This window comes from Anastrepha obliqua, chromosome 1 (assembly GCF_027943255.1).
Source record: "Anastrepha obliqua isolate idAnaObli1 chromosome 1, idAnaObli1_1.0, whole genome shotgun sequence".
In the NCBI taxonomy this organism is placed as follows: Eukaryota; Metazoa; Arthropoda; class Insecta; order Diptera; family Tephritidae; genus Anastrepha; species Anastrepha obliqua.
The window spans coordinates 148987435-149059523 of NC_072892.1; positions in this window are offsets into that span (position 1 = coordinate 148987435).

The following is a 72089-nucleotide window of genomic DNA, read 5'->3' on the forward strand; positions in this document are numbered from 1 at the left end:
GGGCCGTACATCAACCCAAAAAACCACGCAAAAGTCGCTCAAAAATTAAGGTTATGCTGACTATTTTTTTTCGATTACGAAGGTGTGGTGCACTCGGAGTTCTTTCCGCGAGGCCGATCGGTTAACGCTGAATATTATTTAGATGTTTTAAAGCGTTTGCGCGAGAACATTCGTCTTAAAAGGAAGGAATTGTGAGACAACAAGTCATGGTTCTTGCATCACGATAATGCATCAGCTCACACATCACGTCTTGTTCGCGATTATTTGAACAAAAATAATGTTAATATCGTTCCGCAAGCACCGTATTCGCCTGATATGGCTTCATGTGACTTTTTTCTGTTGCCCAAGCTCAAGTTGCCGCTCCGTGGAAAACATTTTGAGACAATTGAAGTCATAAAAGAGAACTCGAAGAACACACTCGAGCTTGACTTGTTTACAGTAGCACAGAAAACAAACTATGTAACATATCACGTTGAAATTTGCCATATAAGCTTATAACAGTCCTACCAAAAAACAAAAAAATTATTTTTGCCATATGTCATCCGCGGACCGTTTTATTGATACCGTCTCGTTCATATTTGAGCAGAAGGTATTTACATACATTCGTTTTCTTAGTTGATTACATTCACTTGGTCATATCATCTGCCACTGCAATGGCTTTTGTTAAAAATTCACATCTATGCGTAATCTATCATAAATCAAAGCAGTGTTCGAATATTTGTTGTCATATATTTTATTTTTGATAGCTCATATAAACAGATTAAAAAATAACTACTATTTTCATTCTATCTTTGCAGGTATGTGTGGATGTACTCCTCCCAACACATTTACATCTAATTACAACGCACGGAAACCGGAAAACAAAAGCAAAGATCTACATGCGAATTTCATAAGGTGATATTTATTTTGCTAAGCCAATATATTTTTTTACATTGTTAAGATTGTGTTTTGTGTTGTGACAGACAACCGACCGCTGTAGTCTAATGAGTTGGTGCCTGACTACCATTCGGTAGGGCCCGGGCTCAAAACTCCGGACATGAGACACCAAATGATAGAGAAAGTTTCTTCTAAAACGGTCGTCCCTCAGCAGGCAATGACAGATCTCTGAGTGTATTTCTGCCATGGAGTCAGCTATAAAACTGTTTTTTTTTTTTTTTTTTTTTTTTTTTTTTTTTTTTATTATTTTGTTTTTTGTTTTTTGTTGAGGTGGCACAAAGCCTTGAAAGCCGAAAAGTGTGGGACTTGCCTTTTGACTCACCGACTAAAAACCCACCCCAGCTCCGTTTCCCTCCCAACGCGGGACAACCGTGAGGCGTGACTTAGCGGCCTATTGAGGCTCAGTCGCGGTCAACATTTGCATGAAATGATCTTCAAACATTAATTTATATGGACTGTACTATCGATTTAAATAAAAATTTTACGCATTTTTCTGAATTTTAAGTGTGTTTGTTTGAAACACTTTCCTATAGCTCTCAAAAAATCACCCTTTAGTTGAAGGACTTTTTCGAAACCCAAATGGAAGCAATGGAATCCAATTTCGTTGTTCAATAATTGACATAGTTTTTGTAATAAAGCAGTTTTCTGTGGACTGCTTCGGTAGTACAGATATAGATCTATGGGACTATATATGCCATTTGGGCTTTTATCCGGTTGCGGCACCATTATAACTTCTGCTACCATCCAGTACATATCGACATATTGCAGCTTTAAAAGAGAATTTGTAATACAGGGTGGCTGATGAATTTTGCTACATTAAGAAACTCAAATATAATACCTTTTTTTTTAGTGTATGGAATTCATTTATTTTTTTTTCAAGTTGAAGGTCATTAAATTTTATTAAATGTAGCTTAACTAGTTTTAAAAATAATTGAATTTAAATGCCCCCCATGCTCGTTGACACAAGTGCGGCATCTTAGTAAAAAGTTGTTCATTGCTGCTTTGAGAGTTGCGACAGGAATAGCCGCAATTGTTGCCCGAATGGATTGTTTTAGTTCATCCAAATTTGTTGGCTTTGTTTTATAAACTTCTTGTTTACATAAACCCCACAAGAAAAAGTCCGGTGCAGTAAGGTCAGGCGACCTGGGGGGCCAACGAAATTCGGAGTTTCTTGAAATCAGTTTATTGGGAAATTTTCGTCGCAACTCTGTCATAAAAGTCTGGGCTATGTGAGACGTTGCCCCACCTTGTTGAAACCACACAGAGTTGAAAGGAATTCTCTTTCGGCGTAGTTCTGGATAGAAAAATTCTTTCAGCATTTTCAAATAACGGTCTCCAGTAACCGTAACGGTGTGACCATTTTCTTCAAAAAAATAAGGCCCGACAATACAGCGTGAAGAAACCGCACACCACACTGTCACGCGAAGAGGATGCAATTCCGTCTCGTGGAGTATCTGTGGGTTAGAAGTACTCCATATTCGACAATTTTGTTTGTTCACATTGCCGTTTAAATCGAAAGGGGCCTCATCTTCTGGCAAAATTCCAAGCGAATCGGCAAGTCTGCTGCATTCAGTTTGTTAACCATTTGAATTTTGTAGGGAAATAAGTCTAAATCTTTGGGCATTATTGTTTGCAAAGACTGTTGGCTGACACCAAGTTGAGCAGATAAGCTTCTTGTTGAAACCCTTGAATTGCTTTGTATAGCTGCAGCTACAGCAGCGATCGTTTCCTCCGTCCGAACTGGTGGGTTTCGATGATAAGGCCTTCTTGCGACTGTTCCTTGCTCAGCAAAATTATTCACCAGTCTCATTATGGTCCATCTGCTCGGCGGATCGCCGCCAAACATCCGCCTGTACTCTCTCTGTACCAAAACTACGGACTCCAATGCGTGATAGCGGCGGACTATCCAAATTCTTGTTTGCGTGTCCCAGTTATCCATTTTAATAAATTTTAAAGATCAATCTGCAAATTAAAACAAAAATGGAACAGATAACTTAAAAAGAAAAAAAGTTATTCAATTTTTTTTGGTAGCGGCTTTCATCAGCCACTCTGTATTATTTAATTTGTTTTATGTTTGTGCACTACGGTAGCTTTTCTAATATTTGTATTAGTTTGTTGGATTCCGAAAATCAACCGCCAGTCCCAATTAAATTTTATTAAATGTGCGTAGCTACATAAACTACAGTGCAGCCCAAATTTAGCCTTCCGTACTTGTATTTTGATTACATCCATTTCCATTCAGAATATTTCCGTTTAAATAAAACTCAGCCGCCATTTAGTGTACATTGAAGAATTGATTTATTTTTAATTAATATTGACGTGCGCAAAATTAATAAATAACGGTCGAAATTAATTATGCATCGGCAGTACGATGATACATAAATCATACACGAATATATGTATGTACATGTGTGTGCATATGTACACATACATATATATACACACTTTTTCCAAACGGACTCTCTTATTCAACTGTACGAGTACATCCGTGGAAATTTCGCTTTGGAAGGCTTCCATTCGAAAATTTTTGAAATAATACCGGCATGAAACGCACGCAACTAATCTCACATGTAGATATTGGTGTATGAATGTGTGGATGGACACACTCTTAGAGAGGTGTTTACGTTTCATGCATGCGTGCATACGCACACTTTCACAAGCATATGCGCCTGTGTGCATGCACAAACTCTATAAATGGCGAGTGCGTGCATTTTATGAAATATGAAATATGTGCATGTATGCATGTATGTAGGTATGTATGTGTATATGTACTTGTATATACGTTTATGAGCATCAAGATTTTTTTTTTTTTATTTGTGTTGTTCTATTTTGCTTTCGGGCATACACCTGCACGCACATGCACCTGAAGTGCCAGTAAAACCACCGCAAAATAAAGCAACTAAGAACAGAAAGGCAAACAATAGTTTTGCACATTTGAAATGAGCTGGCCTATGATACGAGTACTCTTGTATGTGGCGCGAATGGTGAGTGAGACTTCAGAGGCTGCAATTTGGCATTTTTTTCTAATTGGTTTATCATTGTTGTCAGAACGTAGGCCGGTGTTGCAGATGAAGAGGTTGAGATAACGTTGTGTGGGACTTTAAAGTGTAGTGCATTGGCGATAAGTATATGTGAAATTGAAGCTTTAATTAAAAAAGCAGCAAATTCGATTCTCTTCTAGATAAACTTCTTAATTTCAGAGCCTAGAAACATATTAAGAAAATTTTTAAAATTGGTAAAATATGTGTAAGTAGATATGTGACCTCTTTTTCGAAGTCTCGCACAAGTACTTTTCTGCACTAATTCCAGCTGTCATTTAACGGCGTACTAGGGATTCTTTTGGCCTTGACAAATAGCCCAACTGCTAGAGAAAATGGGTTCCCAACGTTAGCCATTAACAATATTCTTTAATAAATTGCTGGATTCTGGTGAATTTTCATATACAGTCCGGGTCAGAAGAAAAGAACCGGTTTATTTTCTTTTAAGTGCTAACTCAGGTTACCGTCGTTCGAAACTTCCCCGTAAATGCAACCAAACAAAAATGAGTGCGAAGTACGATTACGATGCGATTACGTCAAGCACAATCAGTTCTTGCTAAAAAGGCAATAGATGTGAGCAGGCGATCATATCCTACCGTCTCACATCATCAAAACCACCGCTCTCAGAAAAACTTATTGAGAAACAACAAAACAAGCAAATGGCGTCGCAGTATTGGAGGCCTTTCCAGTCCCCAGACGCCAACCCCATTGAAAAAGTGTAGGGAGTTATGAAAACGCATCTTGCCGAAAGGCCAGTGCATGATTCGAAGCAACTCGTGCATCAAGTTCGCAAAATCTAGTGCTGTTTCTCGGCGAGCTACGCAGAAAGGCTGGTTCACAGCATGAAGAAGGCGCCAGCCCATACTCGACAACGATTCCGACTACACGGCTAATCGAGTAACTGGGACTCGTAGTTTTGTACATATTTTTATGTAAAAAAAATGTAAATGCATATCTTTTATACGTCATGAATAATCGCGGTTCATTTTTTCTGACACAGACTGTAGTTAGGTTAGGTTAGGTTTTGGTGGCAGTCGGCTCAGAGTAGCCAAACTCACTTAGACCATGTCGTTCCGCTCTGATACCACTGTGTAATACGGGAACCTTACCGTTAATGTTTCTGGATCCAATTAGACTCACTTATGAAGCGTAGGATAGGTTTTATCCCAACACCGAATAGTTCCGTAAAATGCTATATTCCCAACAACCTTACTCTACTCCTAGCTAAGGCTGTGTTCCACTGTTTTTGTTCCTCTTCCTCGTCTCTATAACTTCTGCAGTATTCACGAGAAAAAACTCCTAGCCTAGAAGAGCGCGGACGTAACAACCAACGACCGGTGACACAAGCCACGACCTTCGAGATGTTCTCTCTTGAGAGCTTAAGCAACTCGCCTGATCTTCTTTTATCTATTTCCGGCCAAATTAGCCTGGTTGTAATACAAGTATTTTCATCCCTCCATGACCTATTGGCTTCCTGGAGAATATTATTTGTTAACCTTAATTTGCAAGTTGCCATAAGGATTCCTATGTTGCCTCAGTTTTCACGAAGTGTAAGATTAGTATTCTTTCTGGCTCGCTCATCTGTCTTGCAAGTTCCTTCAATATCTCTATGTCCCGGAACCCATGTATGACTGATCTTGAAGTCGGTGCTAATATCATTTAGGCTGCCGGTTATTCCTGAGCAACCTTTGATCTTAGTATAACTACCTCCATTGATTCGATGGCCGCTTGGCTGTCCGAGAAGATATTCTTCGTAGTTCTTGTTACGGTGTGGTGGTTAAGGTACACAGTTACCTCCTTTATGAGTAAGACTTCTACCTGATATACGCTACAGTTGTCCAGAAGTCGGCCCGATAATTCTAATCCTAATTCTTTTCGGCCGCCGTGGCCGAATGGGTTGTTGCGTGACTACCATTCGGAATTCAGAGAGAACGTAGATTCGAATCTCGTCGAAAGACCAATCGCAGGAATGGTAAACCTCCGAGTATATTTCTGCCATAAAAAAGATCCTCATAAAAACCATTTGCCGTTCAGAGGCGGCTTGAAATTGTAGGTCCCTCCATTTGTTGAACAACATCAAAACGCACGCCACCAATAGGAGGGGGAGCTTTGCCAAATGCCCAAAAAGGGTGTATACGCCAGTATGTTTGAAAAAATTCCATAGCCTACTTTATTTTCCAGCTTGGATCCATTCGTACTGAAGTTTATTTTCCTTCTTCTCCATGGTCTTTGAGTTTGCAACTCCCTTCTTAACGGGATGTTAGTCTTGAAGAGAATGTTGAAGGTGGGTTTCGGGAAAAAGTAGTCGATTTCTTGATTATAACTACTCATAGTATGTAGTATAGAAGCGTGACCAAACCGTCGGGTCTTCCATAGTGCCATACTATTAAGTCGAAGCGCTGAAGCGGTGGCCACGTGTTTTCCTACCAGATTTAGAGCAGGTAAGTTAACTAGCACCTCGAGCGCTTTATTAGTGGTGGTCTTTAAAGCGCCGGTGATGCATAAAAATGCAGTCCCTTGGACCTTGCTCAGCAGTTTCATATAACCTGCCTTTTGATTTGATGGCTACCACCCAAGTATTCCATGTAGTAAAATAGGCGGGACTACGGAAGTGTAAAGTCAATGTGTAATACGAGGTGTTTTCCCCCATTTGTTTCCGACTATGTGATTCCTAGTTTAGAGGTGCCAGGTGGAGCGCCTGACAGGCAATGGGAATTCTAGAAAATAACTGTAGATCAAAGGACGGCTCAACTCGGGTTAAGCTTGAAGCAGGTGAAGGCGTTATCCAGTAAACGGACGAGATGGTGCGTAGGTGTTTCTGGCGCCCTATGTCCAGCTAGGGATTCAAGGAAACAAGGATTTCAAAGTAGTTTTGAGGTAATTGAGTTTGAAGTTTTGAGAGCCCATTGATGCCTCCGCGTGACGAAACTGACTCTACCTGCTAAAACGGCGGAATCAAAAATACTGGGAATATTCTTCCAAAAATTTGACAGCATATTCTTAAAAGCCTATACTTTCGAAATATAGGAAAAGAAAAAAACGATTTTTTGAAAATTGTGGACAACCGGGATCCCCTAAAAGAACAGCCGCCAGTATATCGCAGTAAAAGAAAGTAACATAATTGGTTCAAAGAGTCTTCAAAAAGGCGCCATGAAAAATAATACGCACCTCAGAACAACAGTGGATACATAGGTACTTGAAAGAAAGACCGGCAGCTAGCTGGAGTTGGACTTTAATACTGATGTCAACATTTTTATTAATAGTTTCTACAATTTTTCCAATATAAAAAAAAATTCAAACTTTTGTTCAAGTTTTAGAGCCATCATATTTTGTTTGAATTTTAAATTAGTCAATGGCTAAGAAAAAAAAAGTTAAAGTTTCCGAACGTTCAAGTTTTCGTGTATTCGAGTTTTCACGAGTGCACCATTTTTCAAAATTTCATTTACGTTTACCAGATGTGGGCAATTTTTCTCTATTTTCAACAGAGGTATGACGTTTTTTTCTTTATTGAAAATTACCGTTTTTAAATAATATGTATATATTTCTTCTAAATGAGCTTGGGGGCATTGCCCTTCAATATCACTCTCATTCCATCTTTTTGTAAATCAAATTACTTATTGTCTAACGACAGGTGTAATATTTTATGGAAGAAATAAAAAAATAAAAAAAAAATGTGATAGGTGACCATGATTGTTGGTCATTTTCATCGATTTTCAATACGAACCTGCCTAGAGCAAGAGTAGTCTGTGTAAACGATTTCATTGAAATATAAACGTTTTGGCTGAGCCATCGCGCACACGGACACCTGGACGGGCATGGCTAAATCGACTACGCTCTTCACTCTATGCATTTTGGTTTGTATAATATAATATTTATATCTATATCCATATCGATTCCTATCAGCGTTATGCCAACAAAGTGATAACACTCTTGGGCGCAAATGCGCGAGTACTCGTATGAAAAAAATTAAAGAAAAGTTCGATAAAATTACGATATTCATACAAATTGCGTTTAATGCATCCATATACATATTTAATTAACGACACAACACAAATGCATTAGAGCTTAATTTGTAATAGTCATAAGCATAGCTTTTGCCTAGTTTTAAGGTCTTCGCTTTTGATTAAAATGTAAATTAAATAGCACCATCCGGCAGCTAGTCATGACCGATAAGCGATTTATCATTTGTATTTTCCAACAACTGGCAAACTAACTATTGCTGCATTAATTTTATTGTAATGGGCAAATACTTTTTCACAGATTTTAGATTTCACTAATTCGCCCCGTAGGTATTTAAATTGCTGCGTAACAGGCTTAATTAATTGGCGTTTGGTTCACTAGCTTCGTTTGTTGTTTGTTTTTGGCAAGCAATACCAGCCGCGCCAATTTTGTGCCGCCCAACACTCATACGCCACGTACGACTACATAAATATGTAGTCTGTAGTAGGAAGTCTGTGTGTGTGAACAGTTTGGCCGGGAAGTCTATTTGGCAAGCAACATCGTGCATAACTAACGGCCACAATGTGATTTGCAACTCACCTTACTTTTTTTGTTGTTTTTTTTTTTGCAGTATTTTCGTTTATTGTTTTTATAGTCTATTGGTCTATTTTCAATTTCTGCGGTCGACAAACCATTAATTTTTGTTTTATCACTGAGCTAATTGAATGAATTGAAAAAAACAAGATAATTTTAAATCAATTGCTCAATTTATTCTAAAATTCAGTTAAAGTATTAGCAAAGGCTTTTATTTATATAATTAAGTTGTGGCATATCCAAATTAAACTATCCTTGTGGCGAGAAAACACGATATATTCATTATTTACTTCCACTGGTATTTAGCGTGACTGCTAGTTTGCTCAGTGGTTGTGGTTGTGCATGAGGTACAGGTAGTAGGTTCGGTGGAACCCAAATGGCAACTTTTGTGTTAGTGGAGTCTGGGCTGTGCCACTTGGACAACACCTCCACCACCAAGTTCTGTGGTGGTCACAAAAGGCATACAAATGTGTTTTTTTTTCACAGCAGCCAATGATGGAATTTCGAGTGTATATCTGTTAAGATTTTGTTATAAAAACCGTCATGTGGCATGGAACTGTAGTAAGTTCTTACTTTAAATGCCAAAGAAAGATATTGACCTATATAGCACACAAGAACGCATTTGCTGGCTTATATTTAACCAGAAGCGTTGCCGCTTCCGCGAATCTCATACAATTGTTGTTGTCAATGCAGAATTAAATTTTATTTCACTACCGAGGTTGTTTGTAAGTCGATGGCTACTGCAAATTATAAATATGTACGTTAATATCTTTATATGTATGTATAGTCGAGGAGCGCAGACATACTAAATTTAGCGAAGTCCCCAACCATCTGTACGATCCTTCTGCAGAAAAATATGAAACACAGATGACGCTCTAAGCAGTAAGAAGACGTTGTTCCTAAGCAACGGCAGGTGGACATTTCTACCCCTCAGGACTGGTAGTGGCATTCTAACCACCTATCCTGCCAGAAATCAAATAGATTAACGAAACCAATGCAAGACAAGTCTTCTCGAGGCCTCTGTTCCCGAGAGGAGTGAACAAGGAAAAAAATAGTCGAGGAGCAATAAGCAGAAAAAGATAAACTATACTGAATTTGTTTTTGTTTTTGTTTTTTAATCTTTACTTTAGATACTGCTTGTTAATGGGAAGTTCAGTTTTAGAACAATTTTGGAAACTAACGGTTTTTATTAATACTTTTATTAATGTTTTACATAACAATAGCTCTCATAGTGACAATTGACAATTCTCTGTTTAAAATGTGAGAACTAATGTAATACGGAGATTATTATTCCATTATTTAGAAGCAGAAGTATTTTGTGTTTACTTTGCGTCCAATTGGCGGAAGAAAGAGAGGCCAACCAAGAAAGAGATGACTTGATGACGTAGAAGCGGATAACGTTCGTAATTGGAGAAATGAGGCAAGAGAGAGGCTGAAATAATTTAAGAAGGAATTCAGTTCTTTTAAGGGGCTACATGGGTTTCGTTGGTTCAAAAAATATATTAGTTTTATTTTTTATTGGCTCATTAATTTCTACAACATCTCAGGAATATTATCCTAAATTTTCAGGTCAATCCGAATAATAAATTCGGAGATACAGCCTTTGGAATGTGTGCGCTCCAAGCCACTTTTATTGTTACTCAAACTTTAAACGCGTTCTTCTCGGAACTGTGTTTTCAAAGTCGGTTGTCAAATGTTCTCGAAAACTACTCAACCGATCTTGATGAAATTTTACACAGGTGTTCGAAATACAATTTACTCGTGCTTGAACGAAGGATTTTGTTTTTTTTTTCAATTACAACTATTTAAAAAAAACAAAATGTCAAGCAAATTTGACCGAAATTTTCATTTGTTTGTAAAATTGTCTGCGAAAATTCCAATTTTTACTTTTTTTTCTTTCCTTCGTTCAAGCAGGAGTTTATGGTCTTAACTAAATCACTTATTTTTGTTTTTTCATTTTTGATGAGCCTGTCGGGAGTTATGCTGACAACGCGGACGCACCTTTTCTTCGAGGCGTCACCGGAAATAATATCACAATGGAGGACTTTTAATTTTTTTTTTTTGAAAATTTCAGAAATTATTCTTTAAATATGTAAGACAGAAAAAGGTTTGAATTAAATAAATAATTTTTTACATAGAAAAAAAATATTGAAAATAAGCCTTTTTTTACCCGACGAAATCCATGTAACCCCTTAAGGCTCTATAAATGGGGATGCTTATAGCATAACTACTTCTAGAACGCATCTAAGCCCACTTCTCTTTTTATTATTTATTAAAGATCTGCCGGAACAATTTAGAACCGCGGATTGCCTTATGTATGGAGATGATATGAAGCTATTTTTTGAGATTCACAATACCATCGCTACCACTAATTGCATTGATCTCCAATCTGATTTGAACAAGTTCAGGGATTGGTGTTGTTCCCCAAATAATTTGCACTTGAACTTTAACAAATGCTGTATCGTGACTTTTGCTACCAAATCCAAAGCAATACTTTTTGAATACGCGCTGAATGGTCAAAAGTTGTGTCACAATAACACAATCGAGGACGTGGGCTTAACTTTCTCACTCACATGGACTATGTTTTGTTGAAAGCGTGCACGATTGTTAGTTTCATACGTAGTTATACTGTTGACTTTTTTGATCCATTAACTGCCAAAGCGGAGTACGTTTGCTTAGTGCGTAGTCATCTGGAATTAATATTATCAACTGTACACCTGTGCAACTAGTAGAATGACGTGGCCGGAATGGAATATGGGCCGCACAAACCGACAGTTGAAACTAAACAGATAAAATATGAGAAATCTTCTCGGGGTCCTAACAGGGCATTGTCTGATTGGCAGGTATGCCAGTAGACTGGGAGCGCTCTATAACGACAATTGCAGAAGCTGTAACTACATTGAAGAAGAAGAAACTATAGAACACTTTCTATGCGGGCGCTGGATAGAAGAAAATTCAATATTTTAGGAAAACTTTCGCTGAATAACTTGGCAGAAGTAGTCAATATAAAAATAACAAGTCTTGTTAGATTTATTAAATCCAACCAATACACCTATCTACCTACACTTAGAAAATTGAAAAAAGTTCAAAGAATTCTTACAAAAATTGTTTTGCGTACTTTATCATGGTATCCCAAACTGCTTATGTACTGGTAGACGTAAATTACTTGGAAAATAGAAGAACATATTTTGAAATTTTATTTGTATACAATATTTTAGATTGTAATATAAACTGTTCGCAAATCGCTCCTGTGGTTAAATAAACAAATAAAAAAATGCTACAGCTTTGGCGATGCCTATGAAATGAGACTTTCAGCTGTTAGTCCATAGATTTCGGTAAGAGTATTTTTAAGCCTTCCCAAATGTCTTGTTTTTTCGTCTGTCATCTGTCAACAATATTCGGTTCATTGCTTGTTACGCTTTATACAACAATGCATTTTTGTCGCTCTTAAAAATGTCGAATTTCGTGCCTACAAACTACGATTTGTGGACATCGTTGATTTTCTGCTATCAATTGAAGAAAAAATCTTCAATTCTTCTCATCAACTGCTTATAGAAGCTTATGGTGGACATGCTCTAAGTAGAGCACAATGCTTCAGATGGTTTGAAAAATTCCGAAGTGGTGATTTTAGCGTGGAAAACGAGGACCGTGGCCGGCCACCGAAAAAGTTTAAGAACGCCGCATTGCAAGCATTGTTGGATGAAGATGAAAACAGTTGGGAGTGACCCAAAAAATCAAACGTTTGAAAGACATGGCCATGATTTGAAGGCCGGAAGATGGGTGCCGCATGAACTGACTGAAAGGCAGCAAGAGAACCGAAAAACCACTTGTGAAATGCTGCCCTCCCGCTTCAAAAGGAAGTATTTTTTGCATCGAATCGTTACGGGTGATGAAAAATGGGTGTATTTCTCCAATCCCAAGTGTAAAGGATCGTATGGTCTGCCTGGCCACAAGCCAAAAACAACGGCTCAACCAAATCGCTTCGGCCGCAAGGCAATGCTGTGTGTTTTCTGGGATCAGCGTGGTATGATTTGGTACGAGGTATTAAAACCAGGTGAAACAGTTGACAACAATGCACCGCCACATCGAACAAGAGCGACCTGGGAATTGGTGGAGACGTACGATTGGGAATCGCTGGTGCATGGGGCTTACTCACCAGACTTGGCGCCCTCCGATTATAATTTGTTTGCATCGATGGGTCACGCACTTTCCGAGCAGCGTTTTAATTCTCACGAAGAAGCCAAAAAATTGCTCGATGATTGGTTTGCGGCCAAAGACGGCCAATTTTTTGGCGCGGCATCCACAAATTGCCTGAGAGATGGGAAAAATGTGTCGCTAGCGATGGCTATTATTTTGAAGATTAAATTTGTAACCATTTTTTGTTAGTAAACTTTTGAAATTGAAAAAAAAGTCTCATTTCATAGGTATCATAAATGAAATTGGCAATGAATTATCCCACTAACAATACCACAGGCAAATGAAAAAGAAAGAGAAGAGTTATCTTGTACTTTAAGGGGGTATTCTAGTGTAGAATTTTGAAAAAGTCGAAATTATTTTTGCATATTTTAAAAGTTTAGACATTTAAGAATATGCCATTAAAGGGGGTCTCGAATTTTCAAAAAATCGATTTTTTGTTTTTCTATATTTCAAAAGTATAGGCTTTTAAGAATATACTGTCAAATTTTTAGATGGATATTCCTAGTAGTTTCGATTCTACAGCCGATTTAGCAGGTAGAGTCAGATTCGTCTCGCGGTGGCATCAATGGAAAATATCCACTCTCAAAACTTTAAACTCAATTATCTCGAAACTACTTTTTTCGGTCTGGTGTTGACAAAAAAAAAAAAAACCAAAAAAAAAAAACTATTCAACCGAATCGTTGTTCACAACATCAATGGCTATCGCCCGTACTAGAATCATATTATTACTTCAATTATTTCGTATTTTTTTATCAAAAAACTGGAAAACCCCGATTTTTAGAATGTTAAATACAAAACCTCACCATTTGGCCATTTTTTTTTTTTTTAGGACGGGAAATAACTTTTTGTGTTTCAGATAAATGGAAGAGTCAAAATGGACAACACCGTCCAGGTACAATTTTTCGGGAGCATCAACTGCAGCGTCATTTTTTAAACTATTAAAACTAAAAAAAAAATTTTTGGATTTTTTTTTGTATGTAACAGAAGTTAAATAAAAGGCCTAACAAATTAAATATCGTTTTTAATTTTTTTTATTGAAAACAAAAATTCCCTAAAATACCTTAAATTGTCGAGCTCTAGACCGGTCCCTTAATATCATAATCTGTTGTATAAAATAGTAAATCCACAAAGTATGCCCCTATTTCAGTCCTCATACGCTTCTGTGACTATTGGTGCTGGGCAGGTAGGGAAAGAGAGACCTAAAATTTCGCCAAGAAACATTTTACAAGAAATTCTAAGCGGTTGTCATCTACCTTACTAATACTTAATTTTACTGTTTTTCAAACATAATTTCTTGTTAAACTTTATTTTTGTTAAGAAATTTATTTTATTAAGAAATTTATTTTATTAGTAAAATATAAAAAAAAGAAGTATTAACAAATCTCATTTTATTTAAAAATTAAATGAACTAAACGAGTAAAGTTGATTCTTTAATTCGTCCCTTTTTGGAAATAGCAAAATTTTAAGAATTATGAGAAGTTGAAAAGCTCGAAACTGTATTTATATTTCCTTACAATATTTTACACCATCCCCACATTGAGGGAAGAATAAGTAAATACCCTGCGGGAAAATGCACTACTGCCAAACTAGGATATTTTTAGTGAATTTAGAACCATACCTTTTATGCGTTTTTTCACTTTTTAGTACAAGTAAATTATACATTTTTTCACATTTTTATAATTTTACTTAGTAAATCTAGAAATACATGAATACTTGAAAACTACCCCATGGTTACGATATGGCACCACTAATGCAGTGTTGCCCATAAGGTTAGCTGGAATAGCTGATTTACATGGTTATGGTTATGGCACCTTTGATTTTACTTTTAGATACCATCTAATTTGAAAGAAATAGAAATTTTGAATCAAAAATGTCACTTAGACCCAGAACTTCATTCATAATGGTGAAGCGCGAGTCCTTGATTAAGTATGAGGGAGCAAGTAACCGCCTAGACTTAGAAAATGATACATGCAGATATTTGCTAACATTTAGGTGAAGCTGATTTTCATCGCAGTATGCCGCGACATTATTGAGATCCGACTGGCGCTTACAGGAGCCAGAAAGACTTGAAATTGATTTTTATATAATTTCTATAAACAGTTTGTATAATAAACAAATTTTCAAATCAGTTATATCTACATATGTGATGTATTGGGACGTATCAGCTCTGCCTCATTGAATTTTTTTTTCCGATAGTTTGGAATTATTTATATACAAGTAGCACTAAATTCGATAGATCAAATCTGGTAGACGAAATTTGATAAACGAAATCTGTATCTTAAACATAGTAGAAGAAGAAGACAGTATCACACTCTGTAGCCAGATGTCTCTGCTCTCACACACGCACTAGAATCTATCACAAAGCGTCAAACCGCACTTCACAGCTTTGCAATAGAAATTTGTCTCAGTAGTTTAGCTTGCTTTCCCTGCTGGGTATGTTTACATTTTATTTATGTGTTGCGGAATTGCTTTGAGTAAGTGTGTGTGCTATGTGAAGAGCTTTGTGCATCCTTTATTATTTTGGCTTCTGAACGTACATATGTAAGTGCAGTAGGTAATTTATGGCACTCGAAAGCGTAAAGTTCGAATTAAATTATAATTCAAGACACGCATTAAATGCAATGGAACGTAACCCATCGTATACTTACTTCCCTCCGCCTTGAATTTTTTGTGTGGCTTATTTTTGCTATGCTGAAATGAAGGAATTTGGTTGTGAAACGTGCTCCTTCTTCGGATCATGTGCAGAGTTATGTGAAAAGGCAGAAGTTCTAAATCAAAGCTGCTACAAATCATTTTCGTTAATTTAAAACAAGCTCCTTAATGTAGGAAAGCGGTGTGAGTAAGGATGGCTCGCACGTGGCAAGTTTGCTTCAAGGCTCACTAGCCATGCGAGCGATTTGCTTCTTAATATGGGCTCTGAAGTCAGATTATCAAATGCTAAGGCAACTTTTGTTTCTTATCTGACATCTGGCGATCGCTTGAGTTTAGGTAATACAAACAGCTGGCTTTTCTACAGCCAAACAGATCACTACCAGCGTGGAATGCTACCTTTGATCATCTCCATGCAATAGTTGCTCATTTGTGTAGTGGTTTAGTTTGTTAAAAACGAAATCCTCATCCAGTCGTGAGCTTCAAGTTAACCTTGTAAACTCAGCTTCTGGTTTTTAATAATAATACATCAAATACCAACTCTTCAACCTTTCAAACTTGACGGTGAAATTCTTCAATAAAAATATTTTTGAATAATTCTTGACAGGAGTTAAACGTGGATGTCCGTACTGCGGAGCATATTAAAAAAACCACGACATCGCCATTTGCTCGTGATCTGTATTTTGTTTACTTAGTAGAGTTCATAGAAACTCCACTCCAAACGTGAATTCGTAGCCTCATTTAGGATATCTACGTGTTGAAGAAATTGTTGCGGGTGAAAATAATTAGATAAAACGCCAAACCTCTTCGATGCCCTTAATAATGCTTTTATTGCGCTCGTGCACCTACTTCAACTTTACATTATTAAGTGATTATTACCGTCCAAGCCTCTACCTTGATTCAATGAAACTCTATAAACTAAAAGACGTCCACTTAGATACCGATAACCACTTGAATATGTATGCCTATTCTATTGGACTATATCACTCACCATTGAGTTTCATCTGAATAGTGTACTTTTACTGTCAAACGTCTCGAACGTGCAGGAAACATTTCCCTTATCTGGGTTCCTGGGCACAGGAATATAGAGGGAAATGAAATTGCCGATGAGCCAGAAAGGCTGTCCCCTTCTCAGACATCGGTGTCCCCTTGACCGTTTTTAAAGGGAAACTACATAATTTCTTTCTAAAAAAGCGCAAGTCAGACGGAGGTCTGTCTCTTAGTGTGCTACTTCGAAAACACTATGGCCTCAATACGATCGAAACAGAACGCTTAAGGTGATGGGAGTCCCCCGCCATTTAATTTCCAAACTCTGGTCACTGGGTGATTGGTACTCATGCGGAGAAGCTTGGAATTCCGTACAACCCCTATTGCAGAAGCGGTGGGGCTCCTGCAGAGACAAGTCTGTTGAGCACTTTCTCTGCAAATGTCCGGCTCTGGCGGCTAGCGCTTGAGATTCCTTAGCGTGCCCTTTGGAGATGACTTGAAGAAATTCTCCAGCCTAGATCCCATTTCTCTCCTCCACTACATCAACAGCACTGGATGGCTGTAGATGGCTTTTCTCGTCCCTAAATCTTTTCACAGGTAGTGGTCCACATTATGGTATCAAAACGGCATGTACGTGTACCTGGGGTACTCTTGGCATCTTACCGATCTATCTACGTACACTATCCTGATACAATCCCTAGAGAATTGAGATATGTCGATCAGAAGGTGACAAACTACATGGACTGAAGCGCTATTAAAAGCAACCTTCTCTAACGATAAATATTTGCTTTATGTTTCATACTAAATACCATAGATTTCTAAAATAGATTATCTAAAATTATAGATAAGAGTATCTATCTCCTATGAGTACCCTGAACGCCCGAGATCTGGTTGGGAAATTATAAAAGAAGTGAGTGGGCAAAAAGGAGTACAAGAAACTTTTCTTTTCTATATCTTGGATGAAGCGTTGGCTGATGGGTCAAATTGAAACTCCTATTCGAAACAATGTTATGTGAAGAATGACTCAACAACTGTAAATTTTTACTTAGAAATAATAGTGATAGAGACAGATCTCGTTTTCTGGCTGAAAATATAAAGGCATTACTAGTGTTTACCTTTTGGCCTTCTTGCACCCCAAAATAGCGAATTCGAAATTCAGAGCGCGTAGCGACATATCATTTTGGGGTTCAGTTGCAAGATTTTGCTGGACAATTTTTTACTTGTATCAATTTGCTAGCAATAAAACAGTTAAATTTTCAAAAGTCTGCAGTAAAAAAGTTTATATGCACGAATTGAACGATTTTTTTTTAAATATTACTTATTTATGGAGAAAATGCGTCACGCCATCAGGGAAAAAATGATCAAAAATTAACGAGAAATTCCAGCAGCTTGTTATACTAAAGCATTTTGTTATACTAAAATTGAAAGGGTCATAAAAATGCGTACCGAAATTTCTTCGAAACTCTGAATAAGAAGTTTGAAGTTTCATTGGAAATATGTAGATTTTTATAAACTTTGTAAAAACCTTGAAACCTGGATGAGTGTGATTTTTGTTGTAGAATTAGCAAACATTTTTTTTTTTGAAAAAATTACTGCAAGTGAAAAATAAGTAAATAAAGTCAAAGCTTGTCAATATCGCGTAAAGTTTTAGCACCTTTTTTTACTGTTTTGATGTTGCGTGTTTTCTTCCATATAAAGAAAAATCTCGTGCATGCCTTAAATGTTTTTGCTTCATTTTGCCAGCCAGCCAGAAAAAAGAATTCAAAACTCAATGGGGTTTCTTACTTATTTGTTATTTACACTTTATTATACCGAAATTGAATGAGCTATAAACCTGTGTACCCGGATTTTCTCTAAACGTTTAGAGTAAAAAGTTGCAAATTTTTAATGAAATTTGCTGAATTTTTATAAATTTTTGACAAAGTGTGAAACTCTTCGTTGTATGGTTAGTCCACCAAGATACAATACATATATCCTCAGACTAATACAAGAAACTCAGCAAAATTCACAAATTTAAGTTCGTAATAGGTGGAGATTTTAACGCAAAAAATATGTATTGGGGGTCGGTCACGTTTAACCACAAGTGAAAGGGTGTGAGTTGTACAAATTGACCAACTGCTGTCAATAAAATTCCAGACCTGATCGACTTTTTCATTGTAAAAAAACTGTCAACAAATTTCATTCAAATAGCCGAAGGATCTGATCTCAGTTCTGATATTTTTAACTATCAGTGAAGCAGTAATCGAGAAAGAACGTAATCCGACGCTCCATAATAAAAATATTGACGGGAAATATTTTGCAAAAATTCTTCAAAATATTTAACAAAATGATTTCTTAGTAACCACCAAAGATCAATTAGAAGAAGATGTTCAAAGGTTTGTCCCAGAAATTCAGAAAACCGTCTGGATGAGCACACCAAATTTCAAAAGGAAATCAACTCGAGCTAACCAAAGAAATAAAGCAGCTCATCACAGACAAAAGAAAATTACACCGAATGGAATGGAACATGGGCCGCACAAACTGACTGTTGAAACTAAACAGGAAAAACATGAGAAATCTTCTCGGGGTCCTAACAGGGCATTGTCTGATTGGCAGGCATGCCAGTAGACTGGGAGCGTCCTATAACGACTATTGCAGAAGCTGTAACGACATTGAAGAAGAAAACACTATAAAACACTTTCTACATATGTGGGTGAATGGTTCTGGATAGAAGAAGTTTCAATATTTTAGGAAAATTTTCGCTGAATAACTTGGCAGAAGTAGCCAATATAAAAATAGGAAGCCTTGTTAGATATATCAAAGCCACAGGTTCGTTCAATGAGGACGATGTAGAGTGACGAGAGGGGACAGCCCCGGTGGTATCACAATGAGTCTACAGCAGGCCTAGGTATTTATGTCAAACGACAACCACTATACCTACCTAATACAATTCACGCTTAAGACCTGATAAAAGAGGTAAGTGAGTACTACTGGAAATGTACTAATTATTTGGAAAGACCAAGCAATCATGTTCCTCCAATCAAAAAAGATAATAATACATGGGCAATAGTGACAAAGACATGACAGTAGCTTTCGCAAAACACTTAACAAAAACCTTCGAAACCAACGAAAATCTATGTGACAATTTGTATACTCTTACAGTACAGTGTAGTGCTGCCAGAGGCTCAGTCTTGGTCAAACTCTGAAAATGAGCCCGGCAAACACTGTTTCCACATTTTCACGGATGGCTCCAGGACCGAGTCCTGTAAATCTAGGCTGATATAGCTGATATTTCAGCTAGATATAACAGCCTGATGCTAACATGGGTCCCGGGACACGTGGGTATCGTGGGAAATGAGACCTCTGACTGCTTAGCTAAGATGGGCTCTGAGCCATCAAAGCCACGGTTAGCAAATGGGTAACTACTACCCACAAGCGAGCTTGGCAGGCTGAGAGAGGCTGTAGATGGACTAAACTGATGTTACCTGTCATGTCCGATCGACTGTCGGAAACCCTTCTGTCATTAATCAGAAAGGAGTGCAGACGGCTGGTTGGACTGATGACGGGCCACTTTCGGTGGGCAAAACACATGGAAAGCTTGGGCATCTCAGACAGTGTACTCTACCCAGCTTGTGAAGAAGAGGACAAGGCGGCGGACCACTTCCTGTGCGTCTTCCCCGCCTTCCCTCGAAACAGGTTTGAGGTCTTTGACCATGATGTGTTAAGAAGCGACCATCTTGGCTCCTTGGCATCTCAAGATCTATTCAGATTTCTTCGGATATCGGGTAGATTTAAAGAAAATTAAAAGGAAATCCAAGTGTAGTACAATGGACTTAATTAATGACTGAGTGCTGCACTTGCTAGTTGTCCCGACAAAAAAACAAAAAAAAAAAAAACACTCTTACTGTGAACGAAAACACCTATATCTCATTCATTACCACTCAAAAGAGAAATAAAACAACTAAAATATAAAAAAGCCCCCGGATTCGGTTTAATTATATCTGAGGTGTAAAAAAAGTTACTCTATATAAGTCTGGTTAAATTAGTAAAGTTATTTAATCACTCAATTCATCCAACCCAACACCGGAAAAATATTTACATCTTCATACCGTCAAATCTCGTTGCTGCCTTTAATTGGTAAGCTATTTTAAAAGTTCATCCTCAATCGATTGATGCCAAATATCGACTCTAAAAACTTGTTACCTTCTGTTGGCCTATATTACTCCCTTAGTATTTTCCTAATTCTCGTTAATTTTCCTGTTTTGTATTTCCCAATTATACATTTGAGACATGCCAAAAATGGAGAAATAAGGAAATGGGACCTCGGTATGATGTAAAAGGCCATTGTAGCTGTTAGGAATGAGGATATGGGCGATATTAATAAAAAAAAAATGATAATAACTCGAGACTAACACGCTTCTTTTCCTTTTTCTTTAAAAAAAGAAGGCATATGCAAATACAAATACGTGAATTTATATATGTACATATGGGCATATACATACATATATACGCTCACTTAAGTAGGAGAGAGCAAGATGTCGAACGTTGCCGTTCGTTTGCTTTGTTCGTTCCGCGCTTTCGCTTGCAGTTCATTCAAGGTAACGTCAATGAGCAAGGTAACACTAATGAGCAAGGTAACACTAATATGAGCAAGGTAACACTAATGAGCAAGGTAACGACAAATGAGCAAGGTAACACTAATGAGCAAGGTAACGACACATTTTTTCGTGCGTGCAGCCTGCTAAATCGAATTATAAGACGTTATCACGTCAAAAATATCATCGAAGCGACCCTGGAGGCCTCACATTTTAAACCTCGCGCCTGCGTTGCCCTACGATGATAAACAAGTATGATGAACACAAATGTGCACCATCTGCTATATAGAATGTGGATTTATATTTACCTAAGTTTAAAATTTTTTTTTTTCAAATTGTCAACCAAGAATTCCATTAATTAAAATTTAAAAAAATATATCAATAAATTCATTGGTTTATTATTAACTCTTACAATCTTTTTGGTGATTTTATCTATTGGCCCACTTTACCCGAACACCCTGGGCCACATTACCCACCATTTTTCTTTGCATCAACTTTTAAGGTGGTTTCAGTTGTTCTATATTATCAGACGAAAATGATTATATTAGGGTATATTTTGCAATAAAATGTAAAGATAATTCAATATCTGTTAGAAAGAAAAAAAGATCGCTTTTCCATTACGATTATATTTGCTGAAACTAATACCATGGTAAAATAGTGCCCACAATACCCGACTCTACTCTATAACTCTTAAGGTCTTGATGATTCTAAGAGAGATTCTGTAATATCAACCCTTTTTTCCTCTCTTAAGTTATGCAAATGGTAATAATGCCCATTGAGCTCATCCAGAATGAACTTCTTTTCGTTACTAAATATTACTTTTTTGCATTCGTAGGGATCGTTATTTGTAACACAACTCCAAGCCAAGTGGTCTCTTGCAAAATCGAGGTGACGTTCTTTGCGAAATTTATTTGTCAGAACTTGCGCAGTTCTGCCTTTGTAGTTCTTACCATACGAGGCATCTTGTTTCACGTAACGATCCACAAAATTTGGACTTCGACCAATCTTTTTGGCAGGTTGGCTACTTGAAAGTCGCACTGAGATCAAGATATCGAATTTGTCCTTTTTTGCGTTCTGTTAAACCTTTCTGCTTTCCGTTTCTATTATAATTAAGAAGTTTTCGATCAAACCCAATGAGTGCTTAAAAAAACAATACCTTTTCCCAGCTTTACTGCTGAGGTAATGTAGGCAAACTGAGTGCGCATTCAAGTAAACCAATAAATAACGCACAATATAGAACTGCTGAAGTTTTACTGCTGAAAAATATCGTTAGATGGAATAATATGCTGATGCACTTTTATTTTTGAGAAAAGTATAGTCTTCACTTGACTTATCAGAAATCCTTATGTTACCAGTTCAAATGCGATTGCTTTAATAACCATTTGCTTCCATACAAATTATTACCTCCAATCTAAATATTTGAAATTTTATTGAAGCTCTTTGAATGAGTGTCACAACTTAAGAATTTATTAGACTTCCAAAGGGAATATTCGTTGAAAATCCTACCCTCCTACCAACAATAAAACATAATTAAATTAAACGTTAGACTCATTTAGCTCTGCGAGAGTATTAATTTAATGTCGCTTTCACTTCATAACTGGTTTATTATTTTGACAATAGTTTTGCATTCCAAAAAATCGCCTGCCAACTTTATGGATCTGCTGACTGAATGTGTGCCAAACTCTGTGGGTGTGGGCGTCACATGTATGGGTGTGCGTGTGCCGGCCATGTATTTATGAGCAGGCCAAATAAGTAAGCGGGTCACATGAAATTGAATTCGCTTAACCCATATACATACATACTTACTTACATATAAACCCAACGGGTTAATGCTTTGCGGGGTCATTAAAAGTTTTCATTACTGCAATAAATTGAATTTTATTAGACAACATAAAAAGTCGAGAGAAATCTCTCAAGACAGGCGGTTGGGTCGGCTTGCTTCATGGCGCTATCCTTTTTGGCTCAGTAAGGATATTTTGTTTTTCGCTTGCCGAACTTAATGTTTCGCTGATATTCGATATATGAATGCATGGTTTTGCTGTTTGTACAAGGTACTGATGAGGGGTTAACATTTCTTTGAATGTACAAGAACTTATCGCGGGGATTTCATTGAATTAAACAAAAAAAAAACTATGCTCATAAATTTTTATTTTCCATGTTAATTCGTTGCTTATCAGCCTTTGAAGTACGCATTAATTCAAAAATATAAATTAAATAAATAAGGAAGGGTATAAATTCGAGTTCAAAGCAGAAGATGATATATTTTTAAATGCTGCTTTAAGAGCCTATGCGATTTTGGATTAGTTTTTAAATGTGGGCTAGTGTTTTTGCTTGGCGGGTAAATTTATGCCAATATTTAAAGTCTACCATGAAACATGTAAGGAAATGCCAGCAGAGAATAATGAGGTAGCGCCTATGATGGTAGCGTGACTTTGCGCTCAGCGTATTCGACGACATCAGCTGATTTTCGTGACGTAGCACTGACGCGATTGGTGATCAGCGTAATCAGATTTATATTTTCGTTACTTAACGTAGCTTTTTTTGAAGTGAAACTTCCTAGGCGTCGATGGACGAGCGAGAATGGCGAGTAAAATTTCAAAGCCATGCAACGTTTTGGGTATTTTCGTTCCGCGAGAGCGAAACAAGATATAACGTAGAGGAAACAGAGAGAGAGAGACAAACTTTACGCTATTTTTCCTGAGCTTTTCCTTGGGGTTGCTAATTTGAAGTGATAAATAACACTGCCTACTTTTTGGCGCTTGTTTGTTGGTGCAAACTTGTAGGAAATATATTTTTGGTGCAAAGTTGTAGGAAATATATTATTGGTGCCTATTTTTTGGTGTCATATTTCCTTGGTGTCTACTGTTTGGGGCGTTTTTGGGTCCCAAGTTTTTTGGCGTTCTTTTTGGTGCCTAGTTTTTGGTGCTTATTTCCGTTTCTTGGTTAGTGCTGGTGCGTACTATAAATTGCTATTCCGGCGGCGGATGTATTGGTATTGCCTTGCGGTAATTTGAGCCGTTGCTGCGGTCCTGAAGTCGCGGCGTTTGTGTACGGCGTTTACCTATACCGGTAGACCCTTCTCCCTTTTTTGTAAATTTTGTCTATTTGTATTCTCTGCAAATGTTGTGAATTTATTTAGATTAAATTTTTTCTCTCTCTCTCTCTCTCTCTTTCGCTCTTGGGTCTCTCCCTCTTTTTTTGCATGCCTTGAAAGTTTCATTTCTGTTATGTGTACTACGCTACAAGCACTTTTTATATTTTTTAAACTTATTTTATGACAATATTTTCGGAAATGTACAATTTTGTTCTCTAGCCTCGGAGTTATTTCTTCTTGATATTTGTTTAACCTCTTTTTATTAAATGGTGATGTTTTTAATTATGTAAAATATAATTTTTTTTTAAATGAGTTCAATAGTTCACTCAGTTTTAATTAGCTTTACTTGTTTTTATCACTATGTCACTTTGTCGGCGATTGCGATTATTGTTGGCGTTGGCGATTATTTCAATCCTTTCATTCATTTCTTCGCTTTATTTACGTTTTTTTCCAAGTCCGTTCTTCTTCTTCTCCTGCGAGTAGTCAAATCTTTCTCTCTCTCTCGCAACTGCAGTGTTGCCAAATTTCGGATATAAAAAAGCACTAAAATTCCCCTTCAAAGAAAAAAAACCCAATTCAATTTTATTGAATTACTTAAGGAATTTTGTGTGCGTGACAAATTGTCTTTACTGTTTGCGTTTTTTTTAATAAATCTGTTAAGGTTATGTACAATAGACTGCATTGAAGAAAAAACAGAGTTTTAAAAATCCATATTTGTATTTAGAGCTTAGGTCAATTCAATTTTTTAAAAAAAGCTCGTAAAATATTTTTTGGCTATATGTGAGGTTATGTAAAAAGATATGTTAATCGCGACCATTGTGAAAAGTCGTTATGGTTTTTTCAGTATTACCTGGCATGTTCTTTTACGTTGAATACTCCTCTATGGCTTTAATTTGTATTCAGTAAATTCAAAGGCGTTTGAAAAATTATAAAAAGGTTTTAAATCATGAGAAGAGTTGAGAGAAGAAGATTCAATAATTTTGCATAACCTCAAAAGGAGCAAAAAGTTAGATTTGCACTTTCGTAACATCAAATTTTATAAGAATCAATAAATTTTCTATACCACTGAAATCTTCCCAGTATAAGCTTTAAATGCACGAGTTGCCCTTTTTAGCCTTTTTTTTATTATAAAACTTTTATTTAAGTTTTGGTAGCTTTAAAAAAAAACCTGTTCGCATTTTGAGTATAAGAAAGCACTAAATTTATTCCGAAGAGCAAAGGATTTTCAACATTGCACATCTACGCTAATGTGACGTTTCTCTGCTAGGTGCAATCTTGTTTCTTTATTCTTGCGTCTGGTCTGGATGTTATATGCACCCGCACCTCTTAATATTGCACAATTAAATTGGTATGGCTGTTAATTTTTGGAATCGAAAAAACTCGAATGTGAAACTGTGCAACAATTTGAGGGTCATTGTATGGGTGCGGAAAGATTCCAACTCTGGATGAAAGGTCTACAGGTCTAGAGTAAAACCTCAAAATCGTTTCGCACTCTTTGGTAAAATTTTATGGTAAGGTAGACAATGGCAAACCTCCGAATGAATTTTTACATGAAAACCCTCTTAATAAAAACCCATTTGCCGTTCGGAGGCGGCTTGAAACTGTAGGTCCCTCCATTTGCCCTTTCATGGAACAACATCAAGGCGCACACCACAAATAGGAAGAGGAGTTGGGCCAAACACCTAAGAGAAGTGTACGCGCTAAATTTTTTTCTTTTTATTTATTTATGCTGGCTAGAGCTCAGAACAAACAAAAAAGCTTAGACACTTCGATAGTTAAGTACAGGAAGCATCTTCCGCCGAACCCTCTTGGAAAAAAATTAAGATGAGATATAAAGAAAGCGGCCCTCGGTAGTCTAGCGTAAGTGCACTAGCCTGCCATCCACGTAAAGCACGGCCCTCGCACTTTTACCAAATTTACCTACTTTTCTTGTTTAAAAACACAAAAAAAACTCCATTCCTCAACCCCAAAAACTGATGAAAGAAAAAATAAAAAACAAAGAAAAACACACAATTGCACCTTGAATCAGTGGCGCCAGCACGAGGAAGCGGGCGACCGCGGTAATAGCGCAGACACATGAAATTTAGCGAAGTCTTCAACCATCTGTGCGACCCTTTTGTCAGAAAAATGTTAGACACAGATGGCGCTCCAAGTAGTAAGAAGGCGTTGTTCCTAAGCAACGACAGGTGGGCATTCCCACTACTTAGGGCTGGTAGCGGCAGGCTAATCACCTACCCTGTCAGAAATCAAAACAGATTAACGAAACCAACGCAAGACTGGGTCTTGTCGATGTGCCGAGAGGAGTGAACAAAAAATAAAAAAATAAAGAAGGTTATGCCTACAGATGAAAGGTGACTAGTTAAGAATCGTGTAGAGGAAATCGCGGAATATTGCTGTTTTTATCCAACTTGAGAGATTTTGAAATATAGTCAAAAAGTATGCTCTAGAATGTGTAGATATAAGCGGCGCGAAAGCAAGAGATCTTAGAAGTAGATACTGATATGATTCCACCTCATTATTCTACATACAACTATTGAAAATGCAACTCGAAAGTGTGCTGAGTTGTCTGCATAAATGCTTTTCGGACAGTGTGCGTTTGAGGCTTCTTTTTTAGCCTCAAAGTCTTTCTCTCATTTCCAATTAATCCACGATCATACTCGAGGCTTATCTGCATAAAAGTAGACATAAGATGGCTAGGAGAAGGGAGTTCCATCTAGGCAGTTGAACAGACATATAGTTTGTTGTAATGCCACAGTGACGTAGAAGCCATATACATTTTAAAGCTAAGTTGATTCTCCCCTATTGGTTTCGTCCCCAGGTGGCAGTTAGGTTAACACTCGGCTGATATGCAGGGTAGTGGGGGAAAAATACCACTTGCGGACAAAAACGGGCAACAACTGCTTGGAGGTGTAGGTAGTTTTCATCTATCGCCAAGCTAGGATAAACTGGCTAGCACCCTACTTATTCCTATCTAAATTGCTAATCAATCGTCAAATTTGAAGCCCTATGCTCTACTACATAGGAGTTAAAGAAAAGCATTCGTATGCCATCGTAAGAAAAGACAAGCCCGACAAATTTGCATCGTTATATCCGTGAGCCTAAAACTTTGATTGTAGCTTGGTTATCAAAATAAATTTGTATCTTTTTGAAGGAAATTGCACTGATAATTGGTTCATCGAGTACTTCCTGTATAACGGCTACCTCCGTTTGGAAGTTGTTGTAGTGACTCGGAAAAAAATTGTTCCATATTTTTTTAACCATCGACAAATAGACTCACTGGAGATTGTGAGGGTTGCGATTGCACCCAACTTGATTAATCTCAGTGAAAATAAAAATTAATTTTCTGAGAATTTCAGAATGCAGTTTGGTTTGACATAGACATAGCGCAGCGAGTAAAGGTCCATCGGCTTCGTTGGCTAGGATAAGTCTTTCGCATGGATACAAATGCTCCGGCTCTGAAAGTATTCGATGCGGTACCAGCTGGTGGTAACGGAGCAAGAGGAAGGCCTCCTTTACGTTGGAAAGTTCAGGCGGAGAAGGACTTGGCCTCACCTGATGTGTTCAACTAGCGCCGGCTACCACTAGAAAGAAATGACTGGCGTGCTTCGTTAAACTCGGCCAAAGTCGGCGTAAACGGCTATCGCGACAATCAGAAAGATAAGAGTAAGGAAATCGCTTTAATCAAAATGGTGCCTTTTAATCTGAACCCAGTGCGACCTGCTTCAGCTTTGCGTGTAATATCTTCGTGCGAGATTAACAATGAGCTTGGAATCACAACGCCAGATAAGTTCTTAGAATTTAGTTTGGAGAAAATTTTCGTATACAATTTTTTTAAATTTTATTTCAGGTCCAATTCTACAATGTTCGAATAGGCAGCTGGTGGAAGATAGAATTTTGTGCCTTTGAGAAATTAGTTCCAAAATTGAGATTTGAATATTTAATAATGCAACTGCTTTCTTTCGTTTTCATCCTGCGTTAAATAAGTTTAAGTATGTTGAAATATGTTTTTGTGTGTGTATGCTGTACTCTGCAACGGTGGCAGAGGGGGGACGGGATAGTTAGATGTCACTTGTATGAAATATGATGCAAGAAATATGAAATTTTTGTCGGCTGTGCTGGGAGATGGATTCTGTGAACAGCTAAATATCGCTTCGCTGAGATGCAGCTACCACAGAAACGCTTGCAACTTGATTGCATAAATTCTGATAACCACTTTTGGCTAAGTTCGGATTGCATATGTATGTGTGCAACTATGGTATTCCATAACCAAAACAACTTCAGAGCATTCTCCCAAAAGTTTTGACATGTCAAGCAACTTTTATATTCAAATACTCATCCGCATGTACACACACACACACGCACACGTGACAGCGTGAGTGTATGCACATTGAAGTGTTGCTTTTTTATCAAAACTTAGTGCTTTGTCCTCCGTTCCAATCACTCAGCGCATCAGCATTCACTTGACTTCCTCCTCTCGCTTTTTGAGCAGCCATAGAAAATGGCATGAAAAATTAAAGAAAAATTACAAACATCAAAGCGCGAAATATATAAATGAAATTTGCAACAATGTTGCAACGACCGACATCTCTTTCCACTGCCTCATTTCCTCTTGTACACCTGCCACATTCCCCATTCCTCCGCCATCGAAGGAGTCGTGATGGCGGCGGCGGTAATGATGACGCAAAAGAGGTGTTGGGCCAAAGTGTATAAATTGTGAAGGTCCCACACCTGCCACTGCCACTGCCTTGGCCTCGGCCTCTGCTTTGCCGCACGTTGCATGCCTTCTCGCAATCTCTTTCACCATTTATGCTATTTTCAATGATTTCAACGCGCCTTCTCATAACCGCAACACGCTCAACCACGGCGGTTGTTGTTCTTCGTTGTGACGTTGGTGCGCTCTAGCAATTGCTGAGCGATGGTGTGGCGCGTGTCGTATGGGGCAGCGAAGCGTTGTTGCTGTAATATATACAAAGCTGGTTGGCAGGCTGCCTGGATAGCTGTCTGCCCGCCTGCCTGCCAGCCTGGCGGTCGGGGCTACGCAGCTGCCAACATGCAACGTTGCATTACGACCAGCTCAATGACTATCCATTATGGCTAGAGTCTTGTTTGTGTTATATTTGCTGTGATTGTTGTAGTTGTTGCAGTTTTTCGTGTTTACTTTTGCTCTGCGGTGCTGCGCTTTTTATTGGTTTTCACTGCAGCTGAGTGTGACGCGATGCGGCAAATGCGACTTATGCGCCATAAGCTGGACCAAAAACGAGCGCGCCTGGCAATACGTTCGTGTGCCGCCGTATAAAGTGCACATGAGGACGGGAGCTACGGGTATGATGTGGCGGCTGTTAGTACAATGCATTAATGGCGTAAAGTCAGCGACGCGTAAAAAAGTCATGAAACATCTTAAAAAATTGTTTGGGGACTTGGGACAGATTTTTGTCCGATGTCAGCATCGTTCTGCACAAACACCACACTGCAAATGCAACGAAAAACGGCCCTTCTGTCGACGAGCACGAAATGAGGAAGTTGAAAAATAATGAAAATGACAGCAGTAGGCGCGTTGCGCATTTGCTGTGGTATGGGGTTTCGATGCGGCCTGCAGGAGGCTTAAATGAAATTATAGTGACTTTTTTGCTACTTTTAAGAGAACTCACAAATGACTTACAGTGTAATGAAAATTCTCCATAAATACGTACAAGTTTGTGTGCATGCATTTGCACGGGTGCATGATCATTTTTTTGCTCCGATTTATGAATCGGAAATTTTGCTTTACAATTAATTTTTGTAATGGGCGAAACACTGAGGCAGTTTGAGGTACTATATAGTATTTTTAATATTATGATGTGCCTCATGCGTGGATATTATGCAGCAAGCAGTTGCTTGTGTAAATTTGTAAAACAACCTCGAGCGAAAAAAATCTCAATCATCCAACCGCTTATGATAAATAATTTTAAAATTATCTCAAGAGTCGTTGAATGCGTTTTTAATGTTTTCTTAAATAAATGATTTAAATAGTTGTTATTGGAAGCAATGAATCCAAATTTTAACAAATCAGTTTAACAAAAAAAAAAAAAAAAAAAAAAATCGGTTACTGCTGCTATTTATTTGTCGATGTTTCGATCTCATTTAGAAATCATCTTCAGGCCGTTCCTTGGAGTTTTTTTTTAATTTTTAAAGTCTTGGTAATTTTTCTCACATCTCTAGTCTAATTTCAAATAAGAATAATTTTAGAATCGACTTAGTAATATGTACTAACAGGGCGTTGTGGTTTGAATCATCATTTTACTAACCAGAAATATATTCTAATGGAACTTGCAAGTTCTGTAAGTAGAAAATGAAATCGCCAAACTTTTCGGCACTGTTGCATAAGGGGGACACACATATGAGCAAAATTATTTTACCAGAGGAGGAAATAAAACTCAATAAAGTAGGATAAATACAATACTAAAAGTTATTGAGCAAGTAAAGCTCAGAGAAATGCTCTGAGTCAATGAATGCGGCATATTACATATTTCAAGTCCCTGTGCTAAAACTTATTTTCAACCTATTTCCACCTCAAGTTTTTTTGTTTTGTTTTTTGTTTTTCTTTTTTCACTCCACCTCCTCTCGAGAGCATAGGGCCTCGACAAAACTCTTCCATCGTACACGGTTCTGTGCTGTTGTTTTTTTACCGTCCCATGAGATGTCGGCATCTGCTAGCTCAAGCAACATCAACCTGCTCCAAGTATTCTTTGGCCGACCGCGACCTCTGCTCCCTTGCGAGTTCCAGTCTAGTGCCATTCTCGTGATGCTATTTAGTGGTTTTCTGTGTGTGCCCTATCCATCGCCACTCTCTGCGTTTGATTTGCCCAAGGATAGGTTACTCGTTCGTTAATCTCCACAGTGCGTTGTTGCTGATGATGTTCGGCCAGAATATTCTGTAGATGATGCGGAACCATTTATTGACGAAATATTGTTTCTGTGTGATGGTGTTAAAGGCCAACCATGTTTCGCTTCCGTACAACAATACTGACTTTACGCATGGGGCGAATATTCGTAGTTTAGTGCGTATAGAGATTTGCGACTTGCATTCGCCCGAATGCCGCCCTAGCTTTGTTTAGCCTTAGTTGACATCTTCATCCACTCAACCATTTGCCGTGATGATGCAGCCGAGGTAGCAGAAGCTGTTGACAAATTCCACCGGGCATCCGTCAAGAAATATCTGCCTTGCGTTTCCACCTGAAGTTAAAACTCTGTTAAGTTTCGGATTTATAATACTTAACATTTCAGCAGCACTAGAGTTAATTAAAAAGCTGATTTCTTATAACATTTAGGGTTTGCCGACAACAGATTACTATCACAGCTCTCGGTAATTTTTTTTTGCCTACTTTGGTTGGTTGGTTGGTTTAAGGGTGACCCCGCATCGGAGTGCCACATAGACCGCAAGTTGGGTCCGTTGTGTTGCCCTAGAGCTCATTATTTTAAATGATTTCCCCACCTAACCGAGATTTTTATTGTAGATTTTGGTCAAAGATATTAATTCGTTTCGAAAATTTGATGAGAGATTCGATTTTCAGGTTCGAGAGTACTGAAAGATTGTCAATTGTTGGAGAGCCTAGAAGAGCGAGTCGACTTCAGGCTAGACCGGGACAACTGCACAGCAAATGTCTGCTCGATACTTCCTCATTTTCGTCCTCGCAGTATCTGCACAGGTCGTTTTGCCTACTTTGGTTTGTATTTTTAGTATTTCATGCCGTCATTTAATGGAAGAGTTTTAAGCTAGGATTAAAGGGAAAATTAATTTTATAAAGGGTGATCTGTTTAGAGGTATCGGATTTTAAATTGCAATAAAACAACGAAAATTGAAATCGATTCGGCTATTTTTATTATATTTGTGTGCAACCATTCATGGCATTTTTTTTAAAGATAAATCCTTTCAAACGTCACCCGAAACTGCGCCGTAATTCGTCCATCCGTAAACACCAATTTTGAATAACGTGCTGGATGACTTCGGTCAGCACCTCGTGAATAACTTTAGTAATGTTGGCCTCCAATCCTTCAATCGAAGCTGATTTATCCACAAAGCACTTAGACTTTAAATACCCCCACAAACGAAAGTCAAAAGGTGTGATATGACACGATTTTGATGGCCATATGGTGGTATGGAAAGTAGTGCCGTCCTGTTGGAATCACGGGCTGTTCTTGTCGAGATCACGGGCTTCAATTTCCGGCATCAAAAATTCGTTTATCATGGCGCGATAGCATTTGCCATTCACTGTTACATTGGCGCCAGCCACGTCTTGGAAAAAATATGAGCCGATGATTCGTCCAGCCCATAGGCTTAGAGGGTTCGGGTTGCTCTTCAGCCTAAATATGGCAATTTTGCTCATTGACATAGCCATTAAGCTACAAAATACATAAAAATGGTGGACAAAAAATTTGAAGTAAATCTGGTAAGTGGAAAGTGTGCCCCCGGGCCTTCAAAGTTTCAAAAAACCCGAAAATTCGTAGTATAAGTACTAGTAGTAAGTAAAGTAGCCGAGCACTTAGTTTATCACATTACAATGATAATTCAAATTATTACGCTTAATAAATATATTCAATGCAGAATCTATTAAGTCGTTCGACCCTTGCTTTTTGACAACTCTGTCAAAAATTTTCCATTTTTCTTCAATTTCTGAATTACAAAAACAAAACGGAAGTTAAAATATGTGAGATAACTTATCAACTGATCACATTTTGAAATTCGAAATGAAAATAGATTTCTTCAAACAGATTTCCGCGCATAAAAAGTTGGGTTCGCGTTTTGACTAACGTACACATCGTGTCTTGGATAATATTAATATCAAAAACTAGTACTAGTATCAAATAAAGTAGGCCCGCATTTCGTTTCTGAAATAACAACGGCAATTCAAATTTGTATGGCTAAAAAAGTTTTGTATTAAAGTTTTTTAAAAAAATCATTAGTTGCGTACAACTTTTGAAGTGCAGACATTCGGTAGTACAATGTCGCGACCTCTATTACGAGAAAAAGTTTATCTGCTCGGGTATTATTCAAATGAAATTTTTGGAAACAAACTTCCATCTGTAAAACAGACGTTACAAGTTTTTTTTTTTCAATTTACGGGTGTGTAAGTTAACAGTACGAGACAGTGCTTCACTAGCTGTGCGGGAAGTGATGATATATTGGGAGAAAGCCCGAATTCCGACGCAAGAACTAAAGAACTGTATACCAAAGTTAGAAGGTCTCTATCAGCAGTGGTGGCAACTTCAAAAGCATTCTGCAAGAACGTCAATGGATCATAAGAAAAAAGAAAAAGATTTCGTTGAAAAACTCGAGGATCTCTTCGATATTGCACACGCCAATGCATTGAATATCATATCCATTGAAGAAGATAAGCAGTTCTTAAACAATCAGCGGATGAAAGGACGCCCGGGGTTTATGCATGGAATTGATTACCAGCTAAGTGCGAAAGAGACTTGAGTTTCTGAACGAAAATTACGAAAGGAGAAGAGAAAAGAACGAAGCAATAATGAAGTTCTTCAATTGAGTAAGTATTTATCTTCATCTTCTCTAGCTACCTATTTAAAATGAATATTTATGTATATCGAACTAAATCGTACTTATATTGTTACTACTATTTCTAGCTCAATCTGATATACTGATGACGTCGAGTTCAAGCAGCGGAGAAGATTTAGAAGCGCGTGCTTCAGAGGAAATTCCGCAATGCTCAAAACATTTGTCTGTACCAGCAAAACAAAAAAGAGGACGACAAATAATAATAACTCCTAAGTTGGCTGCTGCTTTGGATAAGTGCAAGATCAGTGACAGGAATGCAGTTCATATTCTTATAGCTACACTTGAAGCCCTTGGTCAAGATGTGGAGACTTTTGCGATCAACAGGTGGTCTATTAACAATTCTCGTGAGAAACTCCGCGAAAAGAAAGCTACCGAAATCAAAAATATCTTTAAGGATAAGGAATTGCTACGATACATTGGGATAGTAAATTACTGCCATCACTAACAGGTAAAGAGACAGTAGACCGACTTCCTGTTATTCTTTCAAATTGCGGTGCTGATCAACTTCTTGGTGTACCTGCATTGCAATCAGCGAGTGGAAAAGAACAGGCAACAGCTGTTTGCGAAACTCTTGCGGATTGGGGCCTTCAGGACTACGTAAAAGCATTGGTTTTTGACACTACTGCCTCTAATACGGGGACTTTTAATGGTGCGTGTGTTTTGATTGAAAGCTTTCTAGAAAAAGATCTCCTATATTTGCCTTGCCGCCATCACATATACGAAATCATTTTAAAAGCCGTTTTCGAGGAGAAGATGGGTAAAACTACCGGCCCATCCGTACCAATCTTAAAAAAGTTCCAAACTGCCTGGCCTAAAATAAATGTAAATAATTTTAAAACCGGAATCGTGAATAAGAAGATCAGAAAACATTTGGATCCGGTCGATGTTTCGCGAGTTCTTGATTTCATACGAAGCACATTGCAAGAACAACAACCGAGAGAGGATTATCGAGAATTTTTACAATTGGCTGCTATTTTTCTTGGCGAAATACCATCTCGTGGAGTATCCTTCCGTGCTCCAGGTGCTATCCATCATGCAAGGTGGATGGCTAAAGCTATTTATTGCTTTAAGATATTCATGTTTCGCGATGAATTTAAATTATCACCGCGTGAGGAAAATGCAATTTGTGATATTTGCATTTTCCTTATCAGTATATATATCGAAGCGTGGTTTTGTGCACCTTCTGCAGCCAAAGCACCATTTTTGGATTTCAGTGTTCTTTCAAAAATTTATAACTACCGGACAGTTGACGAAGACATCTCTCGTGTGGCTTTACAAAAACTCAAAAATCATTTGTGGTATTTATCACCTGAATCCATCGCCTTGGCCTTCTTTGACCCAAATGTGACGGCAGAATCAAAAATTAAAATGGTAAAGGCGTTGAATCGTGAAACTGATGCTGAATGTGAAAAAAGCATTAAAAGGATAACCGTGGAAACAAGCCAAGTTCCTGAATTATTAAACCAAGGACTTGAATAATTTGTCTCCAACAAAACAAAACGATTCTTTGCAAGATTTAACGTAAATGACGAATTCCTATGCACAGATCCTGCCCGGTGGCACAAACATGAAGATTTCGTCCAAGCTTTAAAAGTAGTTAATAAACTTAAAGTAACAAATGATACGGCGGAGAGAGGTGTTAAACTAGTAGAGGATTTTAATAAGTTATATACAAAAAACGAGCGACAAATGCAGTACGTGCTCCAAGTTGTAAGTGACTATCGACAGAAGTTCCCAGACTGCAATAAACAAACTAATATATATCTAAAAATAAAGATTTTTAATTCATTTTTATTTTATTTTCTTCAATGAGTTATTTCTTTTTTTTAGTTTTTTTTTTTTTATATGTTGTTATTAAACTAAATTGCAATGAAGTAAGCGTCATATGGAACTATATATGCTAAATACTGTATGGATAATAATTTCCTTCTTCAATTTATATATGTATAATTTAATATACTTTACCAATTAAATTCTTTTAATACTTATTTACGCTGTATATATACCCATGTAAAATAAAACACACACTTTTAATGAAATTAAAATTTTTTGTCATTTTGGGGTAAATTTTGCATATTGAAAGGCTCGGGGGCACACCTTTCCCCTATCCGATTGGCACCAAATTTCACAGAGGTCATTTTTATATAGAATGGAACCAAACTGGAGGGTAGCCCGCGAAAAAATAGTGTATATAAAAAAACAGGGCAAATAACTGCCACGCTAATGTACACCTTATGTTGGGGATGAGGAGGAGAGTTGCTGTGTTTCGAATAGGGAGTTATTAAGCTTGAGATATACCAATCTATATATCTGATATATATTTCGCATTCAAAGGCGGACAACATCTGACTAAAAAAAAAGTTACTTACAAAAGTATTTCCGGAGTTTTAACGAGCAACTTCTCTAATTTATGTTGCATATTTTAAAATTATGCAAAGAATGGAGCATCCTTGATAAATTTTTATATGGGAAACAGCAAGTGATTATAGTGCTAGTAGATGATTTGTATGAGTGTATGAGTTTTTTTATGCCAGAAATGCAATCAAAAACGCACTGAGAAACGCACTCAAAAGTGCCTAACTATGGAATGATGCCCATTGAACTTTTTTTTGCTATTATTTGATGTTTCATATTCACACTGCGGGTCAAATTCGCGAGCAATGGAGAGGAAAGCGCGCGCAAATCTACTCAGCTCGACTCATCGCTGCGGCTACTGCTCTGGTTTTGCTAATGGGCGCACCCTTTAAAACCCTTCTGGCCTATACGATGATTTTCCGATTGGAATGTTTGATCGGCATCAAGTCTCATAGAAGTAGCTACGACTTAGACCACAGATGAGAGCAGAATACCTGAGCAAATTACAGGGTAAAAATAGTAAAAAGCTAGCGGCGAAAGTTGACCCAGATACTTAAGGGGTCCCGGAAAATTTAGGGTATTTTGAGGAATATTTTGTTTACAAATAAAAAAATGAAAAGCGATCGTTAAATTTCTTACGCATTTTATTTAATTTCTTTTACATACAAAAATCAAAAATTTTCTTTTTTATTTAAATAATTTTAAAAACGGTGCTGAAGTTGACCCTCTCGAAAAATTGGACCTGGACGGTGTTGTCCATTTTGGTTTTTCTATTTATCTGAAACACAATAACCAAAAAAATTATTAATCAGTATGACTGTAGCTATGCCCCGTGCTAGACTAAAAACAAAAAAAAAAAAAGAATTTGACAAAATGGCGCCTTTTTGAATTTGACACTCTAAAAATCTGGTTTTTTTCAGTTTTTTAATCAAAGAAATGCGAAATAATTGAAATAATAATATGATTCTAGTACGGACGATAGCCATTGATGTTGTGAACAAAATGAATATTTTTTTTTTTGGCAACACCAGGCCGAAAACAGGCGTTTCGAGATAAATGAGTTTAAAAATTTGAGGTACAGGAGCGCGCGGACCGCTCTCTACCTACTTAATGGGCTTTAGAAGCTATACTATTGGAAATTTCTGCATGCAAATTTCACAAAACATTCCTAAGATACTCTACTTTCGAAATATTGAAAAAACAAAAACTCCATTTGTTGAAATTTCTAGACCACCGGGTCTCCTAAGGGTATTAGGTAATTTCTGAATAATTCTGTTGCATGAATTGTCTTATGCTCGTTTCCGAAGATTCCGAAAAATAAGTTTTTTGTGCATTATTTTTTTTTTTAATGTTAGTCGAAGGGTACGATATTTTTTCTATTTTTACGTTGGTATGTAAATACAGTGGTTGCTAATGAACACACCTAGGCTTGATGTAGGCACATTGTGATGCCACCATAGCTGTCCGCCCTCCTCAGTCTACACTGTCCTCAATAACCCAACCTGTGACTTTAATGTATCGAACAATCTTTGTTAGTTTTAAATTGGATATTTCTGCTAAATTATTTTAAAAACTTTTTCCTGGAATATTGCACCTTCTTCTACCCAGAGCCATGTACCCGCGTGGAAAGTGTTTAACCGTCTCTTCTTCTTCAATGTCTTCTGCTGCCTGCTGACATGCCTGCCTATAAGACACTGCCCTGTTAGAACCACAAACAGATTTCTCACACGTTTCTTGTTAGGTTTCAACAGTTTGTCTATGCCACCCATATTCCATTCTGGCCACGTCATCCTACTTGTTGCACAGGTCAGGGACTGAGTCCATAGCACGTAGACAGATTTGATAGGATGTCTGTCTATTGGTAGCTTACAAGTTGCTAGGGGTATAGGTATGTTCACTTTATATGGTTGGATCGGTAATGTCAATCCCAATTATCTGCTTTGCAGTTACTTTTTATGCCTCTGCGACCCGGTACCCAGAGCAGTTTTATTGTAAAGGATTGTATTAGTTCTGTTAAAACGTCGATACGTTTTTTTTACTGCCTTCGAGGTAATATTAGGTGATTGTAATAATTTCAAGCTCGATTGGCTATCTGGCACTTTTCTTTAAGATCGGCAGGCTTTTCCTGACAGCCAGAATTTCAGCTTGAAATACGCTAAAATGATCCGGTAGCCGGAAGGAAATGCTGACACTCATCTCCTCAGAGTGAAAACCTCCGCCTACTTGATCATTTAGCTTGGAACCATCAGTATAGATACTGACCCCACTTCTATTGTTCATTATCCTATTGTCCCAATCTTCTCTCGTTGGGAACGTGGTTGTAAAGGATGTATTTAAGTGTAGCTCTGTTGAGTTACAAAACTCTGTTGTTTGGTTTATGGAGGGGAGTTCGCCTAGTATTTTTGCGTGCCCCTTTCTGTTAGTGGCTAAGTGAGAAGATCCCCTTAACCTGAATGGCGATTTGTGCGCTAGTTGTTTGCTGTAGACCTCAATCAGTGAAAGATGCAGCATAACATTCAGCGCTGCCGTGGGCGTAGCCTTTAGTGTATGTATGTCAATTAATAAAAATCATCAATATAATGTAGGCTGGGCGCGGACAGTTGAAAACGGCTGCTTGATAGAATTTTTAATTAACGATTTTTCACTACGAATTTCCTAATTCACAAAATTAAGATATAAAAAAAAAAAAAAATAGATATTTGTGTAATAAAATTCTTACTTTACAATTTTTCACTAAGCTTTTCTTTTCTTCGCAAAATTACAAAAAAAAAATTATATTTCTGTATTAAATTTTTTAATTTACTATTTTTCATTCAGCTTTTCCTAATTCGCAGAATGACAAAACAAAAAAAAACATATTTGTGTGGAATAATATTCCGCAATGTCTATCAAAATGCTATCAAAATAATAATTAAACAATATTTTAATTGAAGAACTTCAAAGACTAATAACTTCTTACCCGAGAGTCCAGATAGAAAATTTGTATATCACAAAAAAAGAAAAACAGAAAACATTGCTCGCATAAAAATAAATGGATCAATTATTTATCGCAAATTTTTTCCTCATTTTGGTCATTTTCCGCTTAGCTGCGCCAAACATCGGCAGTAAGCAGCATTTCGTGTCGTTGTGACGGACACTTAAGGAACGCCCACACAGCGCTTTGCTGCGCCACCAAACTCTCCAACGTTTAGCCAAATTGTTTTGATTATTTAAAATTAAACACACACACACACACACACACATAAGGTACAAACTCATGAATTTACAAATATTCATTTCACCATTTCCGTTTTCCGATCCGTGAGCACCGCACTCGAATCGTGTACAAACATTTTAATTACATTAAGTGATTACGCTCGTTAATTACGGAAAAAAAATTGCTACCGTTCGAGCGTAAAATCCGCCGCCGCCATCATCGCATTTGCTGTTGCTTTCACTTAAGCTGCTGCCTCTGCTGCTGTCTTCTACAAAATGCGCCTGTTCGGACTTTTGTTTTTCGCTTTCGTAATGCCTTTGCCTTCTTGCGTTGCTTTTGTTCTTTCGTTTGGCTTTTCGTTTCTTCTGCTGCTGTTATTTCAATTTGCGCGCCTCGAAAAGCGAGAAATTATTTAAAGGCCGAGGGTGAATTCGGGAAAAAGCAGCTGCAATCGGATTTGTGATGTGTTGTTCCTTGGCTGCAGTGGGCAACTGCGAAGGAGCAGGAGGTGGGCGCTATGTAGTTGAAAATAATCACGTAAAATCGATGCAGGCAAGCAGAAAATATCAAAGTAATCAGCCGTTTAATTGAGATCAAAACCACAAAGTGACTGGGGCAGAAATTAATTAAATAAGAAAATGTGGAAAAAAGACGCTGGCCATGTGCTAAGCGGTGCGCGTTTCATGCCACTTGAATGATCTTCTAACGATTTGGAGATGAGCTCATTTCAGTGACTTTTGGAAGTGACCTCGAATTTAAATTGAAATTTAATTTCTAGCAAATTCGTATGCAAATTATGGCACTTTTTTGCGACTCTGCGGGCTTTGAATTTGTGCGGATTTCTCCGCTGCTCTGTCTGTCTGACAACCACGCCTCCTCACCAGTGGGCGTGTAAATTCTGAAATTACACTTTGTTTGCTTTTCGCTGTACATTTCAATTCAAACTTCATTTTTTTTTTCTTTTTGCTTTAATTTCGAAAGAATTTCAAGAATTAATTGCGTTCTTTGATTACAAACAACAGCAAATAAAATTCTCAGAACTTTGCTGCTGCCGAATGCTGTGAAATGCGATGCTAAGCTAATTGTGTTGTCACTTTGCAATCATATAGCGCGTACATTACGCTTTTGCGAAAACTTTAAATTAAACATGTCGCGTAGCGCTCATCCGCACAATCGCATGCCCCCCGTCAATATATCCACCATCGCTCAGCTTCGCCTGCTGTCAATTCAATGCCATGTATCGTAGACTGCAGGCGCATCTTGTTTTCAGCTGTCATAAGCTATTTCCGCCGCAGACTCTTAGCTTCACTACAACAACACGACAGGGTGAATCTACATGCCTGCAGGCTCTACAATCAGCACCTCGCCAACGTAAATGTGTTTCGGTCGGCGTTGGTTACGAGAGTAATTAGAGAGTTTAGCAATGCTGAGCCTCCTGCATAAGCGGATAAGGTAGTTTTAATCCCATCATCGATGTTCTACTGTTAAAATATCGCAATGCCAGTATTGAAACCCAACAAAATACTATCAAACGTATGCCTTCTAGTTTTGTTGTTTGCTAGTGGTGACTGTGGGAGCCGCATTTACATATAAGTCTCCATACGGCTGACTAAACATTCATATTTTTTGCCCATGTGTGCGTGATTTTTCAGCTGGAGTCGAGTAGGAGTAAAAACACGCATTGCTTATCAATTAAAATGCAATTTAGATGAATGGCAAGGTGTGTTTGAGGTCTGTTGATTTCTGGTTCTCGTCTTTATTTTATGGCTAGTAACTAATGGCAAAATAGTGTAACTGCCTGAGGGCGCCAAAAAGTGAAGCGAAAATGTGCTCCCAGCCACATTAAGACATCCAGTTAACGCAAAAGTCTAAATTTTTGAGCCAGCGGTTGACTAAAATAAATAGTTTAAAAAAATTGCAGACTTTGTTTCCTTTCCCCTTCGATTTCTTGAGATTTTGCAAGAACGCTACTTTAAGGCTTCTTTGCTTAGCGTAAACTATTGATCGGATCTGAGATTATTTTGTAATGCTGCAGCATTGAGGGAAATAATCCTGCCATATTGGTGCAAACGAGTGAGAATGACTGTCGAGATGCAGTGAAAGGTGTGGAAAGGCCATTTTAACAAGGTTTTGACGTGATAACGTCTTATAATTCGATTTAGCCGGCTGCACGCGCGAAAAAATGTGTCGTTATCTTGCTCATTAGTGTTACCTTGCTCATTAGTGTTACCTTGCTCATTTGTCGTTACCTCGCTCATTTGTAGTTACCTTGCTCATTAGTGTTACCTTGCTCATTTGTCGTTACCTTGCTCATTGCCGTTACCTTGAATGAACTGCAAGCGAAAGCGCGGAACGAACAAGGCAAACGAACGGCAACGTTCGACATCTTGCTCTCTCTTACTTAAGTGAGCGTATATATGTATGTATATGCGCATATGTACATATATAAATTCACGTATTTGTATTTGCATATGCCTTCTTATTGATTATTATTAATTTGATTTACTTGAAGAATTTAAAATAAAACCAAGTTTGTTAATAATACCTGTTGTTTTAATGTTATTATTATTAATTTTTTTATTATATATGAAGGAAAAAATGTATGGTAATATTTACCACATACCTTATAAGATATGTTGTATACTAATATATGTATATAAACATGCATATACATATACAATTTCGCGCAATTTTCAAAAAGAACAGATCTATATGTAAAGTTGCATACAAATCATATGGACATATCAAATATACGAATCTATTCCGTACGCAAGCAAATGTAAGCTAATGTGCTTGAACTGCAAGCGAGAGCGCGGAACGAACGACAAAGACCACAATCGGCCCCCGTTCGGCAACGTTCGACATCTGCCTCTGTCCTACTTGAGTGAGCATATAATGGACTATGAATAAGTTCGTGCGTTTTTTTTTCGAAATTTGAAACTTTATTGACGTAAAATGGTTACAAATTTAATATTCAAAGTATTGTCCATCGCTTACTACTACTTTTCCCATCTTTCTGGCAATTCACGGATTCCCTTTGTGAAAAATTCGGTCGGTTTTGCCGCAATCCACGAATCGATCCATTTTTTGACTTCATCGTAATTACGGAAGTGCTGGTCAGCCAGGCCATGTTGCATCGATCGGAAGAGATAGTAATCGGATGGCGCAAGGTCTGGACTATACGGCGGGTGGGGTAGGACATCCCATTTGAGCGTTTCTAAGTATGTTTTGACCACTTGTGCAACATGTGGCCGAGCATTGTCATGTTGCAAAATAACTTTGTCGTGTCTATCGGCGTATTGCGGCCGTTTTTCTCGCAGCGCTCGGCTCAAACGCATCAATTGTCGTCGGTAGACATCCCCCGTAATCGTTTCATTCGGTTTCAGTAGCTCATAATACACAACACCCAGCTGGTCCCACCAGATACACAGCATAACCTTCAGGCCATGAATATTCTGCGCCGACGTCGATGTTGAAGCATGGCCAGGGTATCCATACGTTGCCCGACGTTTTGGATTGTCGTAATGGACCCACTTTTCATCGCCAGTCACAATTCGATGCAAAAAACCCTTTCTTTTGTGCCGTTGAAGCAGTTGTTCGCATGCCATAAAACGGCGTTCAACGTCTCTTGGCTTCAATTCATACAGCACCCAATGGCCTACCTTTCGGATCATTCCCATGGCTTTTAAACGTTTGGAAATGGTTGATTGATCAACTCCCAAAGTTTTTGCAACCTCTTCTTGCGTTTGAGCCGGATCTTGATCGAGCAATTCCTCCAATTCGGTATCCATGAACTTTGGCGGCGCACCCTCGCGTTCTTCGTCTTCCAAGCCAAAATCACCACTTTTAAAGCGTGCAAACCACTTCTGGCACGTTCGCTCAGCTAGAGCATGCTCACCATAAACTTCCACCAAGATACGATGACTTTCGGCTGCTTTTTTCTTCATATTAAAATAATGAAGAAGAATTCCCCGCAAAAACACATTATTTGGCACGAAATTCGACATTTTCAAGTGTGGTAAAAATATTGTTGTTTACGCTTCAAATAAAAAACTTATACTGACGTTTGTGCCTTACGACAGTAGCTCTCCAATGAATGTTTGGAAATGTGGATCGATGGAATAATAATCAAGTTACGCCATCTGTTGTAAAACCGCACGAACTTATTCATAGTCCTATGTATGTATATGTATATGCGCATATGTAGGTATATAAATTCACATACTTGTATTTGCATATGCCTTCTTCCTGTGTGCATGGTAATGAACCATTTCTCTGTTGAGAATAGGACGATGATAGAAAAAGTAGGAAATGAAAGGGAGTGTTTCGAGTGTAAAGTGTCTTGAAAAAGGCAAATCGATGATGGTGCCTCTTAGTGTTGTTGACTTATTAACGTCTGATGCACAATCGAAATTGAAGATATCTTTCATGAATTTGATAAATGCTTCGTCATTTTTCACGTTTGTGTAAATGTAACTTGACCTATTTCATTGCAATTCCATTTACCTCCTCCTCTATATCCATACAAAATATCTATCAAACAAATAAAATTAAAATTTTGTTTTGAAAATTGCAACCATTCCATCAATATTTTCTTATGACGTTGTTACGTTAAACTATCGTCAGTAAACCGACTTTACAGACAACCTCTTTTTTCTCAAAATATTTATGGAGCTCATGGTTGGGTCCACATGCATGCCTACGCACTGCATCAAATCAGCTTTTGATTCGACGAGTCTATTATGAGAACGGAGGCTATGAGCGCAGACTATTGAGACCATTAATGCATGACGATCCGTATAACATTGAAAAATGGGTGAGCCTTGTAGTTTTTCAGTTTTATGGAATGAGGAATAACACAAATTTTTCTTATTATTTACCTTGCCTAAGGGATCAAATAAGTCAGATACTTAAACTCTTGCGCACATTTCAAAAAGAACTAGAGGGTCACATGTTAAGGAAGGCAAAAGTCTAACCAATAGCAAAGTTTCCAGGATCATGAGTAAAATGTGTTGATAAGTGCACTATAGTTTATGTCGTTCGATAGAAAGAACTGTAGAACTTTACTTGGTGTACTAACAAGTCACTACATAGTTGAAGCGCATGCTTCTAAGCTAACTCTATTGCAACTTTTAACGTTGCTTGCAGGAAATGTAATGAGCCGCGTACAAGAGAAAACCGGGAGCATCTTCTATGCTACTGTCCGGCTCTCTCGAAAACTCGACTATGCTACCTTGGTGCTCACAGTTTTGAAAGACTGGAATCTATCGCTGAACTAAAGCAAACTGAAGCGAACCGTATGCGCATCTGAAGTGATGCATATTTTCGCTAAAAAAAGGACTCTGATCTGGTATCGGTATGGACCAAAATGGTCTTTGGCTAGAAAACGGCTGCAATTTTTGGTCGGTTTATGTAATACAGGTTGCCCATATTCGACGGACCCATCTGGCAACCCTGTATCTTTTGACAGAGACGTCAGATCGCTTAATGACATACCGCGTTGGAAGCGTCAGTCCAAGCAGATTTTTACCATGGAACAGTACACGTCACGCGAGCGCACCCAAATTGTTGAAATTTACATTCAACAAAAGAAGTGAATTGCGAAAACTGAACGTGCGTATAAAAAATTAAATAATGTGAAAAGTGCGCCTTCTAAGAACACCATTAAACGTTTGTACGAAAGGTTTTCAACTTGTGATGATGCTCTTTCTAATCCAAAGAGGCCAAATAAAAACCGACCAAGGCGATCGGATAAGAACATTGCTCTTGTACGGGCCAGTGTTGAGACGTCGCCAAGGACATCCCAAAATCGCCGCTCTCAGCAGTTGGGCATTGCTCGGACCACTTCACAACGAATTATTCGCATTGATTTGCATTTATTCCCGTATAAGATTCAATTGATGCAAAGATTGTCGAATGGGTCCGTCGAATATGGGCAATCCCATCATCACAGCAATACTCATTGCATAGAAGTCAGCCTGCGGAGTTACCGAGACGGAGTTTTCACCCAATTTTTAAATAATCAGAGTACCGTTTTGGTATCATTAGTTTATCCTTATGCCTCCAACTCTGGGAGCAACTAACATAATTTTGTTACATGAAGGTTATGATGGTAACAAACAGGCGACCTACTAAGCGAAACTAAGCGCTACTTAAAAATTCCATGAATCGGAACTCTTTGGTGGGCTCACTAAAGCCCATATAAAGGAATTCATCAAGGACTAGGCGGATAGGGAATAGGCACGACACTGGATGAAGGGTCCAGCACAGAGGCAGGCTGCACAGTTTATTTTTCCTTCCAGAAGAGCATCAATAAGGCTCATAAATCTGTGTAAACACGGCTTACGAGCTTTGGATATTACACAGGACATTGTAGTCTTCGTTATGATTGTAGGAAATTTGAATTTGTAGAAGAAAGCTTACCTATGCCCGTTGTTGCGAACTGGAAGAGGAAAATTCAAAGTACATCCTTTGGGAATTTGCGGCACTCGCAAGACGAAGATATGTAAACGTAGCAAGAAGGAAGATATGTAACTGAACAAAAAGCCTGAAGAGGTACTTAAATTCATAAAAATTCTCCAATTAAAGGCTTGCGGTGAAGCACAGCAGACCACATCAGAGGCCGCAGTGTTTTATGGCCGAATAATAACAATAAATATGAATGTCTTCAGCTGTGAACAGACTTATAAGACATACACCTGGCTGGACGTGTGCCTATCGATTACTTATCTCTGAGCTTAAGCCACACACTATCCGTCTCTCTCTCTCTCTTTCTCGCTTTTCTATCTTCGCTCGTGCTCACTCCACTAAGCTAATCAACTGGTTAAAGATGTGTTTCTGATAGATCCCTTTTCATAAATTTCATACATGTATACAAACAAAATGAATCATCAAGCGTGAAGTGACTTCACCGAGTCTCAATAGATTTTCAAAAATATTAACTCATTTAGTGCAGAATTAAAAGTAATATATATTAATATATGCACTGGTAAGCAAAATAGTTCACTAAAAATTTTTTTTTGGCAAAAATATCCCAAACAGGGTGAAGACCCTAATTATGTATATATGGTTTTATAACATAGTATGTGTTCTATACAGTATTGGCAAAAACTAAAGTACCCACTTACAGGATTTCTAATACCTAATAATTGAATAAAAACCACGTAAAATATTGCATAGCTTTTTACCATGTTTTTCTTAATAATTTGTTATGAATTTTTAATAAAATAATATTAAAATAATATTAAAAATACATAACAAATTATTCCACACTTTTAATATTTTTCAATTATTCATGGCACTCAAAAATGCAATAGTCAAAACTACAGCTCCCTTCCCTTAATAGTAAATTATTTACTATTATTGTTTAATATTTCGTACTAAGCCCATTTTTTCATGACTTCAGCACGTCTCTATGGCATAGAAGAAAATATGTTGGACCAGGCTGCTTTAATAGCTTCGAACAGTGCTTTTTTGTTCTTAAATTTTCTCTGTTAATATTCAAGTTCATAATCTCCCATAAGGTCTCAATCGGATTGCGATCGAGAGATTGATCGCGCCAATCTAAGACCACTCTAGCATTTTGAAGTAACCACGTTTTACAGGGCCTAGAAGAGGCTGCTGGAACCACGATTTTAATGGCATTTCTTCCTCAGCATAAGGCAAAATTACATATTTTTAAATGTTCGTATACATAAAGCGATTTATTATATCCGCTATATACGGTGAATATAACCGATTCTTTGTCCGGAGAAGCATTCCCAGACCAAAATACTATATTTCCCCCGCCAAGCTCGGTACTTACGACCCAATACCTAGGAACTAACTAACTGTTGTTTTGGTCTTCTTACTGGCCTAATACCATCCGCATCTTTTTTATTATATTTCGATTCATCAGAGAAGGACAATGGAAAACCATTTCTGAATTGTCCACCAGGTTCGGACTAGCAATTTCAAAAAATCGATATTTTTTGTTTTTTCGATATTTCGAAAATAGAGTATCAGAGTACAGTATATTCTGTGAAATTTTCATGTGGAAATTCCCAATATAATAGTTTCTACACCCCATTAACTAGATAGAAAGCGGTCCGCGCGCTTCCGTACCTCAAACTTGAAACTCGAAACTACTTTTTTCGGCGGTGTTGTCAAAAAACAAAAAAATATTTAACCGAATCGTCTGAAATTTTAATGTGTTGCATCAATGGCTATCGCCCGTACTAGAATCATATTATTATTTCAATTATTTCATATTTTTTTATTAAAAAACAGATTTTTAGAGTGTCAAATTCAAAACGGCGCCATTTTGTCATATTTTTTTGTTTTTGTTTTAAGTCTAGCATGGGGTAACTATGCCATACTGTCATACTGATTAATAATTTTTTTGGTTATTGTGTTTCAGACAAATAGAAGAGCGAAAATGGTCAACACCGTCCAGATCAACTTTTTCGGGAGGATCAACTTCAGCACCATTTTTAAAATTATTTAAATAAAAAAAAAAAAAATTTTAATTTTTGTTTGTAAAAGAAGTTAAATGAAAAGCGTAAAAAATTTAAACATCGTTTTTCCTTTTTTTTTGTAAAAAATTCCTGAAATTACTCTAAATTTTCGAGCTCTAGATCACCGGGATCCCTTAAGATGGCATTTGGCAAACTCAAGTCTTGCTTTCTTGCTTTTGGGTGAAAAAAGGACTTTCTCGCTGGTCGTCGACTGAATAGTCCGGCATCCACAGCTCGTCTTCTAATATTAATTGGGCTACTGGCAAATTTAAGTCACTTTTTATTTGAATTCATCTTTTAATTAGGAAGTCATCGTGCCTTGAAGTTTTTGTTTTGGCCTCCCTCCTTTATGGGTTGTTGAACCCGTTCGTTGAAATTTTTTATTAAGTCGCGAAACCCCATTCCTGTTGATCGTATACTTTTCATTAATTTTGTGTCGTGAGGAACCTTTTCCAATCACTTATAATTTTAATTTTAAACTCATTGGATAATGTATTTCTCGCCACATTTATTGAGTTGCCCGTATGACTGTTCTACAATACTTGTACTAGATTCTCAAATTCTTGGAAAAATTATTCACAGAGAATGCAATGAACAAACAACAAACCAGGGCTGATATTACAAAAAAAAACTTAAGAGTGCTTTACTTTTGACCATTTCATATTTGAGATTTTAGTTTCAATTTTAGTTGTTTTATATTAAAAGTGTTGAATAATTTTCGTTACGTTTTTTTAATACCGAATCAGCAAAAAAAACATTTTACAAAAATATGGAATATTTCACGTGGCTTTAATTAAATTATCTGGCATTACAGGGTTACAAAAATAACTATATACAAACTTCTCTGTGCAATTAGATGAATGTAAATTTTTTTTAGCGAATGCTCTCATTTTGTGATTGTTGTGTGTGTTCTGAAGTACAAAAAAAAAGTATTAGTTTCTGTTCCAGCTCTTTTTAAATACTTTGTGTAACGATGTCAAGTAGTCGCTCAGCTATTACGAGTATAGCCCTGCATCAGCTAGGAGCACGCAACTGCGAGATAGCACGGAAGCTTGGAATTGCACGTTCATTGGTTTCTCGTGCAATCAAACGATTTAAGGAGCTTGGTAGTGAAGATGACCGTCCTGGAAGAGGAAGAAAACGAACTGTCAACACTTCCAACAACCGAAAAATCTTCAAAAAAAGAGTTCAACGAAATTCTATGGTCTCGATGAGGAAAATTGCTCGTGATACAGGCATCAATGCTGAATCAGTTCGCCTTATAGCAAAAAAGACTTAAGCCTTATAAACTACAAAAATGCCAGCTGCTCATGGATAAAAACAAGAAAGTAATACTCGAAACATGTCGCTCGCTCCAACGTCGGTCTGGGAAAAAATCGACAGAAATTGTTCTACAGAAACCCCTGGAGCTTCGTCCATTGTTGAACATCGTCAACAGGACCCGGCACCAGCCCATAGAGCAAAAACAAGCCAACCCCTGTAAGTCCAATTTCGCTTCTTTCGTTACTTCCCAGAATGGCCACCCTACTCACCGGATCTGAATACGCTAGATTACAGCGTGTGGTCGGTTTTAGAAGCAAGGGCCTGTGCAGAACGCCACAAAACTTTGGAGTTCCTGAAGCAAGCGTTGCGTCGAGAGTGGGATCGCATAACGGTAGACGAACTACGACCTATAGCCCAAAATTTTATGAAACGTTTGAGCTTGTGTATTCGTGCTAAAGGTGGCCACTTCGAAACTGGCTGAATATAATGTTACTCAAACATTGTCTATTAAAATATCACAATTTGTTTTGAGCTACTATCAATAATAAATTTTTTCTTTACAAAATTTTTTTTCTTTACAAAATGTTGTATATACTTATTTTTTGTCACCCTGTATTAGAAATCCTGAACGGGGATGCTTTAGTTTTGGCCAATTCTGTATATATAAGTTCACTGCTTTATATAGCTATAGCACTGGCGCTTATTGACAATTTTGTGACAATTTATTTGTTTATTGTTTAATTTTAATAATTTTTTTATAGAAATGTAGTTCCGTCTCCCACAAAAACCATAAAATCTGTGTCTCGAAGTTTGTGTTATTGGAAAAAAAATCTCAAATTTTGTATTAAAATTTCACTTTTTTTAACCGATCACGTATTTAGTTTCATAGCTCACCGAATTTTAATATAAAAAAATGTTATCTTCCAGTAGCTCGAGAATCGCGTTGATTTTTGAGAATTTTTTGTTTCCAACAAGACCGCCACTTTCCCTATGCGGTGAACACTCAACAGTCAGCGACGAAAGTTGAATAAAAAACTCAATTAAATTTTTAAACCACTTGAAACTTGCACTTTGTTATACCAAAATTAAATAGTCTTTAAAACTGAATACTCGAGATTTTTTTGGAAATTTTTATTTAATAGTGTGAAATTTTAATGAAAATTGGTTGCATTTTTTTTTTAAATTTGCACAAAGTTCGAAATTTAGATTTGGATGGGTTTTGTAGGAGAATGAGCTATATTTTAATGAGAAATTAATGAAAAAAATAGGTAGCCAAAAATTGTCAATAAGTCCTTTGCCATAGTTATTTAACACAGTGTCTACTTATAGCAATAACACCGGCCTAACATAAAATATTAAAAAACGCAACATAAACATAATTACTTTTCAGCCTTTTTTTAGCTCGCTCCCCATTAAATTTTGGCGAATCTAAAATTCATGAAATGCTTAAATACCATTGAGTGTCTTTTTAGTAAATTTTTATTCTTTTCTGAACGTTTGCAGCGTTTTACATAGTGCGGGAGAAAATATTAAGAGAGGATGTTGGTTAAGGTCACCGAGTCAATTTGCTATAAGCCCGAAGCTTTAATATTCCATTGAAAGTTACCGTTTTCCGCAGCCAAAAAAGCTTTATTCGATTTCATGCCAATGTGCCTAACCTGTACGTATTTATGCCAAAAACAGGAATTTACGATTCAGCTGCAGTACTGTGCTTATATACTTTATAAAATCAGACAGCAGCAGCCACCCAGCCCACGTCTTTTATATGCCGGCACAACCATGCGCCTTTGCGCCAAGGGCGTCACACTACGCTCATATTCCCATAAGTATGCCTGTGTCGTCGTGCTGGTATTTGCAAATATTCTTATGAAAAAAAAAAACGGATCTGCATACCTTAGCCAAGCGCATTTCGTATTGTATTGTATTCTGAACCTTGCCATCATACGAGTGAGTAGCTATGCCAGCTCAAATGAGGAGCACTGAGGCGGTGCGAGGAGGTTGCAAACGTGCGCATTTATGGCACGAACAGCTCACTTGTAACTTGGCAATGCCAGCCGATATAGACTGATTAATTTCGCATAACTGAAAGGCGATATTTGGGAAAGAGGATAACCATTAGCCTTTTACTGGTAAATTGTGGAAGTCCCTTACTACTCGCATTTAGATTAGAGTAGTTATATGTATTTTCTATTTGCTTTTATTTAAAAACGTATTACCTTACATTATTAACGGCAGGTGAACAAAATACGAGGAGTAGTTATTAGATAACTAGACTGATGCTGTAAAATAATTTTGGCTTTCCTCAATCCTAAACATCTTGCATCGTTTGAAATCATGCTAGAAACCTTCTTCTGTCAGCTGCACACTTACCACGCGGCGGCAATAACGATGCTGATTCATTTACTGAAGCGAGCGCTATTACTTTCGGCAAAGAAAGCTTCACGCTAAACTGCCAACCGTCACTATTATTTGGTCTATATATGAAGTGTTACCTATTCATTTGTATGAAATTAGTTTTTATTGATTTCAAAGACAAAATTGTTCAAAAATGATTACAATTTTAAAATATATTCACTTTAGCTCGATATGACCACCTTTTGCCTTGACTATAACCTTCAAACGGTCAAAAAATGAATTGCATGCTGCACGAATGTGATCTTGAGGTATTTTGGCCCATTCTCGTATAATCGCTTTTTTCAGCGCATCCATACTGGCATATTTTTTAGTCCTCACCTTGCTCTCCAAAATGGATCAGATGGAATAGTCCATCGGATTTGCGTCTGGTGAATTCGAAAGCCATTGTGTGGACGAAATGAAGTGTGGAGCATGATTTTTTAACCTTTCTTGGTTCACACGAGCTTTATGAGACGGTGCCGAGTCCTGTTGGAACGTCCATGGTCTACGACCGAAATGTTTGCGTGTCCACGGCTCTAAAGCAGCTTCTAAAACATTTTTCCGATAATAAGTCGCATTCACTTTGACACCAGGCTCGATAAAAACGATTGGAGAGCGTTTATCAGCGGTCACTGCGACCCAAACCATTACTTACGATGGGAAATTGCTTCGTGTGGCCATACGTAGGCTCAAATTCTCGTATGAGCGTTCGGTCAAGTAAACACGATCGGTTTGAGCACTGGACTTGTGCTGCCTTAAGGGGTGCCGGTGGTCTAGAGCGCGAAAATTGAGATTTTTTTTTACAATAAAAAATGAAAAACGAGATTTAAATTATTTAGGCTTTTTATTTAACTTCTTCTACATACGAAAATGAAACAAATTTTTTTTTTTTTTTTTATTTTAAAAACTTAAGAAATGGCGCTGAAGTTGACCCTCCCGAAAAATTGGATCTGGACGGTGTTGTCCATTTCGCCTCTTCTATTTATCTGAAACACAAAAACAAAAAAAAAATATTAATCAGTATGACTGCAGCTATGTCCCGTACCAGCATAAAAAAAAATATAATATATGTATTTCGAATATCGAAAAAACAAAAAATCGTTTTTTTTTTTCAAATTTCTCAGCCACCAGGTCCCCTTAAATTACGTTTGTTTGTCGAATAGTGATTAATACCTGTTGTATGAGGTACTTATAGTGGTGAATTTTGATCGATAACTTTGTAGTTGCTTTCACATGCAAATTTTCGGTTGAGCCAGCAGAGCCTACAGAGAAATAGCGAGCAGAGAAGTGGCGAATAGAAAAGGCCGAATATCACTTAATTATACTTATACAAAGACGCCAATTAGCGATAAGTAAACCGAACTCTCTACCCTCATCTCACTAGCCCTTCCACTGTCAGAAATTGCTCACCTTCTCGCCAACAAGCATCGTTTAAAAAAACTCTCCCTATATTGATTCTCTGAAAAATTAAAGTCTCTCTTTTCATTCTACTTTTTTTTTTGTCAGCAGTCAAAACTTTGCAAACATAACATTTTTGTTAACACAGCTGTGTCGTCATAAAATTAGTGAAGCTTCTTGTATAATAAATTCCTTTGTTTCGTACGACTCGGCTCGGTGAACTCAATCCTAGTCTTACCTAATTAGTAAATAAGAAATTTATGTGTGTGTGAAATGAAAGCTGACTTGTCCGTATCCGGCCGGCCAGCACCATGCCATGCTGCAGTGTGCTGTCAAAATATTCACTGACATGAAGTCATAACAAAACGATTTCACTATTAAAAGTTTACAACAATAGCGAATTTCATTGAATGAACTCAAAGCTCATTTCACTACCCACTCATTACTGTTGCGTCGGTTATTGTCTGCGGTATTGTCTGGTAGGTTGGTAGGTTGGTCGGTTGGTTGTCCTGAATGGTTGGCTTTTGTGACGTTTCCATTAACTGAAATAATAATTCCGTGGCCCATTGGATAAATCTATTATAGTGCCGATTAGCAGAGTGCATTGTTTTACTAGCGTTGCCATATGGGTAGCAGCGGTGATGGTGCCACATTCTTCGTCAACCAATGCCCTGCATTTCCCATCTCCTACGCGAATATTTCCATTTTTCATTACATTTTGCGACTTCTGCTCCTTCGCTTCGCAACCGTTATTGCTCAACTTGATGGCATCACCCGACTTTGCTGTGCGTTAATTCGTTGCTACTCTTGCGAAAGGAAATTGGCGCAACAGCAGATTTGAACGGACAGCAGGGTCCTGCAGAGTGGACATATCGAGCACACGGAAAAAAACAAAAAATGTCATGATATGAGTGGCACAAGCTAGGAAATACTCGTAAATGGAAAAAAAGTCAACGTGCAATCGGGCGGCAAGAAGCGCTGAAGGGCCGCTAACCAAATACAAACCTTTAGTGAACTTGTACTCGTAGCACATCGGACTTAGAGCACAATGTTTCATTGTCTTTCTGCTCTTTTCGACTTATAATCTTTGTTAATTTTTTTTTTTTCGTTTTTTCCACTTTATTGTTTTTGGTCCACTTCGTTGTTAGGCGTTGGTTTCTTTGTTCACATCTCGTTTCGCAATGTTGAACAACTCATCGCATCTCGTTCATGTTCAATTATTAACTTCCGTCCATTGTTGGTTAGTGAAGCGAAATTGTCGATTTCCTGCATTGACCGCCACCAGAAGCTCACATTTTGTGGACGCCGCTGAGTGAGTGAGAGAGTGAGAGGGAGCAACAAAGACTAAGTGTATGTGTGGCTGTGTGTGTGAAGTAAAGCCTGATACGCTTTGTATTGGTAGATCTGCCGCTTTAATTTTTGAAATTTTTCGCTTTTTGCTGGCTGCGTTTACGCTTTGCTTTTTCTTTTGTTCTAAAAACTGAAGCCATTGTCTACTTTTGGCCACTTTCCTACCAATAAAAAAAACATACTTACAGTTGTGCTGAAAATAATAGCCTCACGAATTCCATCTTTGAGGTCTTGAATCAACACTAGGCTGTTGGCGTGGACCTTCTCTTTCACGTGGCCCCAAAGAAAAAAGTCACACTTTTGGCCACTTTCCTACCAGTAAAAAAAAACATGCATACAGTTGTGCTGAAAATAATAGCCTCATGAACTCCATCTTTTAGGTCTTGAATCGACCCTGGGCTGTTGGCGTAGACCTTCTCTTTCACGTGTCCCCAAAGAAAAAAGTCACAAGGCGCTAAATCAGAAGATCTCGGTGGCCAATTGTGATCACCTTTTCGACAGATAGCACGGTCTGGAAACTTTTCCCGTAAAAGTGTCAATGGTTTCGTTGCTTGGGTGGCACATAGCGCCATCTTGTTGAAAATAAACATTGTCCAGATCAATACCATCCAATTCTGGTCATAAAAAATCCTTAATCATCTCTCTCATCTTTCACACCTCACACCTGCTTTTGGAAAACGCTTTTATTTAGTTGAATAACCACAATTTTTTGTTAGAACTGCGCATCAGCGTGGCATGGAATCTATGAGATTACGGCACCTTTTCAGTGGGATTTGCTTCTTTGCCTCCTGGACTCTGTTCCATAGATCTGTGGTCTGCGATCAGCAACACTCGCCTTTATCTCCGTCCATAGATTTTCTATAGGATTGAGGTCAGGTCACGTCATGACCGCAACACGCTTGATCCGAAACCACTCCGTGGCACATTTACTTGCGTGTTTTGAGTCGTTATCTTGCTGGAACAACGACTCAATGTCATATTCCATTCAATGTATGACAACATTAGATTTTCTAAAATTCTGCCAAATTATCAAGTGAATTGGTCCTGCGCCACTATAAGAAAAACTTTCTAATACCATCACTTACGCACCACCAAAGTTTAGTTCTTCACAGTTACTCCAAATATTTAGAACCACCTTAGTTTCGGTTTAGTCCAGAAAATATAATACGGGGAAGATTCAATAGGTAGCCCTGTTAGAAATAAAGACACAATTTTTTCAAAAAAAAATTTTTTTTTCAAGAAAGATACACTTCTCCCAACGCTCCAGCCATCTTTTAACCTCTCCAAAAAATAGAATTTGACGAACTCTCCAAAATACGCCCCTGTCTAGGCTATAACTTCCTCGTTTGAACTAAATGTTTTTCCCGCGAGCCATTTCTTCATGTTAGGAAACAAGAAAAAGTCGCAAGGAACCAGATCGGATGAATAAGGGGGGTGCGGTAGCAATTCAAAACGCAATTCATGCAGTTTGGCGGCGACAACTTCGGATGCATAACGCGCCAGCATTATCGTGGTCAGGCAGCAGTTTCTTTTTTGCCCAATTTGGCTCCTTAAATTTTTTGTGAAAGCAGTCCAATAACTCACTGTAGTATTGTCCAGTGTTCGTTCTTCTTTTTTCTAAAAAACTCGTGGGGATGACGCCGTTCGCTTCCCAAAAAATCGTCGCCATGACCTTTCTGGCCGATAGAACTGCCTTCGTTTGAAGCAAATTCACAGGAAAAAATCCATTGTTTTGATTTTTGTTTAGTTTCTGGAGTGTAACAATGAAACCAGGTTTCATTAATGGCGACAACTCGGCGCAAAAATTCCTTCAGATCTCGCTTAAATTGCTCCAAACGCTGCTTCAAAGTTAATAGCCGCATTTGCTTGTTGTTACTTATGAGCAAACGCGTATCCATCGGGTCGACAATTTTTTCATCGCGAACTTATCATGTAAAATATTAATTGCCATTCCGGTCGACACACCTATGACCTCTGTTAATTTGCGCACTTTCGTTCGCCGATCAGCGAGAACCATGTCAGGGACTTTTTGAATGATTTCCTCGGCAGTCACGTCGGCCGTGCGTCCTGATCGCTCCTCATCAAAAATAGATGTTCGCCCACGTTTAAATTCGTTGAACCAATATCTAATCAATATCTTCGGTCATAGATGGCGACGCGTCCCCATAGACAGCTTTCAACTTTGTTTTTATGTCCTCGCATTTTTTCCATCCAAAAACAGAAAACGAATTAACGAATAACGCTGCTCTTTTTCCATCTTAGCGAAAATCACGAAACACATCTTACTCGAATAGCTGCCGAATCCAAACTAAACTATCAATGAAATTTGTTTTGTTGTCGTTTGATAAATAGCAGCACACGATCCTAACACCAAATTCCCTCAGGAACGCCCTCTGTCATCAAACAGCGGTACTTATTGAACCGCACTAGAATTTCTCTATTTTTCCTTTGGCCAATTTATGAGTTCTCTGGCAAATTTCAAGGGTGCCGCAACGTACTTTTCGTTCAACCTAGGAACTTTTGGTGAACTTTGAGCATGTAATTTGTGCTCCAGCAAGCATCTACGAACTGTTACGTCACTTACATTAAGATCTAAACGGGTTTTTATTTATTTCAGCAGATGACGCTGTAGTCTTTTTTTAGAGACTCGGATGACTATGACTTTCATATTCGTGGTTGTTTTGTGTGTTTGACCACTTACGTGGTGCATCTTTATAGGACAGGGCTTTCGCAATCATTTGATTAGAACACCCGAGTATTTCTTTAATTTCTCTTTTTTTCCTTTTTTCGAAGATTTTCAATAATTTGCCGCTCTTCTTCGCTGCAGTGTTTTCCTCGGCCCACTATTAGAAATTACAACAAAGCGAAATGCTTAAATTTTACTCATTCTTATCTCACTAAGGACGTATTGTTTTCATGTTCTTTCATGCTAGAAAATTGTGATGGAATAAGGTTAGCATGGGCACTCCTATTATTTTGAACACAGCTGTACTTATCACAGAGTACTCGTAGGAGGTAACTGCAAAGAGTTAATGAACCTAATAAATTAATAGTAACTGAGAAATTAAAAGAAAGAAAAACACATACACACATATGTACATAAAGGGTGGTGTAGTAGTAGCAGCAGAGCAAAAAGCGTAATAAAGGCAAAGTATCCGAGCAACCGAAGCAGTGGCAGGCTGCAGCTGCATGTATTGTCTCTGGTGTGGATATCCGATTGAGTGGCTGGCTGTGTACATCCAAAGTTGCAGACATGTGACAATAAGTGATTTACAGTGTCTTGATTAGTTCTTAAAATAGTTAATAGCGAAACGCTAAGACTGTTTGTGTGCGGTAATAAATTCATTATTGCTTAAGGGGCGGCTAAAATCACCACTTAGCAATGCAGAGTTTTAGTCTCGGCGAAATATTGCAAACGAGGAGAGAATATAAGATTTAAAATTTTGTTGGTGTTTCTTGAAAAATTAGGGAAAAAGGAAGCTAATTAGATGCGCTGTTTAAAGGTTGCACAGCTTGGAAATATCTTTTCGACATCTTCGTTGGTTTTTGATGGAGTGCAGTAGCTTTCAAATAGTTCATAATTGTGGCTGAGTTGCTCTTGTGGCTATAATGGCTTGAGTTGAGAAGAAACTTTAATTTATAAAACGGCGCATCTTACATCATTCTCTCGGCGGATTTACCTAATGTTCAAGCTGCTGTAAACAGATTAGTTAATTGGTGTAGTGTCTCCTGATTATCGCTTAATAATCAAAAAATGATTTAAATTCACGTATTCAAAAATAACCAACATCATTCCAATTTATTTAACATTGGTGATGATAGGTGCCCAACTAAATTCTCGCTGTTTTTTTGATCAAAATACAACTTTATTCCGAAAAAAGGGTTACAAGTGGATCATTGAAAGTATTGCCCATTGCTGGCTACTACTTTTTCCTATCTTTCTGGTAGATCTCGTACACTGTAGCGGTAGAACTGTTCACCTTTTGAGGCTATGGATGAAAGTTATGAATGGAACTTCTGGTCAGCTAGACCCCGTGCCATCGAACGGAACAGGTGATAATTGGACGTCGCAATATCTGGAGAATGTGGCGGGTAGGGTAGGATTTCCCATTTCAGTTTTTCCAGATAGGTTTTAACAGGTTTGACAAAGTGAGATCGAGCGTCGTCATGCTGTAGAACCACTTTTTCATGCTTCTCCGCGTATAGCGGCCGCTTCTCGCGCAGTGCTCGGCTCAATCACATCAATTGAAGTCGATACCGATTCCCAGTGATGGTTTCGCTTGGTTTCACCAATTCATAATAAATAACACCAACTTGGACCCACCAAATATATAGCATAGTATTCGCAGCGTGTATATTCGACCGAGGCGACGATGTAGAAGCATGATTGGGCACTCCCCATGACTTTCTTTTCTTTGGATTGCTGTAGTGAATCCATTTTTCATCACCCGTCACGATGCGATGAACAAAACCCTTTCTTTTTTACCGCTGAACAGTTGTCCATAGGCGAAAAAACGACGTTCAACATTCCTTGGGCTTAACTCATAAGGAACCCACGTCCCGTGTTTCTGAATCTTTCCCAAAGCATGCAATCACTTAGAAATGGAGTGGCGGGTAGCTCTTAGTACTAAAGCAAGCTCTTCTTGCGTTTGACACGGATCCTCATTGAGCAATGCCTCCAATTTAGCGTCTTCGAAAGTTGTTGACCTTCCTTCATGCGGACAGTCGTCAACATTAAAATCGCCGTCTTTGAAGCGACGGAACCAATCTCGGCACTTTGTTTTACTTAAAGCAGCATCTCCAGCAACACTTCCTCCAAATGACGATTATTCGGCACAAAATCAGACATTTTCTCAAAACCAAAAATATATGATACCAAAACGAAATCACTAATCTGTCGAAGCAGTTTGCTTACCATATGTCTAAGCTTGGTTTATGACGTTTAGGTTATGTTAGAATCGACTAGCACACACTGCTGGCGGATCTATTCACAAACAGCGAGAACTTAGTTGCCCACCTAATACTTCAAACAGTTGCGGAAATCTAAGATCTAGGGGCTGTTCTCGATGTTTGTTTTATCATACATTTCTTAAACACATACGCATAGAGTTTATACTATCCAAAGCGTACTCCATTCTTGGCTTTATAAGAAGGCTTAGCTTGAGGTTTCCAGACTCTTATACTCTTAAGTTGTTATTTACTTCATTTGTTCGATTTACATTAGAATATGTCATTTACCACCTCTCTATAGAAAGAATAGAACGAGTGCAAAAAGTATTTCTCTTAGTTTGATCTCTCTTCACTGGATTTCTCTTACCCTGTCCCACCATATAAATTACGTCTACTTCTAATTACTCTTAAACAACTAGAGAGAAGAAGATCGAGTTTATCGCAATCCTTTTTGTTTAATACCATCAGGGGGAAGTTCACCTTTGCCCTCTGTTAGAAGTAATTAACTTTTCGATTCCTTCCAGGACTTTACGTAAAAAATATCCTTTTTTTTAATTATAAATACATTTTTTTTACTTTTCATTTTGGTAGCTTTAAATTAAACAAAGAATTATAGAAACAAACGGCGAACTCAAAAATTCTTTGGTATAAATAGCACTAAATTTATAGCGAAGCGCAACGGGTTGGTAACACTACAGAACTAAATACATCAATGTGACGTCACGCACTCTCTGAGCAGCGCAATCTTTTATCCATCATGCTTGCATACATACCTACACATATCCAATCGTATGTATGTATGAATTTGCTTTGCAGTGCCGGCTTAAATAAATTTTAATAAATGAAAAAGGAAATTTTGTAAACTTCACAGAATTGGTTAGTCACTACCGTAAAACGCCTAATAATTACATACCATACATATGTGTGTATGTACGTATGGCTATAGGAGCTTGGGTGAGGTACAATTGGCTTTGATTTCTACAACTTTCATGTAGTTTTGCGTCAGAAAGGAAGTGAATGATAGAAAATCCATATCCCCAAACGTTCGGATATTTCTTATTACACATTTGATTTTACATATTTTGAGTTACGCATTTCTCCAAATTTCTCTAAAATTCATTTATTGATTTGTTTCGCAAAGCTTTTAATTTATTTTTGAATTCGGTTATGGTAAATATTTTTGTGTACAATTTGTTATGGTAAATATTGACAAATAAGTAATACTCAAATGGTTTTCTCTGTAAAAATGTAGTGGCTGTATTTACATTTTCCCATTTATTTTATGATTTGTTATTTTCAAAGTTGTAATAACTTTGAAATTTTGTAATAATATGAGATCTGTAAATTGGCTACTGGATTTCATAACAATTTTCTATCGTGCGAAACTTCAATGCGTTTCTATTTCGTTACATTTACACACATACATACATATGTATATGCGCATTCATGCATGTTTAAATATGTATATGTGTATACACACACATACCCACACGATGTCTCAAGCAGTTTTGCTGTGGTTCATGTTTTTGATGCTTCTGTTTTGAGCTGCTGCAGTACGAAGTTTGGAAATTTCATATGCAACATAGCTACAAATAAAAGTGGAATGGATTTTCTGTTAAGAAAGAAATACCACTTTTCGCATACCATATTTTCATACCTCATTCTATTTCCCACTATGCATACATACACACCACATTGATCAAAGAGTTCTCCGAATATATTCAGGAAATTCAAAATACAAGTTTATTTCACAAAAGTGATGAATTATCGCATTATCGCCTTCATGGGGAGTACCATCTACTTCAACGCCTTTCTGCCAGCGTTTGACCCATTCTCGAATCACTTCTAGAGCTCTGTTTTCAGTATAGCCATCGGAGACGTCTTCAATTGTTCAATTACTTGCAATTACAACGTTAAAACGCCGAAGTGGTTGCCCATGCAGTTTTTTGACCCGACTAAACAGAAAAAAGTGCGTGTAGCGTAGTACACATAACAGAAGTGAAACTTTCAAGGCAGACAAAGAGAGAGGGAGAGACCCGAGAGAGAATGAGGGAAAGAGAGAGAGAGAAAGACTATATATCTAAATAAATTCACAACATTTGCAGAGAATACAAATACACAAAATTTACAGAAAGGAGAAGGCTCGACCGGTGTAGGTAAACGCCGGACACAAACCGTGGAACCAACGCGCACTACTCCGAACGTTTATCACCCGCACAAACGGAGCGATTCCAGGACCGCAGTAACGGCACAAATTACCGCAAGGTAATACCAATAACTCCGGCGTCGGAATGGATAGCACTTTATAGTACGCACAAGCACTAGCCAAACAGTAGGCACCAAGGAAATATAACGCCAAAAAGTAGGCACCAAAAATATATTTCCTACAAGTTTGCACCAACAAACAAGCGCCAAAAAGTAGGCAGTGTTATTTCTAGAAATTAACAACCACAAGGAAAAACTCAGGAAAATAGCCTAAAGAGTATCTAAGATATATATAAGGTATAACTCTCTCTCTCCTTTTTCTCTACGTTATATCTTTTTTCTCTCTCGCGGAACGAAAATGCCCAAAACGTTGCATGGCCTTAAAATTTTACTCTCCATTCTCGCTCGGCCATCGACGCCTAAGAAGTTTCACTTCGAAAATTGCAGGGAATCATGCCAGATAAATTCCATGGCTGCTGAATGGAATTAACTTCGTTCTTGGTCAAAAATTCTCATGGTGCAAATTCCACAACCTATTTTTCCACAAATTCTTTTCTTTTTTTTTGAATTGCTTCACGCAAACCTCTCATAACGCCCAAAAAATAGTATTTATTAACATCCTAACCTTCGGCAAAAAACTTGGCACAATTCCGTTATAATCCACAAAAATCCATGTATTTGACGATATCAATGGGGTCGCTTTTTTATAAGTAGCACGAAATTCTAGTCCTATCATGAAATGTCAATGGATAATTATGCATTTTATAGTTTGACAGTAGTTACGCGTAATGTGGCCAAAAAGATCCTATCGAAAAAATTCCTACATTCTGATCACTCTTAAAATCTCTTGGACGGATTCTTAAGCAATTTTCAAGTCTTCTGCCAACTTTCTCATGGTTAATTTTGGACGGTTATTGATCACCTTTTCTTTCACTTTACTGATTATTTCATCAGTTTTCGATATTGAATGTCTACGGCTTGCCAGTATGTTCGTCATCCTCGATGGACTCGCAATCTCTTCTGAAGCATTTATGTCACTCTTAAAAGGCAGATTTCTTTAGAGTATCATTACCGAAACATTTTCCCAACATTTCTAACGTTTTCGGACCATTGAACTCACTTCTAACGCAAAATTTAATACAAACTCGCTGTTGAAAATTTAAACCCATTTGAAAAAATGTAGATAATAGAAATCCCGTGCAGCGGTAGATTTACTTAAGATGGCGTAATTTCTAAGCTATCAAGCCTCTAAATATCAAGCAATGGCGACAAAATTTTAGTAGGAATGTTAATCAAAGATGTGCGAACCTAACAAAAAAGCAATTAGAACTCAAATCAGTTGACTTAGAGCGCCACCTGGCCACTTTTTGACCAAAATGATAAGTAAGCCCACAACTATTCCCTTCCAACTTTACTATCCAATGCTGTATTTACTATCCCATATATACGAGGTGTGTTCAAAAAGTATCGTGAATTTTATGTTTTTTCAAAACTTATTTATTTATTCATTAATATCTATTTTGCCCCCTTCAAAGTAATCGCCATGAGATATTATGCACTTGTGCCAACGTTTTTTTCAATCTTCGAAGCACTTCAAAAAATCATTTTTTTTATCTTGATCAGGTCCTCCTTCGATGCCGTCTTTATCTCCTCAAGCTTAGCGTAGCGTCGTTCTTTCATGGGCCTCTTCAGCTTCGGAAACAAGAAAAACTCACAGAAGGCCAGATCTGGGGAATACGGTGGCTGTGGCATCATTAGTGTGTTGGTTTTGGCCAAAAAGTCGCGCACAAGCAATACATAATGCATAAGTTTATCTAAATTATATTGCCAATAAAACTGAAATATGCTGCCCTATCTTGGGTCGAGACAATGAGTTAGCCAAACGTGATGCATTTTATCTGTCACATCTGCTTTCGTCCTATTTTTCTTCGATTATTAGTTGGGGTAGTTAATATTTGACTCCACGATTGATGTGTTCCAGGTGGCCTGTTTTGTGGCGTTTAATATTTAGTAGCAATTCTCGCTCTTAACTACATCTTCTAAGGACTTCTTCATCTTGTGACACGGCCAGTCTGCGGAATCTTCAGCATATGGTGGTATGGTATTTTATTTATCGTTGCAGTTTTAGGTATCGATGTTTCTACTCAGAGAGATACAGCCTGTATTGGCATCAGCACAAATAGGCACAGGCAGTAAAGCAGTTGTTAAATAATCTCTTCATAGAAAGAATTTCCGTTTGAAGGTTATCAACCATTCCCAGTAGCACTTGTTTATCATCATAAAGAGATCGCAGTAGAGAAAATACATGAGCGTTCTCTGCTCGAAGCCCGGCTAATTCTTTCAGAACAGCAGTGAGCGAAGATTCCAACCCTTTATCATTCTGTTGACCATTGTTTAGCTTTCGAGTAACTGGCGGAATAGATGGTCCTTGTTGTTTTTCAAGCACATGAGCAATAACAATATTCTGATCATCCACAGGCGACAATGCATCAGGTGTGTTGCGGGATGGAGGCGGGGAGCGAATCGAGCTTTGCCGCACTTTAGTACAAACTGCACAGAAAAATTCACGATCTGACCTCACAAAAAAGTCAGCATCAACTTCTGACAGGTTAACACATTTTAAATGGAAAAGTTCCTTGCATTTGGAACATTGAATTTTCGGCTGACCTAGCTCGAGTGTGCAAGGCATGCTAAATGTAACTAAATAAAAATTAAAAGTTAACTGTTACAATCGCACTGATTAAAAATATCACACCGAAATGAACTAATCGCATGCACATCCGAACAGCTTGACGGTTGATGCTAATGTGTGTGTAAAGCTGGAACCAATGACGCCTCTAGCATCCAAAGTGGGACTCAACCTTAGTGTCTCTAAAGCCAAAGTCATGCGAACAATAAAAACAGCACCCGTCCAGTCCTATTAAACTCAATACCAAGAGAGAAATTTCTCCTATCTAGGATGCATTATTTCGACCTCTGGCGGCTGTGCCGAAGACATCGAAAACAAAATAAATAAGTCACAGCAAGCAGTAGGGGCAATGGGAAATCATCTGGAGCTCCTCATTCCTGTGGCACTAAATTAAGAATATTTATTTCCAACAGCATATCCCTTTTACTAAACAGATGCGAAATATGGACTGCTACACCACGGCTAATAAACGCAGGCAATCTTTTGTAAATTGTTACCTCAGGCGTTTTACTAAAGACAAGGTTGTGGAAACTGACTAACCGCACGCTCATCAAAACAAATACTCTCAAAAGAGAATGGAATTCGAACACTTCGAAAATCTGCACAAGATTTTACAAGGCAAGCCATTGAATGGGATCTATAGGGATAACGCAGATGAGGACGTTCAGCGCACACTTGGAGAAGACAGCTATATATATATATATATGTCAGAAAAGTCTTGCGGTATTTCCGCAAGCTTGTCTTTGCAAGCGCGTAGTTCTAGTTGTATTCGTCGCTTCGGTTCACGCTAGAGCTTTTTGGAAAGCTCTTTTCATGTGCTAACACGTGTTTGATTAAGTGTTGTTTGCTTTTAGTCGTTCGTGAGTTATAGCGTCGCAAACATGGAGCAAAATAAAGAGAAAATACGGCATATTTTACAGTACTACTACGATAAAGGCAAAAATGCATCTCATGCTGCCAATAAAATTTGTGCAGTTTATGGACCCGATACAGTTTCCATTTCCACCGCACAACGATGGTTTCAACGTTTTCCTTCTGGTGCAGAGGTGATCGAAGATGCGCCACGGTCCGGAAGGCCTGTCGTCGAAAATTGCGATAAAATCGCTGAATCGATCGAAAGAGACCGGCATAGGAGCAGCCGTAGCATCGGCCAAGAGCTGGGCATGAGTCATCAAACCGTTATAAACCTTTTGAAGAAGCTTGGGTTCAAAAAGAAGCTCGATGTATGGGTGCCACACGACTTGACGCAAACATTTTTGCCCGTATGGATGCATGCGAATCGCTTCTGAATCGTAACAAAATCGACCCATTTTTGAAGCGGATGGTGACTGGCGATGAAAAGTGGGTCACTTACGACAACGTGAAGCGCAAACGGTCGTGGTCGAAAAGCGGTGAAGCTGCCCAGACGGTGGCCAAGCCTGGATTAACGGCCAGGAAGGTTCTTCTGTGTGTTTGGTGGGATTGGCAGGGAATTATCCACTATGAGCTGCTCCCTTATGGCCAAACGCTCAATTCGGACCTGTACTGCCAACAGCTGGACCGCTTGAATGCAGCACTCATGCAGAAGAGGCCATCTTTGATCAACAGAGGCCGAATTGTCTTCCATCAGAACAACGCCAGGCCACACACATCTTTGGTGTCGCGCCAGAAGCTCCGGGAGCTCGGATGGGAGGTTCTTTTGCATCCACCGTATAGTCCGGATCTCGCACAAAGTGATTACCACCTATTTCTGTCCATGGCGAACGAGCTTGGTAGTCGGAAGTTGTCCACAAGAGAGTCCTGTGAAAATTGGCTCTCCGAGTTTTTTGACAATAGGGAAGCGAGCTTCTATAAGAGGGGTATTATGAAGTTGGCATCTCGTTGGGAACTCGTCATCGAACAAAACGGTGCATATTTGACTTAAATCGCATTATTATAACCAATTTTATGAACAATTGAAAATTCAATAAAAATACCGCAAGACTTTTCTGACAACCTTATACATATATCTGGCGCTTACACCCTTTTTGGATGTTTCGTCGAGCTCCTCCTCCTATTTGTGTGTGAGTTGTTGCGATGTTGTTTTATAAATGGAGGGGCCTAGAGTTTCAAGCCGACTCCGAACGGCAGATATTTTTTATGAGGAGCTTTTTCATGGCAGAAATACACTCGGAAATCCTTTTCTTCTCTTTGGTGTTCACTGAGATTCGAACTAACGTTCTCTCGGCTACGGTGGCCGACAGCTTAAGAAGGAAATAAGATTAAGTGAATTGAACTGGAACGAAATAAAAATAATGCCATTCAATAGGGATATATTTAAGAGTTTTGTTGTGACCCTTTGCTTCACTATAGAGCGGAAGGAATACATTTTTTATAAGTATGTATTTATTCTCGATTAGTCAGAACGTTTGCGTATTTTTAAAACACATTTCTGGCCTTCTCGCGACGGTCCCTTATTGTTTTTTTATCTAAGCTCCATGATTGATTTAGCCAGCGTCCCAAATAGTTTAAGTAGTTGAAACGTTCAATAGGTTGAGCATTGATCTCCCGTATGGTCTAACTCAGTTGGTTATTCTAAACCGACTGCCACAAAAACCTAACCTAATCTTCAGCACTGCATTCAAATGCGAATTTTGTGCTCTACTGAGAATCCTGAATTTGGGTTCTTCTACGTTTATGTTTAATTCACAAAAATAGCTCTTCTTAATTGCTCAAATACTGAGACACAAACAAAAAAAAAATAAGCCGCCGCTAAACTCAAAATAGACACTCGTAATCAGACATACATACATTAAAATCGAAATTATATTGCTTCTAATGCGCTTTCTTAGAAAATTCTGTCTACCGAAAAAAAAATACATACACATATACAATTATATACAGTGCACACTCACTCGAATGCGCATACCCATGCATATAAACAAATTGAGAAATGACAAAATTGCACAATATGATAAATTGAATTTTTCTACGTTATTCGATGTTCAGACACTTTCATGCTGTTTCCTCTTGCGTGCTTCTATTTTGCATACACTTCTTAATGTGCATACATATGTAGCTTTGCTTGTGTGTGGTGCGACATTCCTTAACTGCAAAGTTGAAAAAAATAAGTAAGGGAGGCTGATTTCGGTCCGAACCGAATTTTGTATGGAGTCTAATAGAGTGAAATTATTGATGGTAGGAAATTTTGTTCCAAACGTTCTTGTAATATTGTCCTCCGCAGCGAATTAGTCCCGATTTACACACAGAAACATTTAGAATGGATAATGGAAATTAGTTAAAGACTTGCTTGTCTTTGGAAAATATATAATAATTTTAATTTTATGAATTTAATTTTGGGGTAGTTCTTAACACTATGTTAATACTGGACTGTCTGCCAACATATTTGACAGTCGTATTTATACTTATACCTCATCTTACTGTTTTAGGTTCACGATTTTTATATTAAATTCTTTGTTTGTTTGATGCTTAGGGAAAACATGTTTATCTTTTGTTATTCTTAACATATGTTTGGATTTGTTCAGTCCTGCATGATTATACTCAGAATTTACTTAACTATTTTTATTTATTATTTGTGAATGAAATCATTCCTTAACTAATTCCATTTTCACGTTTCATTCGCGGTTACATGAGTAAAAGTGTTTTCGGCAACATTCGTTGCTTTTGTCGTTACTTTTTTAAGCTTGACAATGCGAATCAGAAGCACAAAGCGGCCAATGCGGGAAACAAAACCACTCTCTCTTCCCCGTTCGTCCTTTTCCCACGAAGAAAATGTTTCCCTTTGAAGTGTTTCCCTGTGTAAATTGGGACTAAGTGGAGCCGACAACGCCAAAAAGAGTGGAACAGACATGTCAAGAGCATGACTGATAGGGGGCTTGCGAAAGCAGCAATGCTAAAGACAACGCATATGCCGAGAGTGCGATGTCGATCCCAAGAAAAAGTACTGAACATCCGGCTCACGATCCGAGTAGAAAGAATATACATTTATAAAGAATGTATAATTTTATTGTGAATGAAATGTTGTCGTAAAACAGGGCATAGCCCTAAATAAAGTTGAAGAAGCAGAAGGAGCACTTAAGAGATCCCGGTGGTATAGAGCTCGAAAATTTAGGGTATTTTCAGGCATTTTTTTTACAATAAGCAGAATGAAAAATAATATTTAAATTTTTCCCGTACTACATAGAGTAAAAAGAAGTTGCAAAAGGGCGCGGTTTTGAATTTGACACTCTAAACATCTGGTTTTGAAGGGGACAGATACCTGTAAACGTCCATATTTTCCCTGATTTTCATTAAAATTATTTAAAATGAAGAAGTCAATATATTTTTTTCTAAATTGGTGTACAGTTTATTTATACTTTAAAATAATATAATTTTTTTTTTTATTTTACTCATTTAAAATGGCGGTTGTACACTCAATTCTTCCAGGAAGGTCGCGGCGAGGCTTCTCAATCGGCGGGCATTGTAGTATCGGCGTCAGTGACCTGAATACAAAAGACCAAAAATTTGTTTGTTTATTAATGTCATAATTTCTATATGAATTAAAAACAATGGGGGGAAAAAAATTCGCGGAATAAAATGCTTAAAAAAATTAATTTCGGGGCGAATTTTTCTACTATTTTTGCTTCGAATAAATTTTTTTTTTTTTCGAAAACTTGTAAATTCACATAAAAAGTAATCTCCTAGAAAAGATGTGTGCAAAATTCCAGGGAGATCGCTCAATAACTTTTCGAGTTATCGTGTTCGCCAATTCGAAAAATACAGTTTTGAGAAAAAAGTTTGAATACAACGTAACTCTACCTCTCCCAGTGCTCGAACGCAAAGATTACAGTCGTCACGGTTGGCGATCTATAATATAAGAAATACTTAAATACTTACTAAATTTACGTTCTAAAATTTTTTTGACATATTCTTAAAGGACTATATTATTAACATTTTATGAAAAAAAAAAAAAATTTGTTTTTCGAAATTTTACAGGTATCTTTCCCCTTAACCAGAAAAATACGAAGTGATTGAAAAAGTAAATGAGTTTAGAAGTAAATGAGTTTAAAGTTTGAGGTACAGGAGCGAGCGGACCGCTCTCTACTTAGTTAATGTGCTGTAGAAGCTATAATATTGGGAATTTCCGCATGAAAATTTCACAGTATATTCTTAAGATCCTATACTTTCGAAATATCGAAAAAGCAAAAAATCGATTTTAGAAATTTCTAGACCACCGGGTCCCCTTAAGAACAAATGATGGACTTAAGGAATAAGGAGGGCTAGATGGGGTGGATTCCCATTACTTTTCATCAAACTTTCTAGATTTTTCGATGAATCTTAGCAGTTTGCCTGGGGAAAAGGAATGTATTTTGTCAATTAGCTCAATATATCTGCCCCAAAAATGCACCATCTAAAACTGCTCCGTACCATATACTCGCACATCCTCCAAATAAGATGTACACGGTGTATCGTCGATGATGCGTATAGTCGCCATATGTTGTCCTCAGGGGTTGAGCTTATAATTAGTCGTATTAGGGCTCGCAGCTCATATCCCCGTTTTCTGAAAATGAATTTTGCAGCTCGCACGTTCATTGGCCTGCCTTGAACACCACAGTCTTCCAGTTCCCTCATAAGTTCAAGCCTATTCCGCCATACCACAGAGTTCAACCTCATCTTACGTTTATGTACCCGCACACATTTTAGTAAAACTTAATTTAGACTGGCTGTCAATTCCAGCAACCAATTGAACTCATAGACGATGAGAGTTGAACTTGTTTGCTATTCAATTCCAAGACTATGAATGAAGTAATGATCTGTTTTTATTAATATGTAAATTAGTACACATAAATGTAATATCACTAATTACAGGACATTTAATTTCAGGAGGACATTAAATTTCAGTAGGCTTGATAAACCCTCAGGAGCATCCAGGTGCATCCTTTAAGGCATGCTGCGGACAAGCTTTGCATATTCGGCTGAAAGCAAAGCTTTTTTCAGGGCAATTTGTGATGTTATGCTGTGTTCCTGTACCTTATTTATTTATTTAGGTGGCACTACAACCGTATGCCGGTTTGGGACGAATCCAAAATATAACTCAGCTTTTTCTGTTCTGCGCTCACTGGCCTCGGCTGGACATGCGGAGTCCTCACAGATCCTGCAGTAATTGGTCCTCTCGACGAAGATGTGGTCTTCCTTCTCCTCGTCTTCCGTTGGTGTACTGTTTCGTAAGTTCGCCTTGCTGGAGCGTCTTCGTTCATACGAGTGACCTGGCCAAGCCAGCGTAGGCGTTACACACTTAAGTATGCTTATAATTCTATGTAGCTCATACAGCTCGCTGTGCCACTGCATACGATACTCCTCACCATCACGGAGGAGACTAATTATCTTACGGAGAATTTTTCTCTCGAAGGCTTACAGAACTTCCTGATTTGGTGTTGACATTGTCTGTACTTCTGCGCCATATAGCAGGATGGTAATGGTGAGCATTTCGTAGAGTGTTAGTTTGGTTCTTCGAGAGAGAGCTCTACTTCTCAATTGCCCAAAGTTACACCTGTTGGTAAGAGTTATTCTCTGCTCGATCTCCAGGCTGACGTTATTTTTGTAGTTGACAAAGGCCGTCACAACTTCGAGCTGTTGGTTGTCAACTCGCACATATTTTCCAAGACGCCAAAACTCTTTGTGTGTTGTGTTGCGCTCATTCTTCTTCCTCTCTCTTTAAGCTGGAGATTGCCGAGCATAGCATTTATCTTACGTTCTAAAATAGCCCACATGTGCTCTGTGGGGTTTAGATCTGGAGACCGTGGTCGCCAATCTAGCAAAATAATGTTTTTGCCTGTAAAGCAATGCATCGTGGTCGCTGGTTTGTGACAATACAATGGGATTGAGCTCCATCTAATTAGTGTCGCCGACAGTGCGCGTTGAAGAAGTACCGTTTCTAATACATTTATGTACTTTTTGCTGTTTATGGGACTCTCGCAAATGAACATTTCGCCGACACCAATTGCAGCCATACATCCGCAGATGCCTTCCCCATGCTTAACAGTGGGTACCACGCAATCTGGATGGTATTCCTCGCCAACCCCTCGCCCCACGAATGTCACACCAGGTGTTCCAAATACCCGTACGAAAGGAAAAATAATCGTTTTATAAGATTAAGTTATTTCCTTGAAATTGGACTAGGGTAAGCAGCTATCATTGTTAAAATTTTAAAATAATTTAAAATAAGCCTCTCACGAAGTGTGACTCATAAAACCAAAGATTAATTGACCAATCTTTCTCCGTAAAATGTTGGTATTGGAGAACGTCTTTTCCGATTGTTTTCTGAAATCCACGGCTTCTTCGGGCAGTGCATCCTTTTAAAACTGCTGCTAAAAGCCTTCTTCTAGCTGTTCGATCACTAATGGATTTTCCATTCCAGTGCTCGGGGGTATAAAATGCGCAACACCAACAAACATACATAGCATACAAATCCTGGTAGCTGGCAACAGGACATTCCGAACATAAATAATGGCAAAAGTTTTTGCATACGAATGAGTGAAAGAAATGAGAAATCACATTAGAATTAGAATAGTTGAGAAGAAGAGGATGCGCTGGCAGTTGTGTCCCATACCGTTCCATACAACTGATTTTTGAGTGAATATTTGTGCATTGGGATGTAAACTGGCTTGTGTGTGTGTATGGCTTCTTTCCGGTTTGGTTTGTGCTGGGTTCGGTTCTTAGTGTGTGTGCGCGTGTGAATTGTGTTGATCGTTTGGGTTGGTTTTCTGCATATGAACTAACTCTGCTTTGTAAGATTGTGACAATTCAATTTGATTGAAACGGTCTAGAATTTGTATGTAATCGACATGTGACATAACTTTTCCAAGAAATAACAGCACATTGTGGCTGCTGCCTCACAAAATGGCTATTTGTTGGCCGGAATGTCTCCTAGTTTTTTCTGTTGTGGATTAAAAGAGTAAAAGAAATTCTGCTATTTTTACATTTTGTGCGAATTTATTCAAATTATTAGTTTCTGCCTGTTTTGCCTGTCGATTGGATGTTAAGTGAATTATTCTTATATTTACTGGTTGTATTTTATGGCACAAAGTTTCGACTTGAAGTTGTAGATTTATGCATGAAATTTGAAAACTATGCATAAACTCGAAGACATATAAAATGCTGCTGGATTGAAGTTAATATAAAGCAGAAAACATAAAAAAAATTGAATAAAACAAACAAAAACTAATCCAAAATGCTGCTACTGAAATCAAATGGCTTGGAAGAAAAGGGGCTTGCC